The 72,089-nt window shown below is 33.8% G+C and overlaps 2 protein-coding genes across 2 annotated transcripts; one reads left to right on the top strand and one right to left on the bottom strand.

The window, feature by feature from the left end:
• Nucleotides 1-8,005: 8,005 nt before the first annotated feature.
• On the bottom strand, nt 8,006-33,314 carry LOC133333281 (allatostatin-A receptor). The gene is made up of 4 exons (XM_061541595.1): nt 32,757-33,314; nt 23,031-23,303; nt 20,018-20,176; nt 8,006-8,133 (listed from the first exon to the last, which is right to left on the bottom strand). The coding sequence occupies exons 1-4, from the start codon at nt 33,312-33,314 to the stop codon at nt 8,038-8,040; spliced, it is 1,086 nt and encodes a 361-aa protein (XP_061397579.1). The 3' UTR covers nt 8,006-8,037.
• Nucleotides 33,315-40,839: 7,525 nt separating this feature from the next.
• On the top strand, nt 40,840-51,048 carry LOC133333282 (putative polypeptide N-acetylgalactosaminyltransferase 13). Its single transcript, XM_061541596.1, has 8 exons — nt 40,840-40,851; nt 41,970-42,076; nt 44,790-44,968; nt 45,191-45,566; nt 45,897-45,978; nt 50,116-50,267; nt 50,411-50,590; nt 50,646-51,048. The coding sequence occupies exons 1-8, from the start codon at nt 40,840-40,842 to the stop codon at nt 51,046-51,048; spliced, it is 1,491 nt and encodes a 496-aa protein (XP_061397580.1).
• Nucleotides 51,049-72,089: the final 21,041 nt, after the last annotated feature.

Genomic DNA, 72,089 nt, shown 5'->3' on the forward strand with positions numbered 1-72,089 from the left:
TCTGCATGAATTGATGGACGAAATAAAGGAGGAGGAGCATATCATAAATTAATTGTTCACTTTAAGAATTTTTGGAGATCAAATATCGAAATTAAATAATTAGGCACACAATTATGTAGTGAAGTAATAAACTGCGAATTGAAGCGATTTTTGCCATCACAAAAAAAATATTTTATTTATAGTCTTGCATCAAACAATGTTGTATGTTGCCACATTTTAAAATTTTAATTTATTTTCTTTTAATTACAAATCAGTTTTATGGTGAATTCTCTTCATTTCAAATATCTATTGTTAGAAATTGTAAATAACAATACAAAATGAAAACGTTTGTTAGAAAAATCAATAAATAAAATACATAAAAATATTATAAAATTAGATTACGACAACACACATTAATAGCTTAAAGTATAATGTGGCAACACGAATTATTAATATTGGTTTAAGATCCCATGTTTCTTTGGAACAAATACGTTTCAGGCAATTTTATAAGGACATTCTTGAATTGGTGTAGGTTTGAATCAAATAAAAAAAAACAGCATTAAATTTTTTGAAACTTAAATATCGGTCCACCTCCCATTCAATGTAATATTCCATACCCTCATATGTCTAAGATTATAAAACAACATTTATAAAAAATATGTATCGCATTTATGTTTAAAACCTATTTTTTGCATTTGGTTCTCTTACATATAGATTTTTTACATGCATACGAGTATATCATTAAAATATGTAGATGTCGGTATACATTCAAACTTTAGACATCAACAAATTACATTCGTTCATGAAAAGTGTAAATATTTTGTATATTTATTAATTTGCACCAATCTAACGCGCAGTTGTATGTTGCCCCAACAACAGTACATTTAATACTGTTACATATTCCCGTTTAACATGATATTTAAATAGTTTTTAATTTAACAGCAAAATTAATTTCTGTACTGTTATCAATATGTTAACCATAGTTCACCACACTTTTTCGGAGTTATGTTAATAACATTTGGCGCATGTCTTCTGCGAACAGTAACGGTAACAGTAACAGAAATATTAATGAATTCTAATTTCGTTCCGTTTCCGCTGAGAGAGAGGAATCGCCGTGGAAGCGGAAACGGAATTTTTGTATGTTGGCGTTGATATGACATTTCGATGTTCGACGAAAGCAGCCAAGTGAACAATGTTTCATTTTATTGCCAAGGAGCGAAGAGAGAACACATAACACATAAATATTACCGCTATTTTGCATTATTTAATGGCAAATTTTGCACTTGTTCTGTGCCGTTGTTGTTTTGTTTCTGTGTTTCCGTGTCTCATACACCGAATGTCCGTATAAGGAATCGGTTGTGTGTCTCTCTGTCTGTGTGTGTGTGTGTGCGAGGCAATGTTTTGGATAAAAACGAAAGCGAACAACAACGCCACTTGTTTCTCGTTTTTCATTGTCCTTTTTGTTGCTGTCATCGTTGTTGCCGTAGTCGTCGTCGCTGCCACCACCGACGTTGCCATCATCGTTGTCTAGGTCAGTAGTAGAAATCTGTAGCACTTCACATTGCATCTGTTCTCTTTACATGGCAGTGTGAATGTGTGTATGCACACGGCATGCTATGGGTGTGCATCTGTAGGTGGGTGTGTCTGTGTGCCTTTGTCTGAGTGTGGGGTTAGTGTTGCTTTGGTATCCGATGCCTTGGTTAGGTAAGGCTTGCAAGTGTAAATGTTTGCATTGAAAAATGCAAAATGTGTGGGCTTTATACGCACCGAATACGACGCACGCACCGTCTCACTCACATATCCACATGCCCGGATATACGAACCATCAACAGTGTAGGACATTAAATGTTGCAGCCGCTGTTGGTGGTGTTGTTGTTGTTGGTAGTAACTTCCTGTTGTTGTGTTTTGTCATAAATTGTAACGGTGGCCGACATAGGTAACAAAAGCAACAACAACAAAAAAATTAAAACGAAATGAGAAATTAAAAACGAAGACGACAATAACAACAACGAGAAAAGGAAGAAAAATAAGAACAGCAGCAGAATGTGTGAGATGTCGTACCTTTTATTCACTTGCCAGAATACTGTCATAAGTATGTAAACGATATACTGATATGCTTAAATCCATGAAAGGAAAATGAAAGGATGAAACTTGTAAGACAAATGGATTATTTAAAATCCATGACAAAATGCCCGCTTTTGAAAATGTAATGTGATTAGAAGTTAGCGTTTAGTTTATTTCCATTTTATTAGAAACATTTACTGGGATTGGTTGTTCCGAGGAATGTTCGGAATGTTACTAACATGTCAATCAGTAGATAGAATATCATGCATGATATACTTAAAATAGTACTAACTGGTACAATATGCAAAAACGCTATCTATTAAAAGGAATGATCCGTAACAGTAAACTATTTTGCTTCACAAATGTCTTTCATGGCCTGTAACTAGCTCTATTAACCCAAATAAAAGGATGAATATTGGTCTTTGACATAGAATCGGCAAATTATATTTTGAAAACTTTTGTAAGGCAATAACGTAAAAATTTATCCTCCTACATAATTTTGAATAGATCACAAAATAGTCAGACCTCCTACCTTTCATATGACATCAATTTTATTACAACACATCCAGTAGTTCCAATGTTATGAGACAAAAACCAGAATATTAAATTCTACATTTATGAAATTTCCAGTCAAGGCATCAATATATGGCGCTCCGTTCGCCAAATTGTATGGTCGTAAAGGAAATTGAAATCGCTATATATCTATATGAAATGAAGTAAAAAATATCCGCTTCAATGGATCGATTATACAGCCATAAAATTGAAGAAACGCGCAATGAACTTTCTTAAGAAAGCACGCATTATTTTAGTTATGAAATTCAATTATTTGAAAGCATTGATCGATTCTTCATACAGCTACAGTGTGTGTATGTGTAAGTAAATATATTTTACATTGCATATATCATAAATCACATACAATCATATCTAGAATCAAGCTACAAAAATTACACCTCGAACTGCCCTTTGCCCCTACAAGTATGCTATAATTTTCATACAACAGCGAATATTATGAAAACAATTTTTGCCTTTTTTAAAAGACCGATTTTTGTGTGGTTTTTCATTTTCAGGTAATAGGCGATCAGAATCGAGTAGGAGGTGTATTTCGGACCATCGTTGAATTGAAATACAAATATCTCGGTAACTACTAAACCGATTTTTATAAAGTTTCCAGATATGGTTAGAAGAAATTCTGAAGTTATATTACACACTGACATTTCATATTTTTACAAATATAAAGAGTGATATTTTAGCTATTATCTTTTTGGAAACACTGTTTTTAACAGTTTACATATATTTCGGGTATTGTTTCACTGCCAAACATCTTCAGTTCGGGCTATAATTTAACGATGAACAAACAAACAACGCTTTCAAATCATTGATTTTTTTATAAAAATGTGTGCTCTGTTAAAATGGTTCACAGTACGTTTCTTCAATTTTATGGCTGTATAATCGACTCACTTAAGCGGCTATTCCTTACTCTTTTATTAATAAAGATATATACCGATTTAAATTTCGTTAATGACATGGTAATTTAGCGACCGCAGCGCCATCTATTGATGCAGTAGTTGAAAAAATCATAAATGAAAAATTGAATGTCGTGTTTTTTTTTTGTCATAACTGTTGAACTACTGCAGATATTGTAAAAAAAATTGTGCTATATGAAAGGTAGGAAGTCTGGATATTTCGTGATTTATTTATAATTAAAATTTAAAAATTATGATATGTTTTATGTGAAAAATTATTTTGAACCTTAACTACGTTTTTGAAATAAAATTTGCCGTTTCCCTACCAATGACCAATTTTTTACTTCATTATGATATCTTACAGGTCAGGAAAGGCAGCCCTGAGACCCACTTACATTTGTGGTCCCTGGTATTTTTTAATGAATCCACGCCCATATCTGGCCCCCAAAGCAAACATGTTTAAAAACCCACGACTTGACAAAATAAATAGTCTAGATGTAATTCCCGAAAAAAATACTTTTAACAAAATCAGCCTTTTGATGTTTTTTATTAATATACATTTGTGGATTTTATAAATATTTTTGTTTCATGCGGCTATTTCAATAAACATTGAACCGAGGTAAGATTATCAATGAAAATGGGAACCATCACCATTTTCTTTAACATTTCTTTAAATATTAAATAAGCAGTCTTAGTTAATTTTTATAGCAGTCATCTTTCTTTAAGGACTAGTAAATCAGTTATGTTGAATTTTTTGAAATCAATTTCCTGATATGAGCCGAAAATGTTGTTCCGAATATCAAACCTGGTTCATGTTACGGAACTAAAAGCCTGCAGTTTGCTGATCAGTTAAATTTGCTATCTACCTGTTCTGGATGCCTGGTAGGTTTGAGCAATTTCGGAAAGAAAATATTCAGCTGACCCTGACATCGTTCATCAATTTGTTCCTCTACACTACCATTGTATTAAGTAAATAGTGTATATAGTTGAGTTATTTCTTTATGTACCTTCTTCGTTTATTGAAATAAAACAGATTAAAAAAATACTAAAAATGTGTGTCCATTTATAGACGTCTAAAAATCTCTTAGTGGGGGTTCACAATATTAGTTTCTTAGTAATAATAACGCCCAATGACATAATAATGTCTCCCAATGCATTTGAAAAAAAAATCCCAAAAATTTGGTGCAATTTTGCCCAAATTTCACAAAGATACCAGGCGCCCAGAATGAAGTAGCAAGTTGCCCGGCAAAAAAATAAAATTTTAGAAAAATTTTGGTCTGGCAACACCCTACCCGCGAAAAAAAAATCGAGCGCCTAAAAGTATGCTACAAATATTGTAATTTCTTTGTACGGCATTGCCAGATGAAATTTTTTACATTTTTTTTGGCTGGTTACTTTCTATTTTCTTCTGTGCGCCTGGTATTTTTGTGAAATTTGCGCAAAAATGCATACAACTAGGTGAATGAAAAATGTGACGTCATCACACAAATTATGTCGCATGCGTAGGCATGTATACTTACCATATTTGTTGTATCCGTAAATAAAAACAAATAGTATTTTCAGTAAATTCATTTTTTATTCAATTTTCTTTGTAAAAAATATATACATACATTTAAAAAAATATATTAAATATATGGACTATATTCTATTGTAATCCTTCCTTGTGGAATTTTTTGACTGAGAGATGAGGATAATTCCTCAATATATATTGCTTGTTATCGGCGGGTCTGGATTTTGAAATTTGGCGTTCGGATCATTGGGGTGTAGGAATGGAAATATACTAATGTATACTAAATTTGGTACAATTTAACTTTTAAGTGAACCAATTGTGCTGGAAACCTTGAAAATTGGAAATAAGGTTACTGTTAGATTGTAGGATTGGAGTATGAATGTAGTTTTGGAAATTCATACTGGGTACTGAATTGTACTAAATTTGGTACAATTTGAATTTTGTGTGAACTGATGGAGGAGGAATCCTGCAATTTGGAGTTACGATCTTTGTTGGTATGTAGTATTGAGTTATGTAGACGTAGCTTTGGAAATTCGTATTAATGTGTACTAAATGGTACCAAATTTGTATTGGGGCGACCGATAGAGCTGTAATCTTTAAATTTGATGTTAGAATCACTGTTACGGTGTAGGGTTTGGCTTTGTAGAACGTTTTGGAAATTCGTGCTAACGTGTACTAAATTTTGTACAATTGGAGTTGGAGTTAGGGTTACAGTTGGGGTGTATGTTTGGTCTATTTAGGAAGTTTTGAAAATTTGTACTAATGTGTATAAAATAGTACCAAATGTGGATTTGGATGAACCGATAGAGCTAGAATTTTGAAATTTAAGTTACGATTACTGTTGGGGTGTAGGATTGGGCTATGTTGGAAGTTTTGGAAATGTCTACTAATGTGTACTAAATGGCACTAAATTTGGTACAGTTTGGATTAAAAGCTAACCGATAGAGCTGGAATCCTGAAATTGAGTAATAAGATTTCCATTGGATTGCATGATTTCCATTGGAAGTTATGGCAATTTATATTAATGTTTACTAACTGATACATAATTTGGATTTGGGTGAAGCTATATTAGAAATTTGGAAATTTTACACGAGTACAAAGGATTAAAAATTACCACAAATTTTGTATAGAGCTAAATTTCATTTGCGGTCAGAATTGGTGTATAGGGTTGAGATATGGAAGTAGTTTTGGAAAAAGTGCTATAAGAGAACATAGGTACTAAATGGTTCCGAAAGTATTAATAATGTTTGGATTTTAAATACTTTCCACATTCGCTAACGAAGTAGCTGGTATATGCTAGTGTACGTATAAACGGCTAGAAACAAACATAGTACAGTAAAACAGATAATTACCAGTGATTGTAAACCATCACGAAAGCAAAACCTCATATCAATTGGAATCAAACTCTCGGATGAAATAATGTTCAATTTTAAGGCTCAGACAAGAAAAAACTGAGAAGTTAACAAGTGAAAAAGCGTTATATTCGGCTGGCCCGCACTTTGGATACCCTCCACCATAGATATACTGACAGGTACTTTTTTTAGTTACCTGTCAGTTTCAGAAAATTGTAATTTCATCCAAACTTTGCCCATCTTATTATTTCTTCCAAACTTAGTTCAAGAACGAAATTGGAGAATATCGGTCCACTCCTCCTTGTACCTCCCACACAGGGGCTAGTTCATGATCGAACCTAACGTTCTAGTTTTTTATCTCGATATCCTCCGCAGGTGAAAAGATTACAAGTCTTAGAACCAAACCCAAAACACGGAACAAATTAGATAAATATTTTAATATAAAAAATTCATACTGGGTACTGAATTGTACTAAATTGGGGGGTCTATCCCATAAAGGGTTCGAATATTTGTTACCATATACGACTACAAAATACCAAATTGCAGCGAATTCAGTTGAAAAACGTGCTCAAGAACCTCAAAATACCGAAAATTGGGGTTAACCTTATGCAAAATTTCAGCACCCTATCTCGATTCCTTCAGAAGATAGCGTGATTACAACAGACGGACGGACATGCTTAGATCGTCTTAGAATTGTATCCTGATCAAGAATATATATACTTTATAGGGTCGGAAATTAATATTTCGATGAGTTACAAACCGAATGACAAAATTAATATACCCTCCATACTATGGTGGAGAGTATAAAAAATAAAGCCTCAAGCCTCAGTATTGCTGTTGGCTGTTTTTTTTCTGTTTTCAAAAAGTTGATTTAGTTTTTTCGCAGCTGAGAAAATGCATTTACTTTTATAATCCAAATGTTTTTTCGCACTTCCCATCAGTCTATTCCCTCCATTAACATATTCAGTAATCATGCAAGACAATTTCAAGTTTTTAACCAATCACGAATTAATCTCCTTATATGTATGGGTAAAATATCTCTAGTTTGTGTTTCCTATCCAGTTGTTTATTTTCCTTCAGCAATTCTGGTCGCCATTTTTCACGTTGATGTTATTTTATTATTAAATATGCAAGTTTCAAAAACAATATATTAAAATTAATCATTCACCTTTTTAATCAACTTTGGAGAATAAATAATTTTTCACATTGTTTTTTTATTGTTCGAAAATTAAATGTTCGAATGTGGTATATTTGTTTTATTGAAATACTTAATTCTATACATTTCAATATATTTTTTGGCAATACGTCTTATTTCTATGACTAAGTATATAAGCTTAAATATAAACATCGTTTAGTAAAATAAAATACGATTGATAAGCTTAGGCAAACTATTTTTATTGACTTGCTTAAAAAAATCTATAAAATGTAAAAAAACAAAGTTTAACAGAATGCTTGGCATCTTGTGAAACAATAAATACAAAATTTAACAATTTTGGGATACTTTTTAACGACTACATACGTACACAGTTCAATACAATACATTCATACATAAATACACACGCGTAAGCATTTTCTTTACGATGACACACACACACATTTATGATGATGTTGGTCCTATACATAAACAGAAAATTTACAAAGTGACCAACTAAGTAATTAGACTCCTTCTTTAGACGCCTGTCGTCGATGTACGCGCATATGACGTTTTCCTCGCTGGTGGCAAATCTGATGAGTAGTCCTGGTAACGCTTTGTACAATTGATGGCCTAGAAAGATAAAAAGAAGAACAAGAAGAAAAGAGAGATGTGAAACAAATGAACAATAGTCTTATGATAACAATACAACAAAATATGGTCATAGTGTTGAAATACAAAGAACGCAAAGAAATAGAAATAACAGCAGCAAGAACAACAACAACAACGCCGAGAACAATACATTTGACCGACCAGTTATTAAGACATTTAATAGCCTAATGCCAACTAAGATGAACTTTAATTTGTTATAATCTTTAGATGTGGGGGTTGTTTCGCGGTTCACAGCAAGTGGCAATATATTGGGGGCTAAAGTGTCAATCTCATATTGTACATTTGAAGTTTTGTCTGAATTCAGATTGGAGATATTAGTATGATTAAGATGAATTATCAATATGAACATAAATTACATTTTTAAAGTATGCGAGCGATTATTATTGTGTAATCAATCGAATTCACAGAAATAAGTTGTACGCCTTTGAATACTAGCGCATTGTATTTTTAGAATACGAGCCATTATTATTATCTAATCAATCGAATTCACAGACCTCAATACAGTGCGCCTTTGAACTCTAGCGAAAAACTCACACGGATTCTTACGCTTATTTGACGAGTCGTTACAAAATAGGATAAATCCAAATTGTGAAGATCTTCATTATTGGTATATCCTCCAACATAAGGTTGAGTATTAATAAGTTGTCATAATGTTTGCAAATATTCGTCAGATACCACATATTTTCATAGTTATATATCTCAATTCAATATAGAGTTTGCAATATGTAAGACAGGGCCTTGGAGTTTTGGAAATACGTTGATATTAATTCCAGGTCCAAGTTTTGGCAAAGCTTTAATGTAACTGTACAACCTCATTTTCGCTATTTTGAAGACATTTGCAAACATGAAGACATTTTTTCAATATTTTTTTTTTTTCGATATATTTGGGAAAATTTTTTTTTAAATATTTTCTAGCGTTTGAAGAAGGTCTTTGGTATTTGAGATTTAAAAACTATTTTGGAGGTTCTATCTACAAGTACAACTTTTAAAAAATATTTTCCAATACAACTAAAAGTCTCAGAATTAAAAAAAAAAAAACAAATGGAGAGTCTTTCTGCAAGTGTACATTTCAAAAAATATGATATTGTAGATTTTTTAAATAATATTTTGAAGTTTAAACAAATTTCCATTATTTTTAACATTATTAAAATAACAGGTCATTAAAGAAAAATAATAATCTTGGTCATTGTGACGTATACGTGCATATAGTAGTTCTACGCCATAGAATTAGGTATATTATTTGTAAGTGGATTTTATTCTTTTTATTCTATCCAAAGCAAGATGTTTCTAAAATAATTTTTAGGTTCAAATCTATATGCTCAGAATATTTTGAAATATTTTCGAACGTCTTTTTCTAAGCGCTAGGTAATATTTCGCAACTCTATAGCGACCAGAAAAACAGACAAAGTAATATTTTTCATCCGCTAAATATTAAATTTCGTGACGATTGGTCGATAAATGTGGACTGTATCCTGTTTACCAATATGATTCTACATATATGTCTATGTAGACTCAGCTTGTCGAGATATGATCGGTATACTTAAAGGTGGGTTTAGGACCAATATTTCGCTGCGTTAGAAACTCTTGAGGTCACACGAAGCTATAATACCCTGACAACAAAGTTGTGTGGGTTATAATTACCTTCTTCCCACTCGTACATATTGACTGTAATACTAAAATGCATATATTATTTTTCTATCCGTACACCCTTTTGTATTGGCACATATTTACAATTATAGTACATATTTACAAAATCAGCTACATATCCAAACTTTAAACACACAAATTTCCGAATTCCAGCCGTATTCCTACACCCAATACCAAATGTAGTACCACTAGATACTTTTAGTTCACGTAAAAATTAATTTCCTTAACAAATTGTAGTTTCCATAATTCAAATTTTAGTATAAATATGTTCATTTAGTACCTTTCATAAATCCATACGACCAATTTAAAATTTAGTCATTTTCTTCTTTTACACTATTACTAGAACCACTTCCTTGAAGTATGAAACCACACACCAATTCTTACCCCTATCTTAAAATTCATAAATAGAACTCTATTTGTGCACTCAATACTCTTATAGTATTTATTTCCCAAAATATATGCATATCCAAATCTTACATCCCAATAGTATTTCAGACTTCCAATTAAACCGGTAAAACCAAATTGTACCATATTTGCACAATTAATTACACATAAATAGGAATTTATCGATTCGCTTAAATCAAAACTTACCAAATTTAGTACCATTTAGTACAAATATCCCTTCCTAACAATCACATAGACATTTTATTTTCAAACTTCAGGATTCTAGTTCAATTGGTTCACCCAAATCTAAATTCAACCAAATTTGGTACCATTTAGTATTTTTCGTAAACGTCGTCTCCATCCGTCGTTACTCCTTTATTTCCATACCGAAATACCTTACAAGATATTATCACTTCATCAAAATTGTATTCACACGCCCAATATCATCCTTTAAAAAATTATTAATTTCTAGAAATCAACAAAACCCCATGTAACTGTAAACAAGATTTGATTTATTGTAATATGGGCAATTTCCAAATTCAAAATTTCTTGGAATAAGTTATTTTTAAAATCCTCATATTCTAATTGAAAACTTTTTATAAACCTCACAACAATTTTGTTGTTTTGAAAATATATGAATCCATATGTTATCCTTCAATTACACCCGAACTCGCAATAAAACAATATTTCACTTATTGCCGAAATAGAAAAAAAAAACAATAACCAGCAGTGGCGCCATCATTATTTAACATAAATGTTTGCTGGTTTGTTTGTATATGGATATCATCATTCATTCATTCATTCATTCGTTCGTTCCTATTGTGTACACGAATGATCGATTGTTTTCCTTGTATGTTATGTGGCGTTATTGTATTTGATTTTGTTTTTTTTTTAATTTGCAAGTAAATAACTTTTAAATCTTTTTCTAATTGATTGAAATCTACCACATTTATCAGCCACAAACTCAACAACAAACCGAGTAACGGCAGCTAGGCAACGAATTAAGGCAAACGACAGCGAACCAGAGAGACGGATAGAACAACTGACATACACAAAAAAAGGAAATTATAAAAATGCATAAAATTGTTTAATATTCAGTATTTGTATTTTTTTTAATTGGCAATTTTTTATGGCATTTGTTTAATTTCATTAAATTGTTGAATAATTTCTGAGTTTTTTTTGTGTTCGCCTTTCAAATGTTTGTTGGTGGTTGGTGTCATACCTTGATATCGATGTGTTTGTGCGTGCGAGTGTGTGTGTGTGTGTTTGTGTAGGTGTTTGTTTACTTTCCTGCTGCTAATTATGTTAAATAGTTTTTGTGGTATTTGTAGCCATAGAATGTTTTCGCAAATTAATTGAAAAATTACAATAATTAACCGCTTATCAAACAAACCTTTTATATCTGTGCCCGGCTTCGCTAATTGTGGGAGTTATAAAAAGAAAAACAAAACAAGTGGTAGCAACAACAGCAGCCATAGCTGTAGCTTGGCATGTGGAAAGGTATTTGGGTGCGAATACTTTATATTACTAATTGAACTGATTGCAAATAACTCATACGGCATAATCAAATTTAAAATATTTATTTTTTGTTGTTATTTACCAAGAGAAAAAATTGAAATAAATATTGAATTTTATATTATTGCCCTAAGTTTATTAAATTGCAATAACATTTATTTTTATTGTGAATCTAGATTGCCGTTTTAAAAATATTGATAGGTAATTTAGGTTCTAACTAAATGCTGTTGTTATTGCTGTGAACAGTGTTTTAGTTTTCAGTGCTAAGCGTAAATTTCAATATCAACAAAAAAGTAAATCCACATCTTTGTTTACATTAATCGATGGAAAAAATCTTTTTTTTTAATTGCAATAAAAAGTATATTAGAAATGTTTGTTTACCGTCAACTGTAATTAGTTTCTAAACATATTTGCATAATAACCAATTAAACTAATTTAAATTTAAAATAATACTATAAAAAATAAGGGTATTGACATAGTGTCAAGGAGGGTTTATTACGAAATGAAAAAATAAATATTAATTTTCAATAAGTCATACATATGTATATATTTTCACATTCGTAGGAAGATTCGCATTCCTATTACAGGAATTTGTTCAATATAAGCCTAAATTAAGGGAACCCCCCATTCTCCATTTTAATTTTTCAAGATTTTCAATGGGCTGGTAAATGAATACAAATGCTTGTAAAGGTTTGTAACTTTGCACATATATATTTGAAAATTTAAAAGAGAAGAAAAATAATTTACAAAAAATTTTGTTATTGTTTTGTTGTTGTTTGTTGTAATTAAAGAAAAGTCCTGATTTTTGATGGCGGGCATGATAACTCCTCACTGGAACATTGGAATCCGAAAATTCCAACGATGTTAGAAAGAGTACATGTTTGGCTCTCGTATGAACTAGGATTATTCGCTCTAAAATTAACAAAATGGTGGACCTTTGAAAAAATATTTTTGGGAAATCGCCGATTTTTTACCAAAAACCTAATTAAAAATAAGGAAGATCTTCACCGATTGGCTTTATCCTAGTTCATACGAGAGCTATACACTCCCAGAGAAACGTTGCAAAATTTGGAACCGATTGGATTATTAGTTTTTGTGTTATCGTGCCCGCCATTCGCAAAAAAAATATTTAGAGAAAAACGCGTTTAAAGTTTGAGAATCCCTTCAGTCGTCACTTGATGCTGACACAATAAATCGGCTATATCTTCAAGAGTTCTTGAGATTTTCACTTGAAATTTAATAGATGATACCATCATTAACCATCTCTTTAGATAAATTTTCATTTGATATTTGGTCGAATATTCGAAGTAAAGCATAATTTCTCAGCAGATTCATGCCGCATGCAACAACAATCAACAATCCCAGAGAAAGTAAGGTATATATGTTTTTTTACACTATATTTTGGTCCGTTTGTCAGAAAACTTTTGACAAATCATTGTCAAAATATACGTGCGTCTTGGTTGTCATACTCACTTTAGTGGTGATCGGATCTTAATTGTGACCTACAAAGCGGATAAAAAACAAACCTAACTTTTTTACACTGTCGGGGCTTCCAAATGAGAACAAAAAAGCAAACTACAGATACTGAAATAGGGCTACGACCTTGAACATACCAAAAATACAAACTTTACAAAAACATATTTAGTAGGAATAGAACGTATCCGACACCTTTGGTCCAAGAGTGACCCACACCCGAAATTTCAAGATTCTAGCTTTAGCCGTCTCGTCACCCAATCACTTTACTCTTTTTTTAAATATCGATATTAGCTATTACCATGTCGCGATAATTATTGCGTCATCGAAATTTTACACAGCGAAGAAGTTCTGGATCGGAGGTTGATCGAGCAATATTTCAGAGATGTTGATATAAAAATATGGAAAGGATACCTTGTTTGGATTTTGACTAAATCGCTAATAGTTGTTATCAGTAATGTAAATTGGCCTTTATTGAAATACACTCCAATTATACCCCACACAACTATGTTGACAGGGTATTATAGATTTGTGCAGCCCCTCGTCACGAAATTTTGCATGTAGGGCGGGTTGTGGCCAAAGAAGACCCCTAATGTTTGTGGTAATTATCGATTAAGGAATAAAATAGACCATTTTTTTTTTGTTTTTCTGGTCGCTTTAGATTATGACCCAAACATTATGAAATTTTACCAAAGAATAAACATGGATGTTTTAAAGAAGATCGGTCAATATTTACAAGGTCAAACAAACCTAGACATTTGTCGGAAAATAACAAATTTTGCATTCTATGGCTTAAATATTTACTTCTGAAGGACATATGCCCGAGAAGTTGATCCAAGAGGAGTGGTGGACCTTTAAATTGATACCAATTCTATTGTTTTAAGCACTCGGATGTGGGAGTACAGTCGAATTTGGATAAGTGAACGCCGGTTTATCGAAAAAATCGGTTAATTGAAACTAAAAATTTTATACTAATATTTCGGATTAACTTTACTTTGCTTAAAAGAAAAACCGGTTAATTGAATATCTGTATAAGAGAAATACTTTTTTGTTGCAAAAACACAAATATATATGAAACGAGCACCTTTAAAGAGAAAAATATTAATTTTGTAAGGGCGACGAAATTCACTAAAATTAATTTTATGTGCAACCCTAATGTTATGTTGCAAATTTTTCCAACCACCCAATCAAATGTCTACGAAAAAAGAAGTTCTTACTCAAGTCATTTTATAATATGATTTATAAATTTCGCTATTTTTCGGTTATTGATTGAAAACTTCGTTTAAGCGCAACGAGTTTCGCTTATCCGAAGTTCTTTTATAAAAATCCTGTTTAAGAGAAAAAATTGTTCTGAAATTAGGCGTTTTCGCTTAACCTAATTCGACTGTAATACGTAAATATTTACAGGGGTCTACCAATTCTTATATTGTTTATAATTTAAACACACCAGGAGGCGGAAATGGAGCGCTGATGGCTTGGAAAGTGTACATATAGATCCGCAGAAACTTAGAACTCAGTGGTCCGACTATACTGGTCCGCTGTTTATGTTGGAAACTGTTAATGTTACTACAAAGGTACAACTCTATTATCTTACGGATTATAAGTTTGGTCAGTTGCTACTTTCAATCTCTGTTAGAAGATTTTAATCTTCTGAGAAAACGAAATACCAAACTATACAGGGTGAGATGAAAAAAACTGCAACCAACTTCAGACTGCTGTTATTTCTAAGTCACTCGTCCGACAGCTCCAGTGACAGCTCATTACATTGTTTACAAGCGTACAAAAGAATTTTGGTGAGAATTTTCCAGAAAAAGAGATATTCGTGATGGAATTCAAGCGCTATAGTGTGATTTATATTTGGCTGGAAAACAGCAAGTGGCTATCGTTAGAGCGAGCACTCCAGCATTTAAATGTGAATAAATTTTTTGTGTCTCGTACCAACGCTCGTTACCGTGATACTGTTAGCGTAACCTGACGTCAAGGAAGTGGACGGAAGAACGGCCCCGTCCGACTTTGCTACTTTTCTTACTGGTTTACTATTATTTTAATTTAATGGTTTGTAATATGTCAAGTTTTCTTTTTGACAAGCCATTAAATTGTTATATGTTGCTTAATTTTTCCTCAATTTTTGTTTTAAATATGTTATGTATGCGATAAAAAGTCACAACAAAGTCTATTATTTTTTATTTCGACACATTAACATTTTTCAATAAATTAGTTTTCTTAAGAATTAATTATCCAATTTGTAATTAAATTATACGTAAATAAACAAAAAACATACAGCATACATATGAATTTTTCTATTAAATAAAGACACTTTTTTAAAAACAAATTCTACGAAGTCTGTTTGCAGTCTGCTTCTTCATTTTTTTTTTGCTGTTTTTGTTGTCCATGCATATGGATGAGCTGGAAAATGTGTTGATTTGTTATTGATTTTCTTTCTAATATAAAAAAAATGAATAAAAACAACAACAACAACAAAAACCGAAAACAAATCAAATTTTTGCGATAGTCAATTTTCATTCTCAATATGAAAATTGCAATATTAAATTTTATGAGTTGAAATTCTCTTAAAAAAATCACCATTTCGCCGGCAGTGCCAGTCATTGACGTTGCCGCTGCGTGTGAAATTCTTTTGGAAAATCCCCAAAAACGTTGAAACAATTTTGTTTTTAATGTTTTAATTTGATGTTTGAAACAATTTTGTTTGCATTTGCTGTTCGTTTCGATGGGATCGTAAAAATTCGATTTGGGTTTTTGTTGTTTGTGCATGAAATTGGTTTTTAATCATGTCACATATGCGTGTATATGTATGAGTGTGTGTGCGTCCAACGATTTATAGGGTGATGAACAATTAATAAATTCTGAAATATATACATGCAATCAGTGTTGATATTAAATTGAAATATGTATTAGGAGAAATGGAAATAGGAATATATAAACGGAAATAGTCAACAGGACAGCCCCTTTAAAAATAATGCAAGAGGAATTAAGCTTCTTTGAGTCCTTGGATCTATGCATTGATCTACATCTATACATTACGGGAATTGATCATAATTATTGTGATTGCTGTTAGTCTAATCCTGATGCCATACACCAGAACTTCCTAAGTTTCTGAATTAGACACACTATTTTTACTTTAAAATAATCACTTCTGCGGATTAAACTATGTAGTATTTTTTCAATAAAACATGTTTTTTTTTTGTTTTGTAAAATTACAGTTTTAAAAATTATTCACATCACTGGCTTCTTAAGCATAAACATAAAAACAAATATAATAAAATTAAACGACTGAGTCTTATATATACATAAGAAATGCCAACAAATATAAAAACAATACCACCCATCGTGTAGCATCTTGTTCATCATTTCACACATTAAATATTAAGAATGTATTTGGGATTATCAAAACAATGGCATTCACATGTTTTTCACACTTTTATAGTGGCTCTAAATTATTTCACCTTTCAGCACCATAAACAAATGATTGGATTTTTTGGCCAATCGAATATACCTTGGTGGAGATGAGTGGGGGAGATGAAATTCATCTGGCGCAGATTTGCAAATTTGTTTTTTTTGACGTACAAATTAGCTATTAAATCAAAAGAAAATAAAAATATACGGCGTATTTATATATATACATTGATTAAAATCGATAAGAGTTCAAAGCAGATTTCTCGAAAATATTTTTGAAGTATACTTAATTTTACAATATTTATTAGTATCTGACGGACTATTTCATATGAATCATTAAAACTCTGTAGTATTAATTATTCTAATACGGAAAATCGATCGGGACTTTTTTATGTCATTGTACAAGTATAGTAGGAGGTTTTAATCCGCTGAAAAATCATCTGTCAGATACAAACTTGCAATACTCAGGTTGAAAAATTCGGACTTCCGGCGTTTAAAATACCTTTACATGGGTAATATGTCTGAACTCATTTGATCTATATTGATAATTTTCTGTTAGGAATTTTTTCCTTAAAGAATTCGGAATACCAAATTCAGGCCAATACGAATGGGTATATCCTTAAAAATATTAAAATTTAAAAATGGCAGGTAATTTTATTAGGGTTTTGTCAAATTATGAACCTTAATGGAAAATATTCTGCAGATAAGTTCAAAAAAGGACCCTGGGATATTAAATAACTGAAATTTCGATTGTAAAATTCACCTAGCACCATCAAAATACTTAAAATGGGACATGACCATTATATGTTGGCTATTTTAAAACATAGACCTATACATTTTTATTTGCCAATACTACAAAATGCCAAAATAAAAGTCAGTTCTCTTGATGAAAATGACCTATGATCATTGAAATAACTAAAATAGGGATGGGATCTTTATGTGGTGGAAGTGACGCAAAGGATCGTAAAAATGACGACCAGTGTAGAGGTTGATATTTAACTTGTTACCAGTTAAATTGATGTGGGGATAATGCTTAAATATTTACAGGGGTCAACATATTCCGATATTGGCTAATGTTATGATTATTGCACGCTCTAATATCGCAAAGTTTTACCAAGTTTTGTTTATGACTTCAAAATTGAAGGGTATTATATGATCGTCCCCTTCCCAGTTTGCTTCAGATTATGGCTTCATCATTATAATTGAAAACCAGTGAGCGGAGCAGCAGTCGGACGTTCCGAACATATGATACTCTGCACAACTACCACCGAATTATAATTTTCTGCAGATCTATATTCCGAGTCTGGGTCATATTTCGTGATATTTGCATCCTCTTAATCGATTAGAGGTCAACAGCTTCTCTTTCTTACTCTTGCATATTTTCCAGATAATTTTATTGGATTAAACATTTGCGCATTACGAATCAAATTTGGTTATTTTACACATTACAAAATCTTGGTTCAGTTGACCCTCCAAATATTGAGCATTAAAACAGTCATTCTAAAAAGTTGGTCAAATACCTTATCCGTGTAAAATTTGTTCAGCTTACAATAGAGACCTCTAGAGGTCATACAATAATAACGCTATAGGTCCATTCCTTTCCCTAAATATAATGTGATCATCACCGAAATTTTTAGGTGTCCTTGACATTAACGTGAACTTCCTTTAAAATTTCATATAGGCCAACAATTCCTCCTGGATATAATATCAAATTCTGAGTCTATGTCTTCTAGGAGTAAATATATAGGCCATATAATGCAAATTTTAAAATTCTTCACAAACAAGTGCAGGTCCATTTAACCCATTAAATATTGACCGATCTTCTTGTCACGTCATGTTTATTCTTTGGCCTGATCCCCTTCTCCACGTAAATTTTGGTGGTGTTCAGGTAATAATTGTGGACTCCATTTCATCCCTTAAATAATAACAAATCTCCATCAAAACCAATGGGGTTCTTCTTAGGTCAGAACCCGTCCTACATGTACAATTTCGCGATGTTTGGTCCAAAATTGTGACCTGCATTGATTTACAAATTATAATGGACAAACATGTCTAGATCGACTAATCTGGTCGAGATATGACGATCGATATACTTAAAGGTGGGTCTAAGACCAATATTTCGCGGCGTTACAAATTCTTGGGGCTGCACAAAGCTATAATACCCTGACAACATAGTTGTGTAGGGTATAAAAAATATGAAATTTATTTTTACACGAGTTTACCTTCCTAGTTCTACCATGTATGCTAATATTTAAAAATTCAAAAAATTAAACATTAACACCTCTTATCTCTTCCCAACAAAAAACGTGTGGCATTTTAAACAATTTTATTATAATTGTCATATCATCGACTGTAGAATTTATGATATTTATCATATTACGTTTTACACACAACACCAAAAATATATTTCAATTTTCAATTGGGCGTTAAATAACAAAGATTAATAACGATATTTGAGACTGAAATAAATAATAATAATAACTGATTGACCTTTTATGTTTGAAGTGCAAATTGGCACTTAAGTGCAATAGAAAATGATTATTGGCAAATAGGATTATGAAATGGATACTCTTGATGCACAACGTTTCACACAGAAAATGGCACTCCACCCCTTTGCGAATTTTTCATTGAGATACGCACAGACATACACACATACAATGAAAAACCTAGACAGCTAAGCAAAGAACCAATAAAGAGAACACAAAAAATGCAACGTTTTATATTTTGTTGTTGCTTTGCTTTGTGTGGTATTATTTTTGTAATGAAATCTTCTTCAAGAAAATATATTAATTATTATTCATAAATATTTACATATCCATACACAAAAGATAAACGATTGAATTTCGAACAGCCAGTCAGTCGATAACACCACCCCAACCCACAGCCACCCACTAATGCAATTATACGATGAAGATACCCATGTTTTACAAGAACAGAAAGAGTAAAGTACTTTCCTGAGCTAAAGAATAAATAAACGGCCGATCGAATATAAAAACTTGTTAAACGTCTTTTAACACTTAATTGGCTTTTTTGTGTCTGTGTCATGAAGTGAGAATAACCCAGTCAGCCAACCAGCCAGCCCACGAACATTCAACGAGCAAATATTTATAAATACTTTGGCATTAAAAGAAATGCTGCTGTTTCTTTTCTTTACTTGACTGGTTGCGACTAAACGATAAACAATAACAATTACAAGCGATTCATTGAACACCGGCACCGGGTCGTCATAATTTGCCATGCAAGTTTAATGAACCAACAACGGATTTCTAGGAGACCATTGAAATTTGCCTTGGCCTAACCGGGCGATTTCTTCGACGCAGCCTTTTGAAATAAACATCTTCAATGGAGCAGGGAATGTTGGGATTTTGCATTCCATCATTTCACTCAGCGTTGTTGTTTTTGTTCTACTTACCTTGTGAAAGGCTTTGCGAAAATTATCCGACAAAAAGGCATAGAGCACAGGATTGATACAGGAACTGGTGTAGGCCAAAGTTTGAGCGATGATTTGCAATATCACCGTCAACTTGGTTGTCGTCTGATAGATGTCCAGTGCCTTTAATAGTAAAATTAACTATAAGAAGTAGAAAAGAAAAAAAAAACAGCAATATAATTAATATTAAATTAATTGTCATTTAAGAAGGCAATTAAAAATTTGTTAATCAGGATAGTCACACGTTTGGATGTTGGACGATGTCAGTTAGACGAGCACTAATTTAGCGTATCATTTTAATTGTAATTAGCATACAAATTAAATTGGAGGTGTGTATTATATAAATAAAATTTTTTGAAAAATAGTTATTATCACTGCAAAGTCTCTAAATCATTTGGTGTTATCAATATTGAGCCATTTTCGGTGCCCCTATTATGGATAATGGACATAAAGAAATGGTTCTAATTGGCTCCTCATTTGGGTGTAAAACCATCTTACAAATACAGGATTCCATGTATTTTAAAAGTCCAATTCATGGTGGAGAGTATAAAAAGTTCGGCCCGGCCGAACTTAACTTCTTTTTATACCATTTACCACCGAGTGGTACAGGGTATTATGTCTTTGTGCATATGTTTGTAACAGGCAATAGCAAACGAGTTATACCCATGCTTCCTTCTGAGAATAGGCATAGAATCACTATTCAAAATACTTTGAACAGAATTTTGTATTACAGAAGATTTGATCATTGGAGTGTTGTAGGATAAGAGTCTAAAATCCCACATGCAACGCTGATAAGACTGTTGTTGCTAGTGTTGAGATTTTATGACGCGCACGATGGGAAAGCTCTCCACAGGTCAAATTCTATTATTAGAACAAATAGTTTTCTGAAGAGTAGTTTGTGTAGTAGCTAAGGATAAATAATTTACAATAAAATCAATACCTTACAACCACTCATGAAGAACGGTCGGGAGAACCGTGTCTCAATAATTTTGTGTACAGAGGAGTGCCTCACAAACACTCAACGAAGAAAAGTCCGGACAATCTGTCCCAATAATTTTTTGTATAGTGTATAGAGGGGTGACTTAAAATGACTCAAATAGAATGCTCGGGAGCACCGTGTCTTATTATGTATTATATAGATGAGCTATATAATAATGAGTCCATTTAGGCATGCCCGTATTAAATTGTAAACAAAGAATATCGGTTCAGATTTAGGTATAGGTCCCATATATATTTAAATTTAAGCCGATTTGTTCGAAATTTTGCCAAGTTTTATAAAAATCGGCTCAGATTTGGATATAGCTCCCACATATAGTTTCGTCCGATGTTAAGTAAGTGATCGATAGGAATAAAATTGTGCACAACGTTCTGACGTTAGAGTAGTCTAAAGTGTGGAAAGTTTCGTAAAAAAAGGTTCAGATTTATATAAAGCTCTAATATATAGTTTTGTCCGATTTTAAGTAATTGGTGTACCAAAGACCCAAAGTTAGGCCGATTGTCACAAAATTTGGCACAACGTACTGAATAAAGTATGGTTTAATGTGTGACAAGTTTTGAAATCGGTTCAGATATGGATATAGCTCCCATATATAGTTTCGTCCGATTTCATGTATGAAATTTGGCACAGCGTACTTAATTGAGCCTAGAATGATATGTGCTAAGTTTCGTGAAAATCGGTTCAGATTTAAATATAGCTCCCATATATATTTTCGTCCGATATAAGGTAAATGGTGGACCAAAGCCCCTATATATCTTTCGATTTGCACGAAATTTGGCACAACATACTGAATTGAGTATAGAATGATGTGTGTTAAGTTTCGTGAAAATCGGTTCAGATTTAGATATAGCTCCCATATATATTTTCGTCCGATTTAATGTATATGGTACACCAAAGACCTTATACACCTTTCGATTTGCACGAGATTTGGCATAGCGTACTGAATTGATGCTGGAATGATGTGTGCTGGGTTTCGTGAAAATCGGTTCAGATCTAGATATACATATTTTCGTCCGATTTAATGTAAATAATGTACCAAAGTTCTTATGCTGCATAGCGTACTGAATTTCTATATAGCTAATATATTTATATATATATTTTCGTCCGTTTTTAAGTAAATTGTGCATCAAACTCTTCATGCTTGTTAGATTGACATCAAATTTTGCACAATCTACAAACTTGAGTATAGAATAACGTAGTTGCGTTTTCTAGAAGTACAGACATAGCCCAATGGATGACAAGGGATATTTGTTTGGAGTCGATTTACATACTTTTGTCCCATTGTAACAAACGAATGACATTTTTATGGAAAGATCTAGGTCGATTCACATTTAGACAAATATCACATATTTTATTTCATCCAATTTCATGATAATAGTCCTGCTTAATATACCCATAGTGGTGAAGGGTATCATATAGTCGGCCCCGTCCGAATTTACTACTTTCCTTACTGTTTTTTTTTTGTCAAAGGGTGTTTATTTTCTGTAAACTGAAAATGTCTTATTACAGTCACATCGTTTATATTCATCGCTTATATTCATATTCATACCAGTCCTCTTTCATGTTTTTACGGTAATCTACCTCACATATCCCACATTGCATCCAAACATGAAAAACTCCAAAATAAATGAATATTGGTTATATTTCGCTAAATACCACACACCTCTTAATGTGATCAAAAACTCGCACACCAAGATTACATTTCGTTTAATACGACATGGAGCCACAACCACACACACACACAATATACCGCATTAACAAAATGAAATCTGTGGAAACCATAACAACAACAATAATAATGTCAATCCGATAAGCTTAAGTTCTAAATAGCTCTGCTACTCTGTCGCAGTTGTTGTTCTACCAAGTTTTTAATGTTGCTGCAACATTTGCTCTGTAATCTTCTCATGTCGATGATGCTGATGATGATGGTGACGGTAACAGTGACGATGACGGTGATGGTGACTATCGCACTGCTATCGAATAGAATGGCTTACTCACCTGTACGGGTAGCCATAATGAGGCAAATGCTATCACCACAACAACAACCAAACGTGTTACACGTTTTCGTCCGCGTTGCGATTCCATGGACATTCGTACGGAGGTACCATGTCGCCATAGACTTGTAATCATCCGCATATAGAGACCACTAATGACCATTAGCGGCACTAGATATGAGCTAGCAAAGAATATGATCTGATAGACGGACAGTGATAGGAAACTGTTTTGCATAAACTGACACATTTCCAGGTTGTAGTTGGGTCCTTCCAGGTGCTGTAAAAACAAGAAAAAAAAACCGAAAACATAATTAGTATGTGAATGTATGTGTTTCAATTGAGTTATATGGAAGGTGGAATTTTAGTTTTTTGAAATTCAAGGAATTATTGTGCATAATCTGAGTATTTTTTTACAACATAGTGTTCTATTTTCAAAATAGGTATGAAGAATTTCGTTCTCATATGTATGTAAATATGTAGTTGTGGAATAAATTACTACAAAGAGATATAGTATAATTGTTTACAATTTCAATATTGATAGATTATATTCCAAAATATTTATAAAATATATACTTTCATTTATAAAAAGTAAATCCAACGACTTTCCAATTAATCAAACATATACGATCCAATCAAATAATGATAGTTCGGGAGGAAAACTGCTATAAATAAAAAAATAACAAACAACCAGAACTTTCGACAAACAACGAAAGTAAAAAATTACGATATTATTTATTGTTAACAAATTCACGAAAGCGCTAAATTTAAAAACAATCAAAAATATGCAAACATTGTACACTAGGTCATATATATATAAATTCGGAACACCTGGTCCGCTGAGCATTCACTATTTGCTTGAAGAGTCTTAAAAAGACGCCAAACCTCATCATGTTATCTGACGAAGAGGTGATCACAATTGTTCATCGATAACTTGTTATTTACCACCTTGGGATTTCTTCTTTTCGGTCACGTGAAATAAATGTCTATACCAACAGCTTATGTATGAGATAACCCATAGTTCCTTCTGAGAAAATGTATAGAATCACTCCGTTTGTTGATGTAAAATTGTAAACGATTTGGATGAAATATGGTACAGCTCATTTATTTTGCCCAAGGACACACCCCATTGAAATCGGTTCAATTTGGGAGCTATATATATTTTTGTCCGATTTTATGCAAATGGTGCAACAAACCCCCTATATTTCTTTCGAGATGTACGAAATTTTTGATGCGTGCTAAATTTGGTGAAAATCGGTTCAGATTTAAATATAGCTCCCATATATATTTTCGTCTTATTTAATGTAAATGGTGAACAAAAGTGCCTATATACCTTTTGAAATGCACGACATTTTGCAAAGCGTTCGTTATGTATCGTGCCCAGTAGGAATCGATGAGGTGATCTTAGCTGAGCTAAGACTAGTCGTGTCTGCCAAGGCCACTGCTTCTCGCCTGATACTATGGATAGATGGACAAGGTCTCTAACAAGGTCTCCTTTTTAGCACGCCAAATTTTGTCAGAATTTCAAATTTTGCCCAAATCTAATTTGTACCAAATTTAGTAACATTTAGTACCCACAAGTATGAATTCCGAAAACTACAACCATACTCCAATCCTACATTCCAACATTAATCAAAATGTCAGTGTTCCAGCTCTATCGGTTGCTTTTCGTACATATAACTAAAACATTTATACAACTTTGTGCATATCCCAATCCTACTCAGAGTGTAGGTGCATAGTTAAATTTGACCTGTAATGTTATTTGACTATTCCAGGATACAAGCCATCCGTACTTCCAAATTAAAATTGTACCAAATATAGTATCATATAGTATTTTTTGTATACACGAATCACACTTTTAAAACCAGCTCCTTCTTCCTTGATTCGCATTCGAAACTTCATGTTTTTAGCTCTTTCCGTTCCAATGCTAACAAATTGTACCAAATTTAGTACATTTTAGTACTTTTCGTATACTTATAGTTCGAATTTCCAAAAATGCTTTAGTACATCTATTTACAGTTCAATAGTGATCCTCATTACAAATTTAGCTCCGCCGGTTCGCCAAATACAAATGGTCCCATATTAAGTACTTTTTACCACTTTTCTTGCTGTTCTAGTACAAATTTTCAAAACCCCACCTTTGGATAAGGATTGGTCTCACCCAAAATTTCAAGATTCTAACTTCAGTCATTTCGTCAGTCAATCAGTCAGTAAGTCAGTCAATCACTTTACACCGTTGTTAGTATAGATACCAGCTATACACGTTCCAAAACTTCTCAGTCCGTTTTATTTTAAAAATCTCCATATGAATACAAACCGATCTAATGTAAAGCAATATTATATATATTCAAATATATTTGCCGATTTAGTACGCAAAAGTTGAATGTTTATTCGAAAAATAAAAACAACAAAAAAACAAATATCGTAAAATAAAAACTTATATTCGCAAACGATTTTTACGACTTTATTATGTGTGTATTATTAGCAAAACAAAACATTTTGCTCAGTTACAAATAACAATTCAATGAGCCAATAACACCGACAACAATAACAAATATACGAAGCAGCCAACCCAGTCAGTCAGTCAGTCAGCGAGCAGCTAGCCAGCCCGCCCGCTTGGCAAACAGCCACCCACCGAAATGAAATATCCATCAAAACTTATATCTCGTACCTCATTCAATGGCCAGTGCCCTCTGTGCAAAGCATTTGAATTTTAAAAGTGCACGCGATATATGCAGTATTGATTAGTGAAAGGGGCAAGGGGGAGAATGTGGGGGTATTCAGACGAGTACAACGTAAACGTTGTTGTCGGCTCCTCGTAAAATAAAACAGCAGGTTAGCATGCCATTGCCATTGGTGTAGCCAAACTTTAGCATCTGCTGTTGTTGATGCTGATGGTGGTGGTGCTGCTGCTGATGCTACTGTTGCTTATAATAATGATGCTGCCTTCTATTGTTATTGTTGTTGCTGTTGGTATTGAATGTTATGAGGTTGTTGTATTTTTCCACATGCAGACCTCATGAAAAACAAACAGCAGCAACAACAGAAATTGTTAATAATTTTCAAATTTTTGCAAAACACATTTCCATTTTTTGTTTAGCTTCGTTAGATTCGTTGTAAATACCGCTGCTGTTGCAATTGCTACCGAATTGCGTAGAAAGAAAAAGACTTTGCCGAAGGATTTCATATGGAAATAAATACATGGATATTTATCTTATCATCTAGAAAGGGTTGTGAGTTAATTTTCAGGGAAATTTTGTAAGAAAATTGTTTGAAGGAAATTTACTTTCAAAGAAATGCATCTTTTTAATGTTAATTTTTTTTTCTTTCATAAATACTTTTTTGTGATATGAGCATACTTCGCAAAAAATTATTTTGACAAAAAAGTACATAAAATTTCAAATCGTGCTAAATGGAATAAAATCGTCTAAAAAAATTAAAAATATTCAATTTTTTAAACCGTGCTATATCAAAACCGTGTACAAAAAGACCGTGTAAAAACTGACTTAGGTGTATATATATATATATATATATATATGGGCAATATTGCCAATTTTTTAACATAGCTGAAGCGGAGGTTAACCCCATTATAACTCGGGAATTACTTATGTATATGAAAAAAAGTGAATAGGTTTGGGTTAATTGAACTGTCGTTGCAAACTTTTCATGATTTTGACCTCCTAAGTGTAGATGCGTGGAAGCTGTGTCTACTTTAACGTAAAAAAATGTGTAAAAACAGGTTGAGGCGAACCAGTTTTTTATGTTCTCTATCGATTTGTGATTAAGCCACTCATTTCAGGGTCCTCGCGTCAAAGTAAAACTAAGAGCCAACAAAATGGGGACTACGTCCCTTATGTATCATTTTTCAAAATTTTAACTGCATCTACCTGTAAATGATGCTGACATTTTGAAGCTCGATTTTGAGTGTTTTTTTAATTTTACTTCTAGCTTTAATACGCAAACAGGAATTTCTAAAAATCGATTATAATATTATTGTAGTCGCGAATCTGAGTAATTTGATATATATTTTGTGTAGGTATTATGCACAGCCTCAGAGTAATACTCACCCGAAGGTGGAAATTTTGTGCGATCAAATTTCTAAAAAACCTATTTTTCGGGCCAAATTTTTAGATCTGTCAACTGAATGATATGGGTACCCGTTTTACGTTTCGGATGATATAAAATCTTCTTCGTGAAAATCCATCTACTGAACGGCGGGAACTGGCCTTCCAAAAACACGAAATTTGGCAAAAAATGTTTTTGAAAACATCGCGGATTTATTTGCGTTTTCTGTGGATCATTTCCGCTTCAATAAATGACCTCATACGGATTTTGATCTTTTTCGAAAAGAGAACTTTAAAAACTTCAGCCGAAAGAGAGATGTACCCAATTTATCTCAAAAATAGTGCGAGCTGGCACATCCATGATTCTTAATGGCCCACATTGAAATCGGTATAGATCGATGTATTTTTTTAGGGTGCACACCGAAATCGGATGCGCGTTATTGGCATATGGAATTTTCGGAAATTATTCGCGTTTTACGATTTTTTGGGTACTTCAATGCAATGTGTGGTACATCTTAGCCGTCAAATGAAATTTCGCAAAATATATATGGATTGGAAGATAAATTTCATCCCTCCTGGAAACCGCATGCGCATCAAATGATTTTAAGAATTACGCGATTTAGACGCAATTAAAAATGTATATTTCATAATATTATTTTATTTTAAGATTTATTCCTATTTATAGAACCCTAAGATTTATCGGAAGGGTCTTGATATAATACGCAAGGCGTACACAAAAAGTTATTATTAATATTATATATGTAAATTTTTCGGCGAAATTCGGGTAAATAGCAGAATAACCCCAACTTTTTTTCTGAAATTTCTTGTATAAAATTAAAAAAAAACCAAAAATTTGATTGCGAACGGTTTTGGAGTCAGAACATTTTTCTCTATATGTGTACCAAAAATCATTGATGTGCCACAAAAACAAAAAAACTGATTTTTTGAAAATGGAATATTAAAAAATTGGCAATATTGCTCATATATATATATTAAAATAAAAAAATGCAGATCTACAAATTCTAAAAAAAGTTCGCTGGTACCAGTACTACACAAGAGAAATTTTGACAGGCCCGGGAATTGGATCCGCAGAAAGTAAAATTTCAGTGGTAGTTGTGTAGGATATCAATCACCGCTTCAGAGAACTGCCAATTTCCTCAGATCCTTGGGTAACTGAGAATTTTTTCCGTAAAATCATCACTACTGCTAGGGCTCGCTGGTCGAATACCAGAATTAAGACCAAATTTTCCAGCAAAGGCAACGGTACTGGCTAATGAACGTGATGAGCTCCATCGTTCGACCCCTGAAGACCCAAGGGTACGATAACCTGCCCTTGAAGTTAACAGGCTGGTATGCATTCGAGCATTCGATTCAATCTAACATGCCAAACCGTTCGAGAACATAGAGAAGACAAATCTCCAATTGTTGGATAATAAAATATATGTATTGACACCAGTCGTATGTGGAAGTCCAAACCCCGTAGAATAAAACAAGGAGGGGTATGAAATTCCATAACCAACGGACGGCTAGAGATCGTAATGTATGCGGATGACTGTACGATCATGGCGATCATTATTGATGACATTTGTGAGATGTTAAACTTCTACATAGTTGATCTTGCAAATTTCTTCCATCTGTGGAATATATATATATATATATATCCGCCACAGTTCGCCAAATGGACGCATGAAATGAGGCTTCCGCTGAACATAACGGTCGATGGAGAACTGATTCCGATCACAAACTACACCTAAAGCTCGATAGCCTTTTTAAGTCGTCTGCGCCAATGCTTTAAGCGATAAGCCGGCAGCATTCGGGGCGCTGACAAGGACCTTTTATAAAGTAATAACACTGACCGGCAGTGGTAATATATGCGGTGTCAGTGTGGTTTGCGAATGTAAGTGATACGCGGTGAAGAAATATCCAGACCTGCCAGAATGCTGCCCTTGCGAACTGCAACACGCTGTCTTCTTATTACTCCAGTGGACCATCTTCATGAGAAGATCTTATCCGTCCATCGACACAACATTATGTTGTCAATGCAGTATTTGCTAGAGAGACATGCCTGGTGAACCAGTACCAGACAATCTATGATACATAATATTTTGTTACTATAACAACAACTTGAAATTTTAAATTTCATTCTGAAATACTCACTCAAAACCGTGTTGAAATCACGATATATCTGGCAAAAATAATCAATATTGACTTAATTTCGGGTTAGAGCCCCGTGTAAGAATTTTGGATACGCTTTCAACCGAATTGACAGTAATCTGATATTTTGGGACCAAATTGGTTGACAAATACCAAAAATTACCATGACGTAGCCCCCCATACAAATTCCGATCAATTTAAGTTATTTCGAATGGATACCTCATGGGTTTAACTTTTTTTGATTTTAAAATTATTAATATTAACAACTTCTAAATAGATGTAATATTTCAATTAATCGATGTGATATTTTCAACAGTTGACGATGTCATGTCCATATTTTATAAACATTTAACAACAATCAACATTCGTATAGGTTCACCTATAAATTGGATAAATATTGTATCAGTCAAATTGTTCTTTGTATGAATTTTTATGTAGCTGTATGCTTTTGTTGACCATACTGCTTGCATTTGCCAACCATGTGTTTAAAGTGTTGGCAGCCACAACGTCAGCCAGCCATCCAGGCAGCCAAACGTTTGTATGTTTATGTTTTGTTGACTGGTTCAGGCAGCGAACGAGAAGGGGCCGAACATCGAATGAATAACAAAATTCCTCAATTTATGGCCATTCAATCATCGACACCTCGTCAACAGAACGTGTATGGGCGCCAAACGATCGCATGAACCACCGAACGAACCAATGAACAAATGAATGAATGACCATTAGCCTTGCTGAAAGGCATACCTAAGGAAGATTTTTAACCATCAACATCATCAGCATTAGTTAGATAGATAGTGTTATCCATATTACCACCACCACCACAGCCGCCATCATCATCATCAACATCATTATTCCGCCAGCTATAACATTTAGAAATTTAGCGTTTCGTTTTTATGAGGCTAAATTGAATGGTTCCAGTTTTTCGTTATTGTTTTGCAAATGGAAATGGAAATAATTTGAATAGGCCATCATCAATTGGAATGGGAGACGAGAGTAATTGAAAATGTTTTTCAGGCAATAGGCTGATAAAATTTTCTTTAAATCGTTAAACTATTAAAGTTTGCTAATGAGTACGCGATCTGGCAATAAATGTAATGGAGATGGTAATAAATTTTGGAATAGAACAAATGATCTTTCAGGTCACATAGAAGTTATCTGGTACTTAATCATTTATTTATATAATAATATATTTAAATCATCTATACACATGTTTTTTTTATATTTTGTTACACATCGTTTTATGTTAATTTTCCATTCGACGTAATCATTTAATTGAATTTCCATAATTATGGAAATTTTTATCGTTTTCAAACATTCGTTTCGGTTTTTATTTCAAATTAGCCAATCTCAGCCATCAATGATATACTTTTTCGTGAATTTATATTTTTTTTTCAGGCATGTGCAATTAAAAAATCATTTCGTTTCTTTTTCTAATATTTGCAATGTTCGTTTTTTACGTTTTCGAGTGGGAGATACATATTTGTTTGGGTATTTCAACGGTTTTCACACTTCAGGCTTATAAACACATTAACACCACATTCAATATAAAATTAAGAAATTCAAAATAAATATTAAAAAACAAAATGTTTTTTCTGTTCTGCTCTCTGCGTAGTTTTTTTATGAATACGTTTTGAGTGTTCACTTAAAAATCTGCTCATTCTTTTTTTAATTTTTGGAAGGGAAAAGAAACAGATTATATCTCTATATTTTGTAAATAATGAATAAGTGTTATCGTTGAAAAATGTTTATAATTTATTGGAGCTCATTACACTTGCACGTGTTTACAAACGACCAAAACCTTAGAAATGTTTTGATTTTTATAAAAACAAATATTGGGTTTTCCTCCTACAAATACAAATTTTATCCAACATATATCAAATCTGATGAAAAATAATCTAAAAAATAATATTTTTTATATTTGAGTTATTCTATAATTTGAGTATAGGAATGTTTCAACATAATTCAGAGACGTTGTCAATGTACTGCAAAGAATGTAATTCATCAATTTGAAATGCGTACTATGCTAATGCTATAACAAGTAAAAACGTCGTGAAGTTCGCTACATTGCTACGAACTTTCAGGTACGAGATAGGGTGGCCAATATTGATAATTTTTGGTGGGGAGATAGAAGCCCCATTTCGGTTGAAAAAACTTTGTCCTTAAATTGTTAAAAATACCGAAATTTGGGAGTTGTTACTAAAATGTGAACAAATTAATCGTTTCTTTTGGAAGTGTTTTAAGTCAAAGGGTTTCCACAGGCAAATTTTTATTTGGCAAATACTGAGTTTGTAGGCGAAAGGGGTGCGAGGAAGAAAAACAAAAATTTGCCTGTTCCTCAAATAAGAAACGATATCTACCGTTTTGCTATGGCAATTTGAAAGCTCAACTCATCGAAAGAACTTGCCAAAAGTCCCCAAAATACCGAATATCTCCGGTGAATATTTCGAGATGTTGCAAAAGGAATGATCAATTTAATATATGTTCCAACTTACAACTTTCGTCCTACGCTAGACCCATCTGCAGCCACACAAATAACAACCATTTAGAAAGATTGGCTTATATTGGAAATATTCTTTTCTATCCTCAAAAATGAACCGATATCGACCCCTTTTTTGTACATATTCTGCAATGAGGTCAAAATACCTTAAAGCAGGGCAAAATATAATAAGTAGAGTTGGGTAGTTCCGGAACGAATTAGTTCATTGGAACTATTCTGAGAAAGGAACTATCGGAACTAGTTGCAGATCTTTAATTAATATAGTTCCTTTCAGATGATGTCACATTCATAACAACTTATAAACATAATAGATAAATATTAAACAAATATTTTGTACTTATCGTCCTCTTGTAACAAGTTACGGTCAATTTGATAGAAAAATTTATCTAACAGACAGTAATTACTTTAATAAATACCATCTCTATCTATAGCGAAGAAGTCCTCCTGGGTTCTTAGGAATTTCCCACCCCCCAAGACCATAAGCTCGATTTTGTATTACTAGATTCTATGATCTAAATATTACAATTGACAAGTACAGAGGAGATTTCGAAACTGGACGTCTACAAAATTGAACAAACAGATTATTTTAGTTGTTCTCACAAGATCAGCCTTTTTCTAAGTTTCAAAAAAAATTTGTTTTTTATTCAATTTGAATGTCTCTTTAAAATTTCAAGAGAAAATCTGAACAACTCTTGAAAATATAGCCAATTTATACTCACGTTTTTCTCGAAATAGTGTTTTTAGAAATGGCAGGTACCATAAATCAAAAACTGATAATCAAATCCGTTCGAAATGTTAACATGTTATTCAGTACATACATAGTTATCGTATGGACTAGGATAAATGAAATTGGTCAAGAAATTTATTATTTTCTAACTTGGTTTGTGGTCAAAAATAGAGAAATTTCAAAAAATTAAATTTCATATGTCCGTCATTTTGTGAATTTTTGTGTGATGCTAATAATCATAGTTCATACCAGAGCCACCACACATTTCCATTAGTTTTTAATTTCACTTACCACAACTCCATGTGTTGCGGCTACTGGTAACGATATCGCCAATATAACACCCCATATGGTGCAAATGCAAATTTTCGTTATTTTCTCCGTGCGTAACATTCGCGATCTTATGGGATGGACGACAGCTAAAAAGCGATCAATTGACATCAACACCAACGTATAAATACTGGCAAATGCTGTGACAACTATCAAATATTGAACTATTCGACACCATAGATCACCAAAAGGCCAAGTATCGGCCACATAGTCTGTGGCTGTGAATGGAATGCAAAAGACGACAAACAAAAGATCAGCCATGGCCAAATTGACAATCAGTAAATTTGTTGTTGAGTGCATTTGCTGATTCAGCAGCACCACCAATATGACCAGAATGTTGCCAAAGAAGCCGGTCACAGCTATAACGCCGAAACACAGTGGGACAATAACACGAACCATGCGGCTAATTTCGGGATAAAAATCCGTTTCATTTTGCTGGGGATCTGGGAAGAAGGCTATGTTGTCCTCGAAAATGGGGCGAAATGGCACAGTGGTGTTGTCAATTGTAATTGCAGTTGCCATTTTTTTAACTTATTTTTTTTTTAATAATTTAAAAAAAATGTTGTATCAAATCCAACGTAATTTTTTTATTTTAAATTATTTAACGACTTGGCTTCTGTTTTCAAAATATTCAAAAATATCTTTGTCGTTGTTCGTATTCATTGACATAATTTATGATTTTGTTCTTCTTTTTATGACAGGAAACCGCAATGAGGACGCCATGAATTCCAATCGAATTGTTGTTGTTGCTTTTCTTTATTCACGTTTTCGATATTGTTTTCACGTGTTTACATGAGACCGTGTTTTTATTTCGTATGCGTCTTTTTTGTTTTTTTTGTTCGTAACAGATGCCAAGTTTTGTTTTGGGTTTTGTAAACACTTTCACTTCATTGCTTTGCAGAGGTACACTTTCTCCTGCTACCATCCATTGTGGCAAGGATACCTACACAAACACACACACGCGCAGACAGTAGACGATAATAAATTCTTACACTGGTAGTGGTTTGGCAGCATACGGTATAATGTCCGTTTTGTTTAATATCCGATTTCCGCGATATTTTAATTCGTTGGCGTTGTTACTTTCAAGGTCATTGTTATTGTTATTATTGCTGCTGTTGTTGTTGTTGTTATTTGCCTTCTGGCCCTATTGGCATGACTTTAATTTTATTGATTTCACAATGTCTGCTGACATATGGTTCTAATGGTCATGTCTAATGAGACCCTAAGTCATTGTATTTGAAATTTTATTATTTATTTTGATTTTCGAAATCACGTCCGTTATAATATTTCCGTTCAAAATGTTGTACGAATTTTCTTTCGAATTCAGTTGTGTTCTTTTAAACTGTTCCCGTTCATCAACAAAATACAACTGTTATAGTGTGTTTACCTTTGCATCTTTTTGGCAGTGCTGGTTCTTGCTAGCAAAGCACCATTACCAGCCAGCATCAAGCAGTCAGCAGCGCCAGCAGAGCTACAAATGCTGGCTGGCTGTTTGGTTATGGCTTTTGCAAGATTTACTTTTCGAGTGTGTGTGTGTGGAGAACGTTTGGCTGCCTGCAATGTCCAAATATGATTGCCTCGCTCACGACCCACTCTCTCTTATGGAACAACGTACCCGTTAGCTGACAGTCGGGCAGACAAACAATTTAACATGGAAAATGTACCACACCAACATCAGACGAAGAGACAGACGTACGTAGCATGGAATGGATTTGCCTGCTGCCGCAGAGTGTGTTTTACCGAACCAAAAATCGTAAAGACAAAGACACTAAAAAGGTGTTATAGAATTGAGAACAAATAACAAATTGTATGGGATTTTATTCAATCGTGTATTTTATATATTGGGGTGTACTGAAGCAATGGAGATTTCATATGTAAATTTTGGAGTAAAACGCAAAGGAATAGAGAAAAATGAATAGACCGAGGGTTGGAATGTACCACCTACCATTCCATTATGATGTAATGATCCCAAGTTCTGCCTTTCATCGACTTGAGAAACTTGTTACTACTTCAAATGTTATCGAAAATGGCGATAGTTTGCACCGACGACATAAATAATCTGTCGAATTTTGCATCAAATATCTTCACTTTTATGAAAGAATCAAATAAGTCATTTATAGTACAAACCGCTCCAATTTTTTTAAGACAATTTTCAATTTTCCGAAATCCTATTACTACCGTAATAGGGGAGATAAAGTTCTGATTTTGATCATGGACGACGCCTAAAATGTTCGGTGCTATTGTGTATATATTTAGGGGTGCCAAGAACCGAAAACTTTATTTTTATAAGATTTCGTCCCTCTACACGATGAATCTCTTTCTACCCAAGTCTCTGGGTAGCCCCAATATAATTGTATCTCTATTAATGGTTATTTTGGGCACAATTTTCAACCGAATTGAATAATTTATTTGTAAGATTCTCACGAGGTATCAAATCTTCCTACCAAAAATTATAACTCCCATATTAAGGTTCAGACTGGCATTTTGAAGTCTTTAGGTGTTTTTCCCATAGACGTTGCAGAAAATTGGTATAATAATACACATTTTACCGCTATAGTGGTTGTAATTTGGCATTTTGGGAGGCCCAATTTTTTTTTTAAAAAGCCCCACATAAATATCTTGCCTCTTTATTAAGTTCTAAGCTAAATTTTCTCACCGAAGTGGCTATAATTTGGCATATCGGATTCTTGTTGAATAAAAAACATTTTTTCAGAAAATTTTCAATGTAGGTTAATATTTTAAAATACTCCCTTACAAATGCCCCTTATAATATTCATTGTGATAAGTTCAGAACCTGAGTACGATTTAAGGAATTTTTAATATACATCACGTGTTAGAGTGTATAACAAATTTGGACAGGCGGAACGAAATGTTTACTAGTTTCCATTTACAATTTCAATATATTTGATAGCATTCCCTTTCCATCGTTACAACCCAATATCTATCCAGTGTAGAAATATTTTGTTTGATTATCCTTTTGTGTAAGGTGTACGTGTGTATAGGTGTGTGTGTTCGTCTAAATTACAAAATACCCACAGTGTTTGAAATGGAAATGGCAAAAATCATCAGTAGATTCCATGGAATTGTTTTCTCCAATGTTATGACAGACATTGTGTCACTTCGCTCAGTGAAAAAGGGAAACCTGTTTTCTTTATAACATTGATTCAGGTGCAGATGAACTGAACGCAAAATATAGAACCAAGTCCAGAAGGTCACCAAATAATAGCATTTCATGTACTCGTATGTGGCATGGCATAGATAAGCGTTGTTGCTGCTGCTGTTGTTGTTCAGCTCTTAGTTGACGACATTGTTGGTCATAAAATAGTATTTTCTTGGGGATTGCTATTTTAGGTCTGAATGTGCAGGTATTATGTGTTAGATGGATTGGATAAAATGGTTCTTGGTCATAGTTCATGTGTCAAGGACACGAAATAATATATGTTTAAATATTATGTTATTGTTCGGGTTATTAAGGTGTAGAAATATTTTGTTTACAAACATTCACTAGGTTATGTTAGGTTGAAAAAATAGGAGTGGACAACACCACTACATGTCCAACAAAAAAGGACCTACACTTAAGCCAGTTGAGGCCTGTTGAAAAGAAGGTTAGAATTAAGAAAGTTAGATTAAGCATCTTGGGTTTAATCTCCCTATGATTCTTGGAATTTTGCGTTTTTTTAAAAATTCCTTAAGTCGCCTCCATTCACATTGTTCAGATCGGCTAGTTCGTGAATAGTGTCATGTCCCATGAAAGTATAGATAATATATAACTGTAACGAACAAGTTTAGGATTTTTAAAAATCATATTTTTTGGACTTATCTGCTCAAAATAGGTCCATATTTCGACTTAGTTCCGCCCACTTTTTAGGCCGTAAATTGGCATTACGGTTCTTTATAGACGGAAAATTTGTTAGCAGAAAATATTCAATACAGGTCCAAGCATTGACATAGCCTCCATATAAGGATCCTATACAATTTCTATATGTTGAAGGTCATAGCCGAATTTTCAACCTGATTCTGTAATGTGCTATTTCGTAGTCTGAGAGTATAAAATCCGAGACATATCCCTCATGTAAAGTTTCCGATTTATTTATAAAAATCCAAGGCATATCCCTCATGTAAAGTTTAAATCGGAAACTTTACATGTAGTAGTACTTTGAACTAAAAGTTTAACCCTGCTGAACTTGCTTTGACATAGCCTCCATATAAAGTTCCTATACAGTTTCCATATGTTGAAGGCCCTAGCCGAATTTTCAACCTGATTCTGTAATGTGATATTTCGTAGTCTCAGAGTATAAACATCCGCTGGTAACAATTTACCATGGTGTATCCCTCATATACAGTTTCCGATTTTAGGTAGTTTGAATTAAAAGTTCAACCCTGCCGAACTTAAAGGCGTTTTAATTCGTATCATATATTTCAATATCAAATACAGCAGAAATGATTGGAATGTATTTGTCTGAAAAAAGTTATGTTGTAAATTTAAATCCAATTTTTTTTATTGGTTCCACTGTGCCACTTTATTAGTTGAGGATAGCTAAAACAAGAAGTGTGAATATTAAATACGCCACACGTTTGTGTGCTGTTTGCAGCACAGGTATTTGAAAATTTGTATTCGAAGGGAACCATTCAACTACTCATTTAAACTATAACAAGAATACCGACTATAAAATCAACAACAACAGCAGCAGCAGTATTTTCACTCACATTTAAAACAATTTGAATTTTGATTAAGCACACTCATTGTAGTTTTTTTCTGGCTTTTGTTTTGTTCTTCTCGAAGAGATTTGCATACATTTACCATTCACACCATATTCTCTTAAACAAACACACAATAATCATTTGATGTGCAGAAAACATACACACAATGCCACAAATATCAATGCACTAACAACCACAGACACATACATAGTACCATAAAAACCCTTCTATTTGCCAGTCAGCCACCCACAATCAACATACATACAAACACACACCCGTCCATACACACTTTCAACTTAAATGAAATACTTTTAAACTCTTCAAAAGCCAGAGCAACCCAAACCCAACATTGGAAATTTCAAACCATCATCACATCGGCAACGTGAGCACAGCACATCACAACACTGAGATGACTGAGAAGAATTTATGAGATATGGAATCAAAACGAATTGGATTTTGACCCGCATAATTTCATTAATTGGGAATTTTTGGAAAGCATAAATCGTATTTGCAAAATGATTTTAATTGAATCGAGTTACTTCGGTTACTCCTCGACATTCGCAGCAAAGCTAAGGAAATCAAATTTTATGTGGAAATTGAAGAATAATTTCCATCTACTCAGCCAAGAATAATTCAGCGACCGTAATTTACGTATCTGGTCGAGTGGGTGTGTGGGTGTGCGGCAGCATCGGCATCACTGATAGCATTCAATCAAACGTCTTGCAAAGGTATCACATGTTGTACGTCAAACCTGTCCACATCTTTCAACACTTGTGAATGATTCCACTTAGTTGTGGACACGTGTTTACCATAAATATTCGCAAGATGTAGAAGCAGAGAAAAATAAACAAAGCCAACCAATCATTTTGTTTAGAAGAAATGAAGAATTGAAAATTGACCGGTCGGTCGGTCAATACCACCCAACAACAAGTTTAAATCAAAATTCTGCTATTTTTAAATGGTTGCTACGTCATTGTATTGAACACAACATGTGTACATAAATATTTATTTCTTACCTCATCAACATGTATGCCAGGTTGCAGTGTGGGTGGGATATTCCAGGAACTAAAATATGTTTCGGTATTAGATTTAAAAATCATAAACATATCATTATTGGTACTACATGTTATTAAAATGTATAATTAATATATTGATAATACATAACCCATAATATACCTATTTTATTTACATTACTAAGAACCTACCAATCTAGAACTTTTTGTTGGATAACGTGGCAAAACTCTTCAAATTACGACAATTTAGCGGGACCTTTATATGGAGGATATAACATAGCATGGATCTATAACGATAATTATACCCTTTACCACTCTGTGGAACACGGTATTATGTCTTTGTGCATATGTCCATGTCCGTCCGCCCGTCCATGTATTTTTGTGAACAAAGTACAGGTCGCATTTTTGATCCGATTTGGATGAAATTTGGCACAGTTCACTTATTTAGCCCAAGGACGAACCCTATTGAAATTGAGAAAAATCGATTCAGATTTAGATATAGCTCCCATATATATTTTCGTCCGATTTAATGTAAATGGTGTACAAAAGTCCCTATATATCTTTCGATTTGCACGAAATTTGGCACAGCGTAATGAATTAAGTCTAGAATGATGTGTGTTAAGTTTCCTGAAAATCGGTTCAGATTTAGATAGTATATATTTTCGACCGATTTAATGTAAATGGTGAACCAAAGTCCCTTAATATATTTAGATTTGCACGAAATTTGACACAGCGTAATGAAGTAGGTCTAAAATGGTGTGTGTGTTATAGCTCCCATATATATTTTTTCCGATTTGCAGGAAATTTAAAAATCTAAAATGGTGTGTGTTAAGTTTCCTAAAAATCGGTTCAGATTTCAATACAGCTACTATATATATTTTCGTCCGATTTAATGTAGATGGTGCACCAAAGTCCCTATATATCTTTCGATTTGCACGAAATTTGGCACAGCGTAATTAATTAGGTCTACAATGGTATGTGTTAAGTTTCCTGAAAATCGGTTCAGATTTAGATATAGCTCCCATATATATTTTCCGATTTAATGTACATGGTGCGCCAAAGTCCCTTAATATCTTTAGATTTGCACGAAATTTGGCACAGCGTAATGAAGTAGGTCTAAAATGATGTATGTTAAGTTTTCTGAATCGGTTCAGACTTAGATATAGCTTCAGACTTATATGTGCCACACAATGCTAACTTAATATGTCAAACTACAGCAAATTTGGTTGAAGGCGAAACTAAAGTCAAATTTTATTTTGTTATTCACTTTTTACATACAACTTTCAGCAACAACTTGTATATTATCGGCAATAACTCGTATGTTTATAAACGGTCGCAGACGCTATAACCATTAAAATATCACCTGGTACTGCTTGGTCTAGGTTCTGAAACTCTTTTTTTAACTAAAAGAACTAATGAGCAGCAGTGGCGAAATCCGAAACTGTAGTCTTCCCTTACCCTTACCTTTGCGGACAATACCATTCATTTTTGACCGATCTTTTTTATTTTTCTCATTTTCGAAAGCTTATTTAATTTTCCCCGTCATGTAAAGTCCGAAGAAAAATAAATTACGCATATTTTTTCACATTTCAACCACTGTAACTCAACCAATCCTCAACCGATTTACCAAATAGATATCTTGTCTGAAAGGAAAAATTCTTCTAAGAATAATATAAATAAAATAAGTTATTCGCGTTTCAAATTGAAAATCTATGAAACCACGGGTTCCTCTACCTTTACCGTTATAAAACTAATTTTCGAAGAGACCCAGAAAAACCAAGGGTATTTTCGTGTTCCAGGGACTCAAACTAAACAGAATTGTTACATTAAAACTCCTGAATTATTTTCGTGTCCCACAGTGTAATTTATATTTTTAATTATTTATATTTTTTAATATATTTTCGGGGGAAGTACTTTCAAAATGTAATTTTATCGCAAACTATTATTTTATACATAACTAAATCGATGGCTGAAATTTTGTAATAAATCACTAAGGTCATGTTTAAGTTATAAACTAAGAAAGCATACACGCAAATGCATGCCACCCCATCTGCAGTTAATGATGTGTAACGTTTTGTTTAAATATTATATCGTTATATTTGTTTTTTTGTTTCTTCGTTGTGTCTACTAAAATATTAACTTCAACTATTCCAGCTTCGTAGGAAAGTAAATTGATAGACAATATTACTGTAACTGACATCTGGCGAACAGAATGCAACAAAAAATTAAAGTAAAAAAAAAAAATCAAGCATAACTTTGGAACAGGTGTATCGATAGCATATCTTTGGCAGCGTGTTCTGACACCAATGAGTTTTGTAAGTAAATTGCGCAAAATGGTGCCTAAAGTAATTTATCATGGTGTAAATGCAAGTGTCAATATCAAACGATTATAATAAAGTTATTTTCACAATGGTGGTATTGTGTTAGGAAACTCCATCTGTGATACTAATGTAAAGCAAGTGACATTTTTATTATGCATATATGATTTGATTACTATTTCCAATGATAAATTAATATTTTTATTTGAATTATTTAACTGATTTATTGATTTGAAATTTTCTTTAAAAATATGGTAAAATTCTATTGACCAAACACTGTGCATTAAGCTTCTATATGGGTTCTCTTGAAGTAATCACCAAGAAAAATTAACACCTTGTTGTCATGTCTGTGGCAGTGTCACAGCTCACTGCTGTGCTCACCTGTTCTCAGTGTTATTCGTTCGGAGAGCGAATGAAAAATGTTTGCCATCAATATCAGCTGTGAGCGGCGAGTAAATGCAATGGCTTCGCTTTGATGGACGTCTGGATGGATGGATGGCTGGCTGGCTGACTTATTTGTGTGAATGTCGGTAAGTGCTCCAGTATAAGTAGCTGTGTAATCAATGTCAAGCAGTCTGTTTGGTGTGACCGCTCTTGTTTCGTCTTTTGTCTTGGCTGGCTGACTGGTTGTCGCTGTCACTGTCTCTGCTGCCAGCCTAATCATGATAAGTTAATAAACAATAACATTTCCCCCATATTGCTGCTGATATTGTTATTGTTGTTGATTTATGAATTTGCTTTTCGGTGCTGTGGACCCAGTCATATATTTATTGTATACAGATATAGGAATATTTTTTTGGACAAACTTTTTGATACTCGTATTTTTTGAAGACAACGGCAGCAACAGCGCCACTTTGTTTGATTTTCAATTTAGGGTTCTTTTCTATTTTCGGGTGGAGGTTCCTAATTATGTTGTCAGGTGTTTTGAAAATAGTTTTGATTTACTTGGCGACGAAGTTGTGTGTAGCGTGGTGGTGGTGTTGAAATGAAATGTTTTCCAACGTATCTGAAGATTGTGTTCGCTATCATTTTACTTACGTTTTTTTGTATTTGTACATTTCTATTGTTTCAAGTAAATATAAAAAAACGAAAATTCTGATGAATGCAAAGTGAGTGAAATTTCTCTAAAATGTACCAAAATTTAGATTGACCAAGAGGAAAACTGGCATTACTGTGAATCAGATTTCGGAAAGATAAGCAGCGCTGATCGAACTCGAATATTACGTCATATACCCGACAGCCGTGATCGCAGGTATGCATGACTAAAATCTAAGTGGTGACGAAACGACCGTTTTTGAACGTTTAATAATTAATTGTTTGTGGTTTATCTGTATGAAAGTAAATATTTTGTCAAGTGGTGTGAAATTAAATCGTTTGAAGTACAATAAAGATAAAATATACAATATAAAAATGATTTAAAATAAGCAAGTGGCATAAACAAATTTCCTAGTTAATTGTGATAACAAGAGAATGACAACAAATAATCAATACAGTGATTGGAATAAGTTCTTAGAAAGTCCATTTAAAACCTAACATTTGGAATGCCCCATAATAAATAGTTCAGAGAAAGAATTGTCGTGATAACTTTTCAATATAACTATACATATTGATTAGTCCCCGTACCAAATATTTTAAATAAAAAAATCTGGAAGAAATTTGTAATGCAAATTCACACAGGAAGATAATGTAATATAATAAGTAACAATTATGTGCTTCCATACACATATTCTGCCCTATCAGGGATGGTAAGAAAACAGAACTAGAATGGAAAATAATTATTTAGGTGTAAACTGATCTCAGATATTTTGGTATGCAACTTTAACCCTAAAGGGGTCTTTTCGGTCCCCTTTTCCAGGAGTGATTGAAAACTCATTCAAAACGGGGTTAAAGCTGCTCAGAATATTCTACAGAAATGTTAGCCATAAAGTTTTACTATAGGTCTCAGAAATTTTAAAAAACAAAAACTCATATTAGGCTTAAAATAGTACTTATTACTAGTTTTTAGCCATTTTTCCCACAAGATGTCGCTTTAGAAGGATGGTATACGGGACAAAAATATTCTCCATCAATTTTTAGCATAAGTCACTGAACAAGAAAAATCTGTATATATAATGTATATACCGAATATATAGTCATACATTTTGAGCCAAAAATTCAAAATGTTTTTGTATTTTTTTTTTTCAAAGACATGATTTTTGACAACCGGAGCCAATCATTGACATGTTTCGATGTATGTTTGAGGTCATTATCATGCTGAAAAATTCTAATAAACGGAATATTTTATTCAGCGACGGAAACCATAACATGAAAAACAACCCGATACCATTATTGAACCACCTCCATGCTTCCCAGTTCCCTTGCAATACTGAGGCTTGAACTTTATCATGGTAGTTCTTTTTCGTGTCTGAGTCTTTAATATTTAACTTTAATTCATCCAAGAGCATAATATTTTATCACTGAGTCTGATTTCAATTAATATGTGATTTGAACATTTTCTTTTCAAACATAACATGGGCCCATATTGAAAACATTTCTACGAGGTGGTATTATAACCTCTGAAAACTCGATAAGCAGAAGCTAGAACCTACAAAATACCGCAAATGGGTCCTTGCCCTTATTTGGGGGCTATTGGGAGCATGGACACATACATTTTTGCATTTTTTGTTACCCGAGATTGAAATAAACACAAATGTATCACAGGCAATCCATAAACTGTTCATTATCTTAATTTCACGGCGAAATAAATTGATGGGTATATCAAGTTATTTCGCCGTTATGAGATTTTTTTATTTTTATACCCTACACAACTATGTTGTCAGGGTATTATAGCTTTGTGCAGCCCCAAGAGTTTGTAACGCCGCGAAATATTGGTCCTACACCCACCATTAAGTATACCGATCGTCTTATCTCGACTAGCTGAGTCGATCTGTCCATTATAATTTGTAAACACGATACAGACCACAGTTATGGACCAATCTTCACGAAATTTTGCATGTAGGAAGGGTTTTGGCCAAGGAGGATCCCTATTGTTTTTGGTAAAGATCGGTTAATATATAGGGGATATGGACCAAATATTTAATTTTTGTCGGTTTATTTCTAGAGGCCGCAATTATGGCCCAAACACCGCGTATTTTTACATGGAGAAGGGGATCGGGCCAAAGAATAAGCATGCCTGTTTTGATAAAGATCGGTCAATATTTAGCGGGTCAAATGGAGCCTAACTTTTGTGTGAAAAATTACAAAATTTGTATTCTATGGCGTATATATTTACTCGTAAAGCATATAGACCCGCGAAGTTGATAGTGTATCCAAGGAGAATGGTTGACATTCAAAATGACTCCAATTACATTGTCGTATGTACTCGGATGTGGGAGTTACAATCAAATATTTACAGGTGCTTACGTATTCAGATATTATTCAGTAAACCACTACCACATTAGAGGGCGGAAATATAGCGCTGATCCCTTTACAAGTTCCAATCATGGTCAAAGACAACGCCTATAATTTTCGATGATGATCAGATTAAAATTTTTGGATGAAGTGAACCGAAAACTTAATTTTTTGTGTGTTTTCTAGTCGAATATAGGCCAACATCACAACACAACCCTCCGTGAAGGGAATCGGAATAAATATCCGAGTTCCGTGGTAGTTCCGTCCGACTATACTGCTCCGCTCACTGGTTTAATGCAATGCAATAACATTTTTATATATTTTTTATTATATATATACATATTTATAATGTTTGGTTTCATTTTTACCGTTCTTACGCCGAAAATATCAGAAATGGTAGTTCACATTACCGAAGTTTCTCTACTACATTGCTTGCTAAAATGGAAAATACTATTTTTCACCAATGGTTATTTTTAGCATGGGATTTATATAATTTCTGGCATCTCCGATTTTGTAGTTCCAATATTTTTAATTCTACTTAAATTAAATTAAATTCGTTTCGTTGTTTTTTTCAGATGCCCACGAACATTCAGCAGTCTAGCGAACTATGACGAAGATATAAAAGTTTCCATAATAATTACATATCACAATGAATCTCTGTCGACGCTTTTAACGACAATTTATTCGATTTATAGAAGAACACCATCTCAATATCTTCAGGAGATTATTATAATTGATGACTACAGCGATGATGGTAAGCTCTTGCTTTTGGAACTAATTAAAAAGGTGCAGATTGTTTTTTTTGTTATTAGTTATTAGGATTATTACAAATTTGATTGACATCACTGCAATAAGGGTTTTGTTATTTTTGTAAATCCGTACCAAATTTATAACTTCTCGCAAAAAACCAAAAAAAAGTTCATCTAACTACTAATTCCTTAATATTTTTGCCCATTCAAACTTTTGCAATTTACAGATTCGACATTCAAATCGCTTACGGAATTCACCTGCCCACCATTCAACAATCACACTTTACTTCGACTACAACGTCATCGGCAACGCTGGGGCCTAATCAAATCTCGCAACATGGGCGCCGTAATGGCGCGTGGCAACTATTTGATGTTTATGGACAGTCACAGTGAAGTGAATCAACAATGGCTGGAATCACTGTTGCACGTTATGTTGTCTTCGGCCGGTGGTAAAATGGCCGTTAGTCCAATGCTGGATAATATTGATGCGGAGACGGGCGAATACAAAACTACCGAGGCATCCATAAAAGGTGGTTTTGATTGGAATTTGCATTTCCATTGGATTGCGAGAGATAACATTTTAAATCCTTTTACAACTTTTAGGTGAGTGGTTGAGTTCGAGTTTTAGTTTTAGTTCAGTTCCGTCCCATGCGTCCCAGCATGCCAAGGATTTGAATTTGTTTGTTTTTTTAGATTCTCAAAAGCGGCTGTATTTTAGAAATATGCAGATATTTGTAGCCACGTTCATAATTCAAATATTTGAATGTTCGGCTATGATGACCGTTTTGAGTATCTCTTTGTGTGTGTTCGAGTATGTCTATGTGTTTTTGTTACATCCTTCTATGTGTTTTTTCATTCTCTTTTTTTTTGGTTTTGTTGGTCATCTGGAATTCACTCATCATCTCGATTTTCGTTGCTGGTCTGTTATTTCAGATCTCCTACCTTTGCTGGCGGCGTATTTCTGATTTCACGAAATTGGTTTTTTAAATTGAAAGCTTTTAACACTCGTCTGGAGGTTGGTAAATGTTTTGTAAACAAACCGTACTTTATTTGGTGTGTGTGTGTGTTTGTAAGTTAGTAAGTGTGTGCGTGTGATTGTGATTGGGGTGGTGAATGATAAGTTTGGAATGTTGTTGACGGTGGGTGAAATTTTGTTTTTTCTCATCCTGTTTATTCACATAAGAGCGGGTGGAGGAATGGTGCTCTTCATGTAAGTACAGTAGATTATGGGTAAATATAAAATGAATAAAATTAATTCGACAATAAATTATTATCAATAATCCATTTAAATATTTATTCCGAACAACTCCTTTACAATGAAGGCGTTGTTGACCTTTAAATGCAAATTAATTATATTGGAATATTGTGGAATTTATAGCTGAAAAGATTCCTGAAGATTTTAAATTCTACCAGGTGACAATATACTTTAGAGTAAAACCAGTGAGCGGAGCAGTATAGTCGGAAGGGGCCGGCCATACGATACCCTACACAACTACCACAGAACTCTATCTTTCTGTGGATTTTATTCCGAGCCTAGGTAAAATTTCATGATAGTTGCAACCACTTGCCCGATTAGAGGTCAACAGCACCTCTTCCTTACACTGACATATTTTCCGAATATTACCAATATTCAGTACAGTTATTCTAATTACTTGTCCATATTCCCTTCACCGTGGGTTTTGTTGTGGTGTTCAGCCTATAGATCGAAAAAAACACAAAGAAGTATTCGGTCCACTTCATCCCAAAATTATTATCTGATCATCACCGAAAATTATAGACGTTGTCCTTGACCATAACTGGAACCTCGTGGAACATTTCAAAGCGATCAGCGCTATATTTCCGCCCTATAGTGTGGTAATGTTTTATAAAATAATATCTGAATACGTAAGCACCTGTAAATAATTACGTGTAACTCCCACATCCGAGTACATACGACAATATAATTGGTATCAATTTAAAGGTCAACCACTCCTCTTGGATATACTATCAACTTTTTGGATCTATGTTCTGCAGGAGTCAATATATACGCTATAAAATACAAATTTTGTCATTTTTCACACAAAAGTCAGAGTGCATTTGACCCGCTAAATATTGACCGATCTTAATGAAAAAAGGCATGCTTATTCTTTGGCCCGATCCCCTTCTCCATGTAAAAATTCGAGATGTTTGGACCATAATTGCGGCCTCTGGAGCGACCTGAAAAAACGACAAAAACTAAGTATTTGGTCCATCTCATCCCCTAAATATTAACCGATATTTACCAAAAACAATAGGGGTCTTCATTGGTTCGAACCCATTCTACACGCAAAATTTCGTGAAGATTGGTCCATAACTGTGGCCTGTATCGTGTTTACAAATTATAATGGACAGACGGACGGACACACATGTCTGGATCGACTCAGCTAGTCGAGATATGACGTTCGGTATACTAAAAGGTGGGTCGAGGACCAATATTTAGCGGCGTTACAAACTCTTGGGGCTGCACAAAGCTATAATGCCCTGACAACATAGTTGTGTAGGGTATAAATATTATAGGACTCTCGAGTGACTTTCCTGAAATAATACTAGTCCCCCAATTATATCAGTTCCAAATTCCAGCCTTTTGGCAGTTATGTCTCTTCCAATGGCATTTTATTAATATAAAACTTCTTGAAAGGTTTTCTATCCGCAGAAGTCATCTGAAACTGAGTTATATCTATGTAAGATCTCTTAAGGGAACCCCCCCCCCCCCCCCATTCTCGATTTTTTTTTTAAGATTTTAAATGGGCTGGTAAATGAATACCAATGCTTGTTAAGGTTTGTAACTTTGCACATATATATTTGAAGATTTCAAAGAGAAGAAAAATAATTTACAAAAAATTTTGGTTATTGTTTTGTTGTTGTTTTTGTAATTAAAGAATATTTTTGATGGCGGGCATGATAACTCCTCACTGGAACATCGGAATTCGAAAATTCCAACGGTGTTAGAAAGAGTACATGTCTGGCTCTCGTATGAACTAGGATTATTGACTTTGCTCTAAAATTAACAAAATGGTGGACCTTTGAAAAAATCTTTTTGGAAAATCGCCGATTTTTTACCAAAAACCAAGTTAAAAAATAAGGAAGATCTTCACCGAATGGCTTTATCCTAGTTCATACGAGAGCTACACACTCCCAGAGAAACGTGTCAAAATTTGAAACCGATGGGATTATTAGTTTTTGAGTTATCGTCCCCGCCATTCGTTTTGAGAAAAACGCGTTTAAAGTTTGATGCTGCACAATAAATCGGCTATATCTTCAAGAGTTCTTGAGATTTTCACCTGAAATTTTGTAGGAACATTCTAGAATTAGAGTAGATTCGAATTAAATCAAAAAAATGTTTGACACCGAGAATGGAGGGGTCCCCTTAAATAAACTTCTGAAGGGGTTTAATTTCTATCTATGATATTAATGAGATCTATGAAAGGGTCTTCATTTCATGTAAGTTGTTTTGGAGGTATCAGATATACTCTATCAATACTTACACCCTAACGGCGTGACCCTTTTGGACGGTCGAACTTTTGCACAACGTAATAATTTTATTACGCCCGAAGATGGGACACATCAGTCAACTCCTTTTGTTACCATCCCCACAGTATCATCATTTTTTTTTTAATTTGTTAATCCAATATCAAGCGAATTAAATATACGATTTGTTCTAAACGTTGCAGAGATGGGAACCATCGCACCACTCTCTATGGAACCACCCAATAAATATAATAAAATATGTGTGTAATTCCGTAAATATACTATATACCATAATTCCGTCCTTTGTAGATCTCTTGAAGGGTATTGTATAAATAGAACATTTTTTTCTACTATTTGAATTAAAGTCTTTGAACCGAATAGAAGACATTGAAAAAGGTGATATATTTCCAGGAATAATGTTAAATATTTGGAGGGACTTTTATCCATATTTGAAAGAACAATATTCTTCTATTTATTTAAAAGGGCATAATTTCCTTGGCTAAAGAAGACTCATTGAAGAATCAGAGATGACACCAATTGCATTTTATCGATAGAAGTCATTTTATAGAAAATATTTGAAGCTTATCTTTTCCATAAATAATATGGCCTCCAATTATTTATGGAAAAGATGCAAGGGACTTTCATCCATAGTGACACCTTAAATGCCCTTAGATCAATATCATACCTCTTCGCAGGTCTTAAAAAAATAAATTCCAACTATCTTGAAAATATTGTTTATTTTCATGAAGCGAACTAGACTTTTCATAAATTTCAAATCCATTTCCCCAAAAACACACTGTATTAATTCATTTTCATTTGAAAATTTCGCAATAGTTATAGGCAGGTAGGTAGGTAGTCAGCCGGGCAACAAAATATGTACATATTTTGATACTTTTTTACTTTTAGCATTTTTTCTAAAGCTTTCCAATAGTAGTAGTAGTAGTTCGTTTGTTTGCTTTGTTTTTTTTAGTTTGGCATATTTTTCCGAAGTCAGTTTGGTGTTTTTTGTTCAGGCAACTTTTTTGTTGCCGTTTGAGTTTGGTTAGCCAAAAAAGGAATAGAAAAAACATTATGCGAATTCACGTCCACGACCATGGAATGGTGTTTTCGAAACAGGTAAAACGGAATATCTTTTCGTTTTTTTTTAATTTTTTTAGTGTTCGACGGTGTGTCAGTGTGTCGTAAAATGGTATAGGCCTGTATGTATTTTAGGCCGATAAATGAAAGGACTTTTTGAGTATTGAATTGGTCGAGTTTGATGGAATTTGTGTTTACATTGCACTTTAACTTCAGTTTGCTGCTTTCTGGGGTTATGGTTTTGGGGGGTTTTATAAACGAACAGACCGAGGGACTTGTGGAATGAAATCAAATGAAATAGCAAAGAAATAGTAACCAAACTTAATTTCAACAAGCCACATCAAGAGCCTTTTGGTTAAAAAACAACAGCAAAGAATTGAGAATGAATGAGCTGAGTGTATCTACCGCTGTGAATGTAAATGTGTGTGCGTCTGTGTGTTTCTTATTAAATATTTATCTGATGTGTTTTTTTTCACAATTCGTTTGATTTGCAGTGTTTGTTTAAGTTTCATAATTTTCTTTTGTTGTTTTATCTACTTTGTTTCCTTTTTTCGATTGTGGTACGGTTTGGTTTTAATGGCTACTTTAGGTTTGGGGTGGAGAGTCCTTGGAGTTTTCTTTGAAACTGTGGCTATGTGGTAGCGAAATTAGGATTGTGCCTTGCAGTAGAGTGGGTCATATTTTTCGCAAGGAACATATTTTTAAATTTCCCGACAATGATGGTCAGGGGATTTATTTGAGGTGAGCGCGCACGAAATTTGACAAGTCACTCATTAAGCTCGACTCGAAAGAAAAATCATTCAAATTATCATCACCCTTACCTGCAAAACTCAAATTAATATTACGAAGCACTATTATTAAAACGTACATTTTATTATTTTCAGAAATTCCAAAATAATTGCCGAAACATGGCTAGATCATTACAAATACAATTTTTATAATGTCAAACCCGAAGCTCGAAATATTCCCGTAAATATTTCACGTTCCGAAATTAATAATTTCAAAGAATCCCTGCAATGCAATTCGTTTGATTGGTATCTTAATAATGTGTTTCCAGAGTTAAGGTATTAAGATATATATTTTTTAAAAAAGATAATGCAAGTATTTTAAATATTTCAGAATAGGCAATAATTTCACAGCCTATGGTACAATATCCACATCAAGTGATTATTGCCTACATCAGGATCTAAATGAAACTGGGGATGCAATTGTCATGATGTCTCCCTGTTCTATGGTCAACATAACTAAATGGTTTCTGGTCAAATCATCACATCAACTACAATCCGACAAGGGGCATTGTTTGAGTCTAAAACGATTGGAAAAAGTTAAATTAATACTTGTTGTCGCCGAATGTTCTGATCTGCGGCAACAAAAATGGCTACGTTCCGGTTTACAGTTACGAAATCTCTTGACACGTCTATGTGTGGAAATTACTGTCGATTTACAATTGACAATGAATCCTTGCCGACGTGAAGCACCAACTCAACATTTTAGATTTTATCGTGAAATTGAATTCTTGTAATAAAATCTACCTATTTTGTTTTTTTTTTTGACATAGTAGTAAATTTATGTAAATATATTTTGTTCGTTTGTTTGTTTTTTCATTAAATTAAGTGAATTGATAATTCGTCTATTTATTCGTACCTGTAAGCAGACATTTTCACATGCTTTGTATGGTATAGGATATGAGGGATATACTAATCTCATTCGAAACATATTTATAGACTACAGTTATTTAAATCAATGCACTTTAAAGTGAGGCCTTTATTTGATTAATTTAGATATAACAAATGTAAAAGACCTTAACACCTTTTTACATGTGTTATATCTAAATTCGTCCGGGTCGAACATTACATTACCATTGTTACTTGAAATTAAATTTCCAACCCTGTATAGAACTATATTATAGCGAACGGTTTTAGAAAGTGTGATTAAAACTTCCGATTTAATAAAAATGGGCGGGATATTTATAACAAAGACGATGACCAATGTTTTTCAAAGATAATTTTCAAATAAGTTTCCGACCCCACAGGGAACTGTTTCGACTTCCGATATTAGGCTTAATGGAGAATATGAAAAAAGTAGACATATACTGACAATTATTTCCAAAAGGACCAGATGTATTTAATTTCAGCAAAATTTCAGCAAATTTTCCTAAATATTCAAAGCCATGATAATCGTAATATTGAATATTTCGAGACATGTGGGAACCGTTTCTGAATTCCTTTATATAGGTGGCATAATCCCCCGTGGACCGATAAAGCCCATTTCGACATTTTGAACCCTGAATAAAAAATAGTAATATACTCTTCAATCTATGACGAATTATTTTAATATAAATCAGTAAAATGTCGTTAAGTTCGGCTGAATAGAACTTTTTATATTATTCACCACGTGATGTACATTTAAATTAGCTTCTATAGTTCTGGACTATTATATGGGTGCTATGTTATTGCATCATTTAGTAGTAGTAGCGTTTTCATGCTCCGACATGAAAACTCAGTTTGGAAAACTTAAGTAGGATCTTCAACCTATCGAAAAAGGAAAAAAAATAAAATGGACATTTGCACAAACTTTGCACATCGTTATATTGCTTCCAAACTTGGTTCAAGTTCGAAGAAGAGGATTCAAATTAGCTTCTATAGATATGGACTATTATATGGGTACTATGTTATTGCATTATGTAGTAGTTGTAGGCATTTCATGCTCCGACATGAAAACTCAGTTTGAAAAACTTAAGTAGGAACTTTAACATATCGAAAAAAAAATAAATAGACATTGGACATCATTATATTGCTTCTAAACTTGATTCAAGTTCGAAGAATGGGTAAAAATAGTGCAAAAAATAACATTTCTGTTAAAGAATTTTTTCCTAATGATAATCCGAAATATAATATTATCCCCATTTTGGATGAAAAACGTACCCAAACTCCGGCAAATAGCGAGAACTGTGTCCGCATACTCAGAATTACTAAAATCGGGAGGTACAGTTATGTTGGTGCTACACCTAAGTTTTATCCAAGATAGTCCATCTTTAAGTTTGTCCTGTCTGTAATCAAAATACCTACATTTTGAGCGATCTACCTTTTCGTTAATCAAACACCACTTTTAATTTCATCGTATAAAACATATAGGTGAAGCTAAATATGTGCAATAATCTATTTTCAGAGGATATTCTTGTACTAGCGATTGACTTTTTTCACTCACAATCGGCAGCACTGCTTTAAATATACATGGTTTATATTTCCTATTTCCAAAAATGTAAATTCCATATACCAATAATTAATGCAAACATTGCTATAAAAACTTCTCAAAAAATCACAAACCGTCAACAATTTAATGATCATTGCCACTAGGCATAACCCATAAAACACTTGGCAAATACTGAATATTCTAATTAGTTACAATCGAATGGAGCAAATTAGTCGGAACACACATACACACGCACATGCACGCACAAAATCTGTCCATCTTCGATTTTACCATCTGCCATTCAAAACAGAACATACCAAGCTGAAGGCAAGAGAAAACACTTGGTTTAGCACTTTGTGCATTGACCGGCGCATCTCTACTCTTCGAAGTGGGCCAAACTGATTCAAAGCATTCCTAATCAAAATTGCACAGCAGTAGCAGCAGTTCGTATTTGAAAGTTATTCAGTTGGGGGAAAGATGCGTGGCTTTATATGAACGACGACGATGGCGATGATGATTGTCACGAGTATGACGACGATGATGATGACGCTCCGGCATCAGTTGAATCTTCATTTTGTTTCAGTATTCTAAGTTATGCTTGGATGGTATGTAATTTCCAGCTACCAATGTCCATCTCATTCTCCAGTTGCTGGCTGACTGGCCCAAACTGTCACTTCTGATATGATGTGATTTTTCTGTTGCCGTTTTAGTTTTTTCCTATTTTTTCTCGTTTACAGGGAAAATGCGAGAAATGCAACAATCCAAGCAAGAAACAAGTGGAAGCATTAAGTACAACGGAAGTCGGCACTTCCTCAATTGCATTGTAGTCGGTAGTCACCATTGCTACATCGTTGCCCGAGCTTGTGTTAAGAGAATTGATGCTGGCACTGTTGTAGCTGTTGCTGGTGGCGTTCGTTACGCCTTACAACCATTGCAGCCATAACAACGGAAATGCATTTTCCAGTCACGTACTTAAACGTCCAGACGCGAGCAAACATTTTTGTTGTTCATCTGATATGAATAGACGTGGACAGACGTACTCAACGCCGAATGTTGTTTGGGTTTTATTGTTCAGATTTTCTCTTCTTCTTCTGGTGCTGCTTCGCCGTTTTTGTACTGAGTTGTTGCTTTATTGCGTGACAGGGGCATCATAGGCGAAAAAATCCGGCAACCAACAAAGAGCCTTGGCCAATGCACGAGCAACAGGAATAACTGTCGAGGAGGAGGTGGAGGAACTTAAATGGATTGCCGCTGCCTGCGTTCGCATTGCAAGCAGCGGCACGCACCCAAACAAAGAATAAGCTGAGAACTATTTGAGAATTATATTTCTTTATTTATTTCTTTTTTTTTTCTGAAAATAATATCGCATAACTTTTTATTACACACAATTTACGGCACGAGGAGGGAAATCTTCAAATAAACATTAAGAAGATTTATTAGTATCAACTATTTTTGTTATTATTATAATATGATTTTGTTTAAAGTATCATATTTTGGTTTATCGCTGTCGATCTTTTTTGTGCAGAGAAAAACGTAATCAGTATTCTGGGAATGCAATTCGTAAAATATGTATTTAATTGAAATATGGTGTCTTGTTACCCTACATTTTTATGTGGGGGATATTGGGTACCACTCAATTGAATTTTAAGCAAATATGAAAATAAGTCCACATTAAGATTTTAGAGGATATAAAAATTTTTTGACGTGGCCTTCTAAAGATTTTTTTCAAGGCGTGTTTTTTTTAAGATTTTTTTTCCAGGACCCTGTTAGGCATGGTTTTCTAAGGCGTGGTATTTATTTTTAAATGCATATTATTTGATGCATATTTTTTATATATATATATTATTTTTCAAATTTTGATGTGCAATTAACCGAAAAATACTGTATATATATATATATATATATATATATTATTCTTCGATGCAGGTTTTTAAGATTATTTATTAATATTTTCAAGAACTATTCAAGACGTGATATTTTTTACATTATATTTTTCAAGGACTCATTGTGTGCTAGGTACGGGCTGTTCGGCGGATAACCCATGAATTTTCTGTTGTGGATAGGGAAATACGCTGGATTGAACCAAATTACACAATAATTTGTCTTCTCTTGTTCGAGGTGGTGGTGTACTACTCAGGTGTATCGAATGCATGCTGATGGAAGAAATGCCCAAACATAACTCGACCATTCAACAGTTTCGTCATAGTCGCATAAATTTATAATATCCTCACAATATAGTTGGATAACGATCATAGTCTATACATTGATAATTGAGAAAATTCCTTAATGGGGATAAAATACCCTTTGTTACATTTTTTTGAGTTATGACGTAATGTTAACTGCAAAATTCACGAATAAAAAGCTTTTTATTTTCCTTTGAGGCCATTGCAGGTTGTTTTTGCGATAACAGGCCTGCAGTCTAAACGACTGAGGAATATTTTTTATACTTATTTTCTTGAACGGTAAGCCTCTTCCTCTATATATTCTCTATATATCCTCTATATATTCTACAAATTCATATTCGTCCTTTGCCTGAAATATTTACCACAATTAGATCTCATTATGCCAAGCATGTTAAGAACACGGATACAGATCACGATTCATAAATATTTGAACAGGATTTTCAGGTAATGAAACCGATTTGGTATCGATTTTAACCAACCGATAAAACTTAATAGATTAATTAATTTCATATAATTAATTATATCATTGCCTTTACAAAGATGTTATTTTTTCTTACTATGCTTTAAATTGTTATTGACGACATCGGGTAACTACTACATTTGCATGCTGAGGAAAAATCACAATCCCCCAATTTCAAATGTATGTTTAACTATCCGAAAATAGTAATGTAGAGGAGCATAGATAAGATTGGCAAATGTCCAAATAGTTTAACTGTGGTAGTCAACAACGGTAGTTCCCACTTCAAATAGTAAAAATCGTGACTGCAACTGATGTACCCTTTCCTTGTAAGCACACAACCAACCACAAACGTCATTTCCCATGTCTTTTTAAGAAATTTTCTTGATTTCCGGATTTTTGGCGAGAGGGTGATGTCTGTGAACAGATCTCATTTTCAGTGGAACGCTTGGCTGTCTGGACGAATTTTGGCACTTTCGTTTCATTTCCTTATTTATTGAAATGGACAAAGTGTTGAAAGGAAAATCTGTGCAATTTTCTTCCCAAAACAAGAAGAAGAAACGAACGAGAAAGAGACAGGTTTTAAAATCTACAACTACAACAGGGCAGGATGCAAGACCCCAAGACCACACAACCAAAAGGAGTCACACACATGTACGTCTTTGCAAAGTTTCGCACATATTCAAAAGTGGAGACGATGTACGTGTAACACATGTACGACTCGTTTTTGGCTTAACTCTTCGTGGATTCTGTTCCCCTTTTTATCTTTGTTTTCTTTCGGTTTGTTTTCTCTCTGTTTAACCTGCAATGTTTGTGATGTAGGGTGTTTTAGTCATGTCTTTTATGTAATTGTGTGGTTAGACACCACAAACACACTTAAACAAAAGTTTATTTGCAATTGACTGAAACAGGGGGTGGAGGAGGAGTGTGAGATTTTAAAATTTTAACAATGTTTTGTGTGTGCATTGGTGTTAGTATCAGTTGCACTGTAGGTTTTATTGTAGTTACTGCTGAATAAGTTGAGTGCTTAAATTAGCATTGCAACACTGCGGAACATGCGGAATAAAATAATCGAATTTGACTTCAATTAGACCACAATGCAGGGGAAATCAAGTCACCATAAGTTGTATTCATACACTCAGTAAATAATGAGATTTTTAAATGAAATATATATAATTATTGTAAGTTTACATACATGTTTTGGAATATATACTGATTTACAATGTAAAAATCCAAAGTATTATATATGTAAACTTATATATATCACATATATATATATATATATATATCGTTAGTTAAAATGCAAAAAGGCGTAACTAACAAAAGCATAATTGTTTAGGAGAAGCAAAAAACTGTTTTGAATGAAAACTATAAACATGTCGTCATATGCAATATCACCGGCAGGGTGATATTGCATATGACGAATAATAGGCTTTAATTTTAACAGATAGAGATTTAATTTTAACTAAATTTAACAAATTTAGTTATTTAGTTTAATGACAGTTATAACAATTAAGTAAAAATTTTAATTTTTTGTTAGTTACGCCTTTTTGCATTTATCAAATCAAAAAAACAATACAAATCTTCGATTTTTTCTTCTACATACTCTCTGTTTTGGCATCGCTATAAGTAGTGAAAGTTATAGGTTTATTTTTTGTAGTTTATTTTGTTTCACTAGTTTCGAAGGTGGTCACTACTAATTATTCAATAATACAAAAATCATTATGAAATTTATTCAAGTTTTAAAATTAACCATTCTCGATGTTTGTATCTCATACCCTGATAACATTACACCCATTCACATAAATCTTATTATCGCATCACCATAATTCGGTAAGAGTTAAAATTGTCGTCGTCCATTTGCTGTAATTAAATGGAAAATTGTATTTACATTACCCTCAAATAATTTTGCAGTGTATTTTTATTATCTTTCAACTGTGGTTATGCAAAATAATGTGAACCAATGGAAAACCTCACTTTGGTTTGTACAAAAAATCGAAATTGTTTGTTAAGACGAACCCTGGTTAAATATGGATACTAAAAATAATAATCAAGGAAAATATAAAATATATTTAACTGGTAGTACAGCAGCAAAGTGTATTAGGAGAATAATAATAAAAATAAATATATTATATCCTTACATAAATACAAATCGGTGAAAAATGTTTTTGCTGTCGGACAATTTTTGGTTATATGGCGCACCATTTAGATGAAATCGGACAAACACCAAAAAATGTCTCATAACTTTTTCATAAATAAAGATATTATGTTGTTGTTTAATCGGATAGTTTATTTACTTAAAAAATTACTAATGCTAAGGATAAGGGAATTGTCTCAATTTGTACTTGGTCGACATGCCCGGATACCATTAAGAAAGTCCATTTATTTCGGAAAAAAATAGGAAAGCCAGAATGGCTTCCCCAAACTTCATATTCATTGGAATCCGATTCAGTGGATAGATATTATATCCTCGGAAGAATTCAGGTTTGTTTATTAAAGGCACAGACACGTAAATAATACCGCGAGAAGGTAAAAAAATGAAAGATTCATGTCTCTATATTGCAAGGGTACTGGGAAGCATGGAGGTGGGTAATAGATCTGATTGATTATACAAATGTGTTGAAAAACGATTTGGTTCTCTCTGCTGAAGGAAATGTTCCGCTTGTTTTGATCATTCAATTTGACAAGAACCTCAAATATATACCGAAACATATCAAAGATTGGTAGGAGAAAATCAGAATTTTATAATGGTCAACAAAATTATCAGATCTTCACCCTACGGAAACAATTTTGGCGTGTCATAGATAGCAAAATCAAAACAGATTATCAAGCAAAGAAAAATTATTTATTCCCACGACAATTTTGGTATTTCTATAAATCAATATTTTCTGCTACATTTCCTGGAAATGAAATAAGGATAATTATTATTTAAATGTACATATTAATGACTAATATAATTTCCCAGAATGATTTACAAGTGTGCAGACAATATCCATTATCTAGTTACACATTTACTTATTTAATTCCTGTTAACGAAATCGTTTTTCGCCACACAAATTAATTACATAGTTCTTGGTAATGCTATCAACATTTAATCCAGGAAATTCTTTCAGCAACAACAATCACTATTTACCAATCAGTAGACCGACCGACTCAATGAACTTTGCACCTAACATCGAAACAGTAAATTCGACTACCCTTTAATGCCATCTCAGATTAATATGGCCTTTAGTAAATCATCACGTGCGAATGTTCGTTCGTTCACCAATGCTATGCCGTTTTGTTATTGAATGAATTTGCTGCTGTGAATGCTCATTTGTCAAATCCGAAAATGTTTGGAGGGCACAAACATGTAGGGCATGGGAGAACTACTGTTGATTTATTTGCACATTTTGAGGTAATTACAAATGGTGGGCTACTTTGAAGTTCACTTCATAAAGTAAATAATACATTTGGTTTAATGCTGATTACTTGCACATACACACATATATTTGCATCTTCATTGAATTGCATACGTAAAATGGTCTAATATTTCAATGTGACGAATTATTATTTTTGAGATACATGACAACAGAGGATATAGAGAAAATTTCGGTATTTTTAATATATATTATAAATCGAATTTATTATTATTTGACAAAACTCTTATGGAAGTGGTATTTGTTTCAATATGAAAATCTGTAAAACGGTTGGACTGAACCTCTGTTAAACACAATTTCAACATCTCAATTAGAACGCTAATCGTGTGGCATTTCACAGACATTTTCAATTCATTTCAATACCCATGAAACTTAAAAATGCCACAAAATTCTCTCACAGACCACTAAAACAGATAGACACACATTCTCGATGCATTTGAAAATACCCGCACTTAGTACCAGAACCGCCAAGATAGACGACAAGTACACACCTAGTGACGTGACAGAAAACAAAAGTAATTAATTTCAAAATCAATCGATTTGAAGAAGTCGTTTCGATTCGATGCGACTTGAGAATGAACATTTGTTGTTGAAAATGCACACGCATACACGAACAGCACTAAACACCAAAGTCAATCCCAAGACGATTTGTCTCAATGTGTAGTGGTTTGTTGTTATTGTTGTTGTATGTGGATGAATGTGTGTGGAAGAGCTTATGTTACGAAAGGATTGTTATGCCCAAGTCGACCAGTCAGTCAGCCAACCAACCAACTAGCCAGCCAGCATATTTAACAATGACAGGTGGGCTTAAAGAAAGCGGATTGATGGCTGAGTGTAGATGAAATCCTACTTGTGTTTAATTGAAATTGCACGTTTAACATAACACCGTGATTTGTGGGAATTGATTGGATATCGCTTAACACGCTAGCTTCAAATTCAGCTTGGATGTGTATGTGGGAATTCTTTAGATATTTAAGAATAGGAATATTTCGTAGGTAAATGTTGTGTATTGTAATATTTTAAATATTTGGTTGTAGGTTTAATCAACACGACATTTAGATCATAGCTAAATTAATATTTGGAGGTCAATAACCCATGGAAATTAGAAATCATTTTTAGGAAATAGAAAAAGATTTTTTAGGTTTTTTAAATTTATAATTTTTAAAAATGGTGATAGAGATAAAGAATCTGTGTAGCCCATAATTGTCCACTCAAGGTCAGTCATATATAGACCCCACATGATTTACTATTCGCTATATAGACTACATATTCTGATTTATGTAGGTTTGGTAAAATATTATTGGTAGACTCCTTTGGCAGGCTCCCAATTTGACAGACTGCTTCTCAATTTATTCAAAGGTGGCTGTTATCGCTCGCAATGTTCGACCCATTATGTCGATCCCATTGGCGTAGGCGAGTAACATGTGCTGTTTGTTGTACAGAGTACCATTTCTGTTCACTTTTGCCTCTCGTATGACCTTTTCCTTGTCTGAACACTCGTTTGATTTGAAGGGCTCCTATCCGACTTTAACAGCCGACCATGTGCCAGTAAAAATATCCTGCATAGCGGCTTTAAGTCGACGAATAGGTTGGATATGTTGATGAATTTTTTCGTGGGTATTTTCGATGATTTTGTGCAGTGTGAAAATCTGGCCTCAATTGTTGGAATGCATCGTCCTGTGTACTTTTTTGTGCACGGGACACATGATGCTTAGGATCCAATCCTTCTGCATGCATTCCTCAAGCCGAATTGTACTACTCAACTGGTGCATACTCCTGATTACAGAAGCTTTTCAAAATGCTCCTTCCAGATCCTCAGCACGCTATGTGTATCTGTCACCAGGTTTCCAACTTCATATCTACTGCAGGATGTTGGTAAAATTTCCGGCCTTCATTCTGAATCCTGTACATGAACATGTCCATTTTGTTTAATACGTTCGCATCTCTCTCCAGGGTTGCCATATACGCATTCAGTATTCTTACGACACTCCTGATCATACCTTGGGTTCCTTGGTGGTGGTGTTTGGTATCCAAGTGTTTTGTTTTTTTTGCTGCAGTTTGTAGGGAATTTGAAATTCTGTGCCATTGGGCTTCTATGTACTTGGGACAAGTTGTGTTTGCAGCTTTTCGACGACGAGTTTCCGTGATGTGTTAGATCGCACCTTTGCTGCTACATTAAGACGAGTGCGAACCTTGGCTGTCACAAGGTAATGGTCCAAATCGATATTCGCTCCTCGGATCGATCGAACGTCTAAAACGCCGTCTATCACAACATGACCAATTCGATGCAGGTGGCCTTGTATATTTCGATGCGCTTGTAAAAATGTCTCTGCTCTGTTCATTTTTGTCCTCCGTCAGAACATGGTCGCATATGAGGCTGGTGTACCTCGTCTGGAGACGAGGTATTTTATTCTCTTGTTGACCATAAATCCGCAGCAAAATTAATGTTTCGTTTCATGGCAGCTATAATACAGTGCGTAATCGTTTGATTTACTTATGCCTGTCCCTTTCCATCGCATTTCATGTAAGGCAATAATATCGCATTTGTAATTCTTGAGCACATCCGCTACCCCAGGTGACACCACGGAGAAGTTAGTATCCACAATTGAGATGAAAACGGACTTTGCTGATGTTAAAGCCAATCAGAACCATACCTTGGTATCTATTTTGGAGTTAAGATATAATTTACTACTACTCTCAAAACTCATATTCACATGATGATAATCTCCTTTAATTTTTCTGAAATATATTGTATGCTTTACACCCTATCATTATCTTCAACAAAATTTATTTAACAGTAATACAATAGAAACTATTCTACATTGATATTCAAATTTGTTCCGGATTGAAAATATCCAGAATAAATATTTATAAAAATATATCATTACAAAATGAAATGTATACAAAGACACTATCACCCTCAAGCGGAGGCAAGCACTACATAAGGACTTTGTGTTTATGGTTCAATACAAATCTTCAAGCACCGTGACCTGTTTCACTTTTTAAAGTCAACCACAAGAACAAAAAACAAACACACGCATTGTGTGTGCATTCACATGTTCGAACTTATCCTCCTTAGAATATTCAATAAAACGATGCAACTTCAACTGGAAAAATAGAACTTGTGAAAAAAGTCACACATAAGCACTCACACACACACACAAAGAGAGAAGCATGTTTCATGGATGGGTTCAGAGCAGGTATTTGTGGGTGGATGCTTCCACTTTCACAACTATCATCATTTACTGGTGATGCATAACTGCATGTCCTTACGCCTAAGTGGGAATTCACATCCGTCATCATCAATCCATCTATCAGCTTTTCCGACTAACATCACCCTTATCGAACGACCAACCAACCGACCGTCGGACCATCCGTACGAACGACCACCATAACACCACCATTATCACCCTCAACACGGATGATATCATTTTACGTTTTAGTGGGTCACCTCAAACGGTTGTCGTCGATTTTATTCGTTTTCATGTCTTTTCGATTTTGCTTTTTTTGTTCTTGCTGCTGTTGTTTTTGTTGAGCTTCATTCTCGGATTCAACGATGCACTCCTCTCTGTGCTATTCAGTTCGAATGCAAATCGAAGAACAAACATTTTTCAGACATTTCAATTTGTCATTTGACAACACAGAGAAAATGTCACAAAACTCTTTTTTTTCTATACAAGGGGAATATTGTGAATGCATATAAATATACCAATGTATGTATAAGTGTGTGGATGAGTTTCGATAGGATATATAAGAATGGTTCAACTTTGTGGGATTATGAGAAATTATATATTTATTAAAAACAAAATCTATAGTAATTTAAAGGTAGCTCATTAGAGGTTGTCTCATTAATTACAAATTAATGAAGACACATACAGTTGTACATATATTTGTAAATAGTTATGGACCCCTTTAATATCCACATCCGCTTCTAACAAATAATGAATGCATGAATGTTTTTGAGGTAGAATTTAGTGTGTGTTTTTGTGATTTAGATTAAGTTTAGAAGCTACGTCTAGGCTCTGGCAAAGAGACAAACGACTTTTTAATATCTTTTTGCATGTTTTCATGCTGATGTCAGATGTTGAAGTTCTGCTGAAAATATTGCGAATGTTCAATGAAAACAAAACTATTTTTTAGGTTATTCGGGGATTGCTATATTTGCCAGCATTTATATCGAACGAAGCGACAAAATTTAAATACGGGAATATTCCGTTTACAATATTTTTGTTTTAGGAATTTTGCATGGTTGGTGTAAAATGTGTTTGATATAGGTGGGTGGAAGCACAACTAATATTTTTCCAATATTTGTAATGTCATTAAATAAGTTTGCAAAATATTACTTGATATACAACTGTCAAGCTAAAAGAGTTGTTAATCTGAACGGTTACATTATAGACAATACACAAAATATCCTGGCAGAAAATCTCCGAGTGTTGCCAAAACTAAACATTTTATAAAAAGAAATTAGTAGAATTGACTGTAATTCGAAATTTTGGATTATAAAGAGGTAAACATTTCCGAACCATTTTAAGGACGTCGGACACGTTTTTCCTTCGAATTGACTACAATTTGAAGCTTTTGATTTTAATGGTGTGTCAAATATTTTCACTGAAAATATTATGGTGGTTTTAGAGAATGGCATATATGCAGAAATTTTTCAATATAGGTGCAGGTTTGCACATAGTCCTCATATTAAAGTATTGCTATATGTTCTTTATTTTTCTCTGGGTTCTTGTAGGGTAGGATATATTTGTGTGGACAATTTTCTACATAGTTCTGTGTTTGGACATATCCCCATATAAAGGTTTCTTCCTATTTGCGTACTTTTAAGGTTTAAAAATATGTTTGCCGAAATTTTTTACATAACCCCATTATAAAGTGGGACGCGGCCCATTTTCGCTGCTCTGAAGTGAAAAAAATCCTTTTAAAATCTTCGAATTTAGGTTCATAATTTTTACATCGCTCCCATATATGTCAAAACTTGGACCGATTTATACAAATTGTAGCAACATTTCCCAACACATATATTGATATTTTTGTCAATATATGTTTGCCAGCTTTTATACCAAATCACAGCCACATTGGTGGGAATATATGTTTAAAATATCGGTCGACATTGATAATTTTTGGTAAGAAGATGTAAAACACCTCGAGAATATGAAAAATCAAACTAGGAACGGATAAGAACGTTCCCAAAGCCGTCAAAATATTGTATGATGGGTAATATCATTATAAGCGGGCAAAATATAAAACAAGTGTCAGTCGGTGTTGCCGGTAGATATATCCCCTCAGCCTATGGTTTGTGGAGTTCTTCGGAATTACACACAAGTTTTTATTATTCGATTTATATAAGGTAAGCATTTTTTAGCTTATAAAATATTAACTATTTTTGTGGGCGAGCTCCCAGAGTGAGAGAGAGCCGACGGGTTCACCTTCGGGCATGACATAGGATGGTAAAGATAATAGGTTGTGCAATGTTTGGTTCAAATCGGGCATTCCGTTCGACTAATATTGAAATTATATACATGGAAAACTTTGAGCCTTTGTGGAGGAGGTACCTGAAGGAGTGGACTAATTATTCCAATATTCAGACTTTATCTAGGCTTGATAAATATATAAAATAGCTTTCGTCTGATATTGGATTTATAAATATTGAAAATGTTGACGATTTGTGGGGCAGCTGTAAGAACGATGTAGGCTTGGTAAAAATAATAGGTTGTAAAATATTTGGTTAAAATCGGATAGTCCGTTCGCATGATATTATAAAATTAATTTTTAGCACAATTTTAACCATTTAGTTTTGACCAAATTGTCTGAAATGGACTTGGTCCAAGAAAACATGGGGTCTAAAACAAATATTAGGTTGGGGAAAAAGTAATCCATTATTTTTTCGGTAGATGGCTGTACTGATAGATTTCTCGTAAAGTATCGATCAAACAATTTTAGATTTATGTTCTTTGGAACGATGACATTTCGCATTAAAAAGAATATTCTGCTGCATTCAGTTGTGAGTTACAGGGTGTTAAAAATGGAAGTGAATAAAGAGAAAATCGGTACATTTTACAGTTTTTCTTTGACAACGGCGAAAATGCAAATTCATGCATGTTTCCAATGAATTAAAAATTAAATGGTTTGTAATTAATATTCATGCTGACTTTTCTACTTGTAACTAACACTTCTCATAAGATATTGATTTGCGTTCTTCTTTTTTGAGTTCTTAGCATTCAAAACTTTTAAAGCTGCAAACAAAAACACTAACACCGTCATTACAAAAGCATTGTAGTTGTTGCAAAAACGAAACGAAAAAATCCATTTTAATTTTGTCAAATGTGCTGCATTTAAATTCTGTTCAAACATATTTGACTGGCAAACATTTAGAAATTGTTTTTCTCAAGTATTTGAGAAATTACTTTTGCAAATCTTATGAAGAGAGTCAAAGTGTACGATGTACGAGAAACGGCAGGATGGGAATCTTCGAACACTCTTCAATAATATACCTACCAGGATACTTATATATACATACATATTGATATAAGTATGTATGCAATGATATGTTACTGTGTCTGTATGTCTACTATTGTATGTTGAGATCAATATTGGGTTTGAACAAAATGCAAATAAATCAAATCAGAAAAGAAGAGAAAAAATCGAGAATGAATATATATGCAAGACGAGTATATCTAAAAACGAAATTAAATTTTCGTTTAGAATGATGCTTGTAAATGGAAATGAAGATGATGGTTATATTTTTTATGAGAAGGCAATATTTAATTTTTGAATTAAATTTTTTTCAACTTATGGACTGAGTACATATACAAGACCTTTTTTTTATTACATATATCGAAAGTGAATGTTTTATTAAAGGGTTTTTTAATTAGGGGCATTACCTTGAATTGCCGGTTATTTCGTCAATTTGGAAGTGAAGCAACAAATTGTTAAAAATGTATACATAACCAGGAGTTGGTTTGGTAAAAATTTTACAAGGTGTAATCATAATCAATCAATACGCTTCTTATGAAATTTACTAGTCTAAAAAAAGTAGACCGTAGGAAGTGCCATCTTCGGACTTTATATGGTTTTGTTACGATGTGCAAGGTTTGGATTTTGAATGAATTGAATACATTTTGACGCTCTCTCTATATGATTTAACCTTTTTAAAAATGTTGACACATTGTAGAGGACGTACTAGAGGGACTGATTGGTGCCATCTTCGGACTACATTAGGAATTGGAGAAAATATATTAGTTTTGGATGACATTCTATGTTTCTTTAGATCAGAAGGACTGTGCCGATATTTTCTTCGAACTTAATATATGTTTGGAAGAAATATTACGACAGACTAGAAAATTTGTAAAGAAACTTGGAGCCTAAAAATGGGTCCTAAAAGTTCGACTCGACTTATTCGGTATACAATAAATATCAATTTGTTATTCCTTTAAATACCACAAAAATGTTATTCCTTTAAATACCAAAACAACACATCCTATTAAATTCTACAGGGCAATTTATGTTGATACATTTCAAAATTATTCGCTGAATCCTCCAAAAATAAACATATATAATAAACCTTAAGCCACAGACTTATTTGAGATAATGACAAAAGCATTATACATAATTCTACAAAAGTGATTTTAATTTTCTCATTATCCTCCGATTTTTTTTTTCAACGATTTTAACTATACAAACGGCAGAAAGTATTAAAGTAGATAAGAACGAATATGAATGTTAAACTTTTTTGCTTGACAGCAGACATCAGATGCATTTCTTCCATAATACTCAACCACTCGATATAGACTCTGATCAATTTTTTCTCGAAATAAAGTTATAATCTTACACACACACATACACGTTTTTAAGGTTTTGTTTCTTCCTTCGAGAATGCAAAAAGTCATAGTAAAAAGTTTACCTTTACAGTTTCCTTTAGTTTTAAGTGGGTTATTTGGTTACCAACGCTCCTTGCGAAAGAAGAAACAAACAAAGAGGCGAGTTCTTTGCAACATTTCTGAAAGATTTTTAAAAAGTTCTGACGAAAAGGTTTTTCTTTTTCTCAAGGGGTTTTTGGAGTGATGAATAATTGAGACAAATGTATTAGAAATAAAGTCAGATTAATTTGATGATTGTTAAGTAGAAATTCTTCTTAATTATTCAGGAGCAGAACATACTCGTTAATATTTACTGTACGTCTACATATGTTGTGGTTATTCGTATATTCTAAACCAACCGGTTTCATACAAAAATAGGTGACCAAAATAAATTTGACCATTAATACAAATATAATTACCGTCAGTTATCTATCTTCAAAACCATTTGATGACCTAAAAATATCACAAACATAATTTTTCTGTCATTACTTTATCTCAAAACCCAAAAAAGTAACAGCCTCTTTATCAGATGTTTTAAAAACGAAGTGTTTTCTTTCATTCCTTCTTCTTTTCACAATCGCTAAAGTAAGACAAATAAAGTTATGTGCCAACACTTCAGTTACTTTTGCCAATAATTTTAACTTCAACCACCTCTACTCCCCCTCCTATCTACTGGGCGGCTGTATTTCTTCGGCATTCAAAGGCAATTGTGATGCCGATGCATCAACCGCAAGACAAGATAATTTCAACGGCAAATAAATCACTCAAAGGTAAGAAAAACAAAATACTAACACAATGGACTACAACAATAAGAAGTCCCCGATGAATTCCTGATCTGTTTCTGTTACTTTAGCCAATACTCCTAAGTGGGTATTGTAAATGTAGGCTTAATACGAGGTGGCAAATGATAAGTCATGGTATTTGTTACGTAAGTTAAGATAATGTCTTTAGAAGTTAGCATATTTAAAATAGTATGTGATAAGTAAACGGACAGGTATTATTCTCCTTAGCTGGCTTATGACAGAACGGTTGTTCCATAAGCCGACATTAAAAAAGATGTCCAGGCGCGATGGTCTTGTGCGCATCTCATCCAATTTGAAAGACCATTTTCCGAGATGTTGTCTTCTACTTGATCTTTCCATCGGATTCGTGGCCTTCCTCTTCTGCGGGAACCATCACTTTATATACCCTCATCCATTCTCACAAATGGCCTAGCCAACTTAGTCGCTGCAGCTCGATGCGTCTGACTATGTCGATGTCCGAAAATAGATGATATAGCTCATGGTTTAATCGACGGCGATATTAACCATCGACGCAGATCGGCCTATAGATTTTCCGGAAATTTTCTCTCTCAAACACTCCAAGAGCTGCCATATCTGCTTGCGCAAGTACCAATGCTTCAGATCCATACGACAGCACGGGTAATATCAGCGCCTTGTAGAGTGTGAGTTTGGTCTGGCGAGAGGTGGCCTTGTTTTTGAGTTGCTTACTCAGTCCATAGTAGCATACTGTTGGCCAATACTATTCTCCTCCGGATTGCAAAGATAATGTTATTAGTTTTGTTTATGGCGGTACCGAGGTATATAAAATCGTTCACTACCTCATAGTTTTCATGTTTCACATTTGGTCCGAGTCTACTGGACGTCTTGCGTGTTGATACCATCAGCTTGGTCCATTTGGGTCATTTACTAACGCAGACATGGCTTTAAAAACCTCTGAACGTATAGGGCTGTCGAATGCGTCTTTATAGTCGACGAATAGGTGGAATGTGTAGATGTGTTTTTCGTGGGTTTTTTCCAAGATCTGGCACAAAGTGAAAATCTGGTCATTGGGGGATTTGCTAGGCCTGAATCCGCATTGGTATGGTCCAATAATGTCATTGACCATTGGCTTCACACGTTCACACAGCATGCAAAATTGCACTTTATATGCGATGGGAAGGAGACTTATTCCTCTATAGTTGGCACATATCATCTTGTCTCCTTTTTGTGCACGGGACACAGGCTGCTGAGGTTCCAATTCTTGGGCATGCATTCCTCTAGCCAAATTGAACTAATCAGTTGATATATGCTCCTAATCAGAATCTCACCAGCGGTCTTAAATAGTTCGGCAGGTAATCCATCGGCGCCTGCTGCTTTCCATGACAAGACTGGGCAAGACTTTGCCATTGTACTTCTATATTATTATCCGGGCTAGAAATGCTTTCGACCAGCAAGTGGGTAAGTTGAGCGGAGTAACTGTTGCGTTTGCAGCTTTTCGAAGTCGAGTTTCCTTGTTATATTAGATTGCACCTCTGCTGCTACAATAAAACGAGTGCGAAATGTTGCTGATTTTCTTATGCTTGTCTATTCCATAACATTTCCTGTAAGGCAATAATATTGGCTTTGTATTTCTTGAGTACATCCGCCAAAGCGAAATCTGCGCCTGTTCCAAGTGCAGATCGTAATTCTTTATATGTCTGCGGGGGTCGTCAACATTATGGCTGTTTGGTTTTCTTTTCCATTGTCAGCCAGAGACATTCATCCGTATGTCCATTATAACTTGTCCATATACATGCCGCATTTAGTGCACACCTGTAGTTATCGGTGATGATCGTTCAAACAGTCAAACTGAGATATGGCTATGGGACAATTGTCGTGCAATATAATATCCAGCAATTTTAGTCCAGTTATAGTTGTATATATTTAGTCTTAAACTTATAATCCCCATACCATACTCCGTAAGAAATACTGCATTCCACGAACATATTACAACACCATTAGAAGTTGTATAACAAAAGAAAATAGTGTTACAGGCAATAGTAGCAATAACACAATCACATGTTATTGTTACTTTTGTTGTTGCAGTTGTTGTTGTTGGTTTGTTTGAAAAGGAACACAACAAATAACATGAACACAACTTCGCACAAATACTTTGTTTACAATCTCAGAGGTGTTTGGTTGTGTGTGTGTGCGTATGTTTATGCAGTATGAGAATACTTTGTTATCTGTATGTATGTGTGTACGTACTACTAAGTGAAAGATACATTTACTATTCGCTCTCATTCATTCTCGCTGCCTCTCTCATATTTTTTTGTTTTGCTATAGGAATATGTATTACTATGCATTGATACTTGTAAGACTTATTGTTGTAGCTATTCTTAAGCTTGTTGCAAAACAAATGCACACACACCCATATTCGTGCATGGCAATTTCTTTTTGGCTAAGTAGGTGCATGTGCAGGTGTACGAGGGTAAATTTATTCTCTCGAGACTTTTGGTTTTCTTTCTTCGTTCGGTTGGGTCTTTCTGGTGTACATTAAAGTACGATTTGTTGTAAATTTCATGTTACTGCATTATCAGCTTTTAAAGTCTTTTCATTTGTGTGTGTAGCAGTGTGTGCGACCATATAGGTGGGTGTATGCTGTTTATTATGCACACAATCTGTAGAGAACAAGAGATTCGAGCAACAGGAACAACAACAACGCTTACAATGCCACTAACAATAAAAGTTTTTTTTATTTCATAAGAATATGGTAAAAGCTTTGATTTCTCCTGAGTCGTATAATGCATGTTCTGTAGAGCTCGCTATCACTTCGTGCGCCTCATCTTCTCATTCATCCATTCTTCCAGTATTGTGGCTGCCAATATAGTCGAGTGTGTGTGCGTCGCTATGTACGTGTGAATTTGTGTAAATGGGACACACACAATACAGTTGCTTTAATAAGGATAATGTTGTAGAAACGGCTGGAAATGATATATTTTGTTAAGCCATAATGTGCTTTTAAGGGATTAAGCAAAGGTCGACATACGTAGCTACTACAACATTGCAGTGATGTAACACATTGGACAAATGTGACAAAAGAAGCATTCTCAGGTAGTATCCGGCCAAAAATACGATGCAAAAGATTGGGACCATGAACTTTGGATGAGTATGAGAAGATCGCTATGGGATCTTTCAAACATTTGTAAAGAATATTTTTTTTTTCAAGGAACTAAAGCAACCAAAACGTTGATTCTTTAAATATTATTTTTCAAGGGCTAAAAATGGCCGTGAATTTTTTACAAATATTTTTTCAACGACCTAAAACATTCGTGAATTTTTAATTTTTTTCAAAGATCCAAAACAGACGTGGATTTTTTTTAAGAATATTTTTTCAAGGACCCAAGGACCGTGGATTTCTTTAAAATATTTTGGCCTTTATAAATCCAATTGTGAGGGAAAGTGTCTTGATAAATCCAATTGGAAATTCATGAAATGAAAATGCGGTTAAAATAAAATAAAATAAAAAAAATTATAATGTATACGCCATATTACCACTATTATCAGTTGGGATATTTTTATAACAATTTTCATATTTATATATTATAATAAACTAAACAATTTCCATAATCACACACCATCTACCAATTTGCAATGCAGTGCAACAATGACACTGTAGGGTAGAGCCCAACACTTTAGCACAGCAATGATGTTGGCGTATCTAGCGTGAATGTTCTAAAAGCACTTGGGACTATTAAACTAATTCTATAAAATCTTTTGAATTTCATTTTATAATAACGTTACAATGCAGCAGCAACAACACCGACAACAATAATAATATCAACTGAGAGAATAGAAAACCACGAGGAAAATGAAGTGAAAAGAAAAAGTTGAGTGGAAAGTTACGGCAAAATGCGAAGCAACAAACTCAACAGAACTCACAGACACACATACATACCGACACACACACACACTTGCACTAAGCTTTAAAACTTAATTTGCTCTCAACATAATTATTGGCCCCTCATTAGAGAGGCTTAATTTAAAGATTTATAGACACTTCCATTCATTTCTAACTTTTGCTAATTTCATTTTCTTATTAATGGGAATGGTGCAGCAGCAGCAACAGCAGAACGGTTCTGCCAATGTCATTGCACAGATATCGGTATGCCAACAATGTTCATTTGTCAATTTTAATACCAAGTCGACATATTCCGGCTATATTCCAGAAGAGAGCAACAGCAACAACAACAGCAGGAAACTCAAAAAACAGAGTCGCTGCCTAAAATGTCCAAACATGAAGCCATATTACAAATCCTTCGAATGCCGAATGTCGGGGACAATTTCGAATGACGACAAGTACTGTGCCGGATGTGTGCACGTCCAGAGTTTATTGGTCGTTTGCCTGTCATTGTAATTAAATTTTAATTTAGTACCCAATTTCCCAACCACATAAATTATTTGTGTTATTATGTGGTGGACACCAACATTACCATGGCCGAGACAAGAGACAAAAGACGAGCACTAGCTGAAGTCAGAAAAGATGGATAGACATGAGAAACATATGAATAAACATTGAACAGCAGAGGCAAGCAAGCAGACAGGCAGGATGGTAGGCAAATACCAAAATCCCAATTCGTACGAGAGCTTTTAACAATTTTCTCCGGCCGACAATTGTTATCATTTCGTATAAGAGCCATGAATGGC

The sequence above is a fragment of the Musca vetustissima genome, unplaced genomic scaffold (genome assembly GCF_032173495.1).
Source record: "Musca vetustissima isolate MV318-11 ecotype Yass unplaced genomic scaffold, APGP_CSIRO_Mvet_v1 utg3344, whole genome shotgun sequence".
In the NCBI taxonomy this organism is placed as follows: Eukaryota; Metazoa; Arthropoda; class Insecta; order Diptera; family Muscidae; genus Musca; species Musca vetustissima.

Bases quoted from the DNA above. Each gene is read 5' to 3' on its own strand.
- LOC133333281 (XM_061541595.1), bottom strand. From the start codon at position 33,314: ATGGCAACTGCAATTACAATTGACAACACCACTGTGCCATTTCGCCCC. The intron at 20,177-23,030 runs GTGAGTAAGCCA...TACTTCTTATAG, and splicing joins CATTATGGCTACCCGTACAG to TTAATTTTACTATTAAAGGC. The intron at 8,134-20,017 runs GTAAGTAGAACA...TTATCTTTCTAG, and splicing joins TTCGCAAAGCCTTTCACAAG to GCCATCAATTGTACAAAGCG.
- LOC133333282 (XM_061541596.1), top strand. The intron at 50,268-50,410 runs GTGAGCGCGCAC...TATTATTTTCAG, and splicing joins GGTCAGGGGATTTATTTGAG to AAATTCCAAAATAATTGCCG. The intron at 50,591-50,645 runs GTATTAAGATAT...TAAATATTTCAG, and splicing joins AATGTGTTTCCAGAGTTAAG to AATAGGCAATAATTTCACAG.